Genomic DNA, 70,398 nt, shown 5'->3' with positions numbered 1-70,398 from the left:
GATAGGAATCGAGTTATATGGACTCTTCACCACTGTAGGAGGTCGTGTTCGTGTTTTTTCTTGCTATTCAACAAAGGAATGAAAATAAATCTTAAAAGCAATGTGAGTTAGTTAGTTTGTTACGACCAATGTATTACTAGCTTGAACTTGAGGCTACTACAGATTAACCCTCATTTAGAAGTATCAATTATTGCTAGCAATAATGACTTGCAATTATTGCTTTAAAAAGCTTACATGCCTGAACACGTGGAATGTTGAGACAATTCTCGCTTGCGTTAACGTACGTACGAATCTTGTAAGATGTTATAAAGGATTATCGCTAGCACTTATTGATCCATTTAAATGAGACTTACCGCCATTTTTAATGAACGATTCGAAACGCTTTTTTCGATCTTTCAAAAATGGACCAATCAGAACGAAGTTGTTTTTGACATGCGTACAAATAATTCATTTTGATTGGTTCATTCTCAGAATCGGATTGAAGATTGAGATTGGGATCGTTCATTGAAATCTTTCGAAAAACATTATCGATTATAAAAACTAAGCAGTATTAACTCAGGGACAATCGAATTTCAATCATATAACATAATAGATATACAATATACAAAGTACAAATATTAGTTTAGAATGTTTGTCACGAAAGAAATTCTATTTGTATACACTCACTTACGCCTTTTATCCCCGAAGGGGTAGGCAGAGGCGCAACAGGTGCCTGTGGGCGCAAAATAAATTAAAATTTATTTTATAATTTTATATTTAGTTATAACATGTTTTTTTCGGTACCGACATGAGTCAAAAATAGTTATTTTAAATCAATTATTATAACAAAAGTTTTGTTGAGTATGAGAGTTGTTGTAATATTACAATTTTTTTTGCGGTATATTTATTGTATTTACAAATTCATTTATATCAACTGTTCATAAAATCTTTCCTAATAATTAAGGCATTGGATTGATAGTTTTCTTTTAAAAATTTTGCTATAAATACCCCCAATTCAAAGTAGGGGGCATTCTATGTTTAATTGTAGCTAATAAAGAATTCTTAATAAAAATCGTATTTAATTGGTGTTTAACCGAGGTGACGTCTTGGACCTACCCAACGATAACTCTGGCGGTCTAACGCAGACATTCACTTTCCGTCCCATGATGTGATATTGGGCGAGCCTATCGCCTTACCTGAAACAACTTCTAGATTCCAAACTGATACTAAGCGAAAAAACCGCATGTCATTTTGCCCGACCCGGGTATCGAACATGTGATCTCAGCACTGCAATCTTACCCTAATACAACTACGCTACCATGGCAGACAAATTCTTTTTGTATACTAACATAAACACAATTTTTCGTAACACATATTTTTTTGTCACTAGACAGTTCAATTTTCCATACGTATATTGGTTGACAAGAAACGATAAAGATCTATTTAAATAAGACGTAAATTGCTTCAATCGCTGTCTTGTAAACAATGTTTACTTTTCAACCATCTGTTGTGTTTTGCAACAAGAATGATCCATGTTTTATATGTATTTTTACATGTTATAAAACAGGCTCTCGCCGTGTCTGTCTATCTGTTTGAACGCGATAAACTCCAAAACTACCTAACGGATTTTGATGTAATTTGGTGTGGAGATAGTTTGAGACCCTGGAAAGGGTATATATTATTATCCCTATAAAATATATAGCGGGACTTTTATCCCGCGATAACTGAAGCCGAAGAAAGAGCAAATTAAGCTAGTTAATAATGTCATTGATTTTTTTTTGTTCTGATGTCAATGAGCACAAGGAATTCCTGCTCTGATTTTAAACTTATAAAAAGAATATATCGAACCTTTTGAGGAATATAATCGTAATCGCCATTTTGACTTTTTGATAGAGATGGTTCTTTTATTAATTGCAAAATATATTTGTCTCGTATACCAAGTAAGACTCTTACACCGGGAGGTTTAGGCTTTAAAATTTTTCAAGCGAGCAAAAAAGAAAACATCGCCTAGTGTAGCAATAAATTCACAACGCCATTCGTATCTAACATTACCAATTCCAAGAATTTTTATTCGCAAAACAATATTATATTCGAGGTTAGAAAATAGGGTTACTGTTTACCAATATCGTTAAGTGTGATACATACTGATTCAACGTGCGACGCCGCGCCGTGATTTGATTTCTGAGTCAAAAAGCCTTTAAACAATTATTGCAGTTTTTGTATTACTTACACACACACATCACGCATTTATCACCGAAGGGGTATGCAGAGGCGCAACCAGGGCATCCACTTTTCGCCAAGTGCGTTCCGCCCCATGATGTGATAGGGGGCGAGCCTATCGAAATATCGTATGACTTATTTTAGGTTTTATTAGCTTTAGTCCGCGTGAATAAGTTTTCCCAGGAGAAAAATCTCGCTGAATATTTCTCTGGCATAATGCGTAGTCTATTGCCTTCGCAGGGTTGCAAACTATCTCCACACAAAACATCAAAATTCGTTTGGTAGTTTTTAAGTTTATTGTGTTCAGACGGACAGACGCGCCGGACGACATTGTTTTATAATATGTATGTAAAGATTAATATTTAGAGAAAAGTAAAAAAAAATACTTTCCAGATGGTATGGACGGTACTGTTAATGTTACATCTGAATCCTGATTGTTTATTTCTACTACAAGGTACACAGTGTTCGATAGGTACTGTTGTGTTGGCAGTTTGGAGGACATTGTAGTTAGTGTTAGGATCATTGTATCCAGGGTTTATTTTTACGTAGGAGTGGAGTTACAATACACATGCTCTTTATTGTAACCATTAATAAAAAGAAACATACAAGCAAGATTAATGCATTTTCTGAAATCTAATGCGTACCTACTATGGGCGATCTTATCGCTACAAGCGTTCTCTTCCGGGCACCCTGTATACGAAATGAAACAGAAAGATAATTCTAAATAAATCCTAATACTTTATAAAAATATATTAATATACAAATTATATAATAATTATAAATTCATTAAATAATATGGTGGTTATTATTTCGAGGTAGGTTTCATCATTCATGTCGTATTTCGTCGTTTGCTGACATATTATCGTGATTCCAGGTATTAAGAAAATGAATGTCATTTGATTTGTCTTTTTTAATCCAATCATCCCAATACACATAATTATACAAAAACTGCATTACTTATGTAAAATATCAATGAAAATGCAATTAAAAATACGAATGTGCAACGTAGTAAAAATTTTGTTTTAAATGCAATTTCAATTGCCTTAGCACCAATGAGTTTTCATCTGCAATGCGTTTTATGTTTCACTAAGACGAAGAGAAAATTGCTGTCCAAGTGCAATAAAATAACCAAAGTGCATTTTACTACAGTTGTAGAAATTTTATATCTACGTCGATTGCCAGATTTAAAACTGTTAAGGTCACATCTTTTATCTTAGGACAATGTAGAGTACACTTAATCACATATCTTGTGTTATATGTAGTCATTTTAGTAATTTGGTCGATACAGACTTATTCTTCAGCTAATCTTTATGTCCAATAAAAAGATATATTTTTGCGTTCGCTACTCATGTAATTGCAGCATATATACATGTATTTGCATTGGAGTGAAGTAACTTTGTCGTACTAATTATTAAAAAAAATAAAAATGATCATCTCGTAATGAGAACTGTAATACAGATAATCAGCTACTAAAACTGTAGTTCGAATATAGGTGAACTAGCCCTAATAATCGCATATGTCTACTGTTTAGTTTATGCATTTTGCAGCTTTTAAAAGATTCGTGACCGGTGAAGGAATGATGTACTATGATCATCGTTTGTAGGTTATTTTTAATTGGTAAAATATTGCGACTCTCTACTAGAATTCCTTTCGTACAGTATTCGGGTTTCCGTAAACTTAACTCACTATAAAAAATGCAAAGCGAGCTATCTCTATACTGGCATAAACTTTTTCTGTGAAAATGCTGTTTAAACTTCATTCATTGTTTTTCATTCATCTACGCAAACCGTGAGGCAACCGTGACAATATTTGTATGCAGTTCCTTATTTATATCGCTTCTGTTTCTGAGAACTGTATCGTCGGGACGTCATATTGTGCTTCGATAAATCGAACTTAATAGCACGGAATTATATTTTCTAGAATAGATAAGAAATGTATTGTAAATTCTGATCATAATCATTTGACTTAATTGTGTTTATTAAGAAAATAGAGAGTACGTGTATATAAATGATATAATTATTTCTTATGTTTACGGTTTACGCGAATGAGAGACTTTGAAATAAAACTATCTGGCACTAACCTTCCCGTGACCATGAACGTAGTCTTCGTAGCGTCGAGAGAAGATTATAATAAAAAAACGATAAAAAAATCCGTAAAACTGTTATTTCAAATTTTGTTATATTACAAAATTCATATACTTACGACCGAAATAAATATTTTAATATCATGTGAAAATTTGTTTCAACCATGAATTTGCAGGTTCTGTTCACTGCCTCCCACTGCGTCATAGAGGCTGTATGGCTTTATATTTTACGTAAAATATAAAAAGCCTTGTATAAGAAATGCGAATAATATCTACAAATTTTTAAATATATATAAATATATATAAACAGTCAATTCCGCTCTTGTAAAACCGTTACGATATTCACTAAATAAATCCATAGAAATACACGACAAGATACATGAGTATACAAAATACAAGAGACTTAACTAATTGATACGTTGTGTAAATTTACTGTCATATGTGCTAAATAACATGTCTAATCTATCCAGGTCCTAGGTGTATCTGTGACGTAGTGCGCGTCCCACGGGGCAGCCAGCGTGCCGCAGCGTTCCCCACTATCGTCTCGACAACGCGCCCCGACACGTGAGTATTTTTTAAATCAGTCTGTTACGTATAAAGTCTTGAAGAATATGCAGACAATGTTTAAAGGAGGTCAAGTATTGTCTTGTTATTAACCAAATGCTGATATTTGGCTAATAAAAATACTAATACTAAGTCGAATAGAAAGAATTATTAGTGTAAGTTTCAAATAATAATAATTGTTTATTGAAATAACTAGATTTGAAGTAGACATGCAAGTCTGGCGTGCTTATTAATTAAGTACGTATTAGGTACTATGTAGTTAATATTATTACTATATAATATACGGTAATGCAACTAAGTAATACTTATTTATTTTTGGAGCATCAATAAATTAAACAAAAATCGAGCACATCGACGATAGAAATTTGAAATGTAAGCGACAAAAATCGACTTTACGGGCTCTCCCGTAAAGTCGATTTCCCGCCAAAAACAACGTTTATATTTCATCCTTTTTTTCTTATTAAGATACTTTCTAGACAAATACGTTTAAAATTCCCCTATTTAAACGTATCAATAATGTAAATATTAAAGTTTGAATGCCAAACTCGACCAATACGATTTTTTTTTTGTAATTTACAGAAGTTCTCATAAACAACCTCATTCTCAATTTGCAATCCGATTACGCTAATTAACTAATCGAAATAAGTAATTTGAGAGGATGTCAAGAATTTTGTTCCGGTTGGTCAATTTTAAATTAGATCAAACGAAGCGATTGGAATTAGTCGTTATTTGAAAATTAGGCATAGTTATTTATGACAACCCAAATTCAAACCACATTTTCCGCATTTTAAGAGATATTACTTAAAATTTTAAATACAATGATCGATGGAGACAAAAAAATTAGAAAAAGCGGCCCTTGCGCGATTTGGAATCCCTACTGTCGAATTAAATATACCTAATATAAGCACTTTTAACGGGAGAGCTCGTAAAGTCTATTTTTGAGCCTTACATTTCAAATTTCTATCGTCGATGTGTCGTTGTCGTTGATGTGATGTGTGATAAATATCTTATTATGGGTATTGAACAATGTTCAAGAAGAATTATTCCTGTAATTAAATTCAGAAAAGTTATTTATTGCCTAAAAATAATTTCTATCAACTTCGCTTATACAAAAGCACTATTAAACCTAAAATAGGTACTATAAAACAATATTAATGACCTCTTTCAAGTTAAAAGTTGTATACTGGTCGGAGTTCAGGTATTAAAAACTTACGTAACGTTATTAAACAGCTTTTGTTCACGACCGATCCCATTTTGGGGGAATTCCCGGTATAAAAAATAAACCTATGGCTTGTAGGTTCCATGTAGGTTTCGGTTAGCTACAAAGAATCATAAATTTAATAAATTATCGGTTCTAGGTATTATCTCTTACTTCTAAAGTGACCCAATTTAGGTAGATCTAAAAGAAAAAACAAATGTTTAATAATTTATTATGTTAATGGTATTTTTCTTTAATTTCAATGCGAATATTACCTTTGATATTTTTATTTACGTTTAGAGAGCGTAAAAAAACTTTTGAGCCTCAATGTTTGTGCCTTTGTAAATCTTAAAATTTTATTTCTACGAAGAAATTTTATTTTAAAAAGTTCATTACTTTTCTCTCGCCTCAGTTTTCTCAAGTTTATATACCTGTAAAAAGAAAATTTATAAATATGTACACCGTACAAATATTTTAATTAAACCAGCTACTCGTTTAAACCGCGCTAAGAATTTCATTCGGTCGGCTTTGCGTGAAAATATAATTTTACTGCCGTAGAATTGTGAATAAGTTAGGTTGACGTAGGCGTTTGCTACGCTCGTAGCGGCGGCTGTGCTACGCACGTCACCTTTACGCGTCAGTAGGTTTGCTGCAATTTTCACCTCGTGTAAAGGTTGAATATGTTATTAACCTTGTTTAGATTGTTCTAGCATTTTGTATAAATATTTGTGTATTCACCCGGCCAATTACATTTCTTAGTGTTCATAATAATTACCATGTATTGATGTTATTGATGTATAATATGGCGAAGGTTCCATATAACCCGATTCCTGTCGGCTTCCCTTTTGTAATTTATATCTAATTATCATCAGAACGATTTGCAGATCGCATTTATGCATATTAGTACCCATAAGTTATGTCTGGTTCCCTTTTGGAAAATTTCACCTTTCGCCACTGCTGTTTACCGTTCCCTTATATTTATATCACTTAGTTGTGCGCAACATAGTTTTTACGCATGTTCCCGAAAGGATTTGGATTTGAAAAATGCGTTATGAATAATTATTTCTTATGTTTTCGCGAATATTAAAACTATTATTGGAAAAACAACTATTTTTCGGATTTTATGGCGGTTTTTTATATTTTTATTTTCTTCCAACGTTGCTTTGACGTGCCTTTTGTTTTGTTTCGTTAGGTTGATATCCGTTAAGTAATTTACTTTCATGTTAAATGATCATGTAAACTTTTCGGTTTCAATTAACCCTGCAGTATACTTTAAATTCAAAGCAAAAAAATTAGAACTACCTTACATTTAACTAGGTATTGTCAGCGGGTCAACTTGTTAACTTTAACTGTTAGAAGTAAAAAGTGCAATGAAATATAGGCAATAGTCGTATGAACCCTTTGCTACTAATATGTAAAAATCCGCGCGGGCCGGCAGTGATTGGCTATTCAAGCATACAGATTGCGTTCGAACTTCGATGCATATTTTAAAAAGGAAGTGGAATATAAATAAAAAATATCGCGTATTTATGATGTCAATATCATATCCATATTTGTATTTTAACGTTTTTTTAGAGATTTTTTTTTTATTTTACTATCAACCCGGCCCGGCTTCACATTGGTAGCAGTAATTATTTATATTCGAAAACTGACTTCTAGTGGGTTAATAGTTACCAAGCTTCCCAGGATTACCTGCTGGGCTAATGTGAAGAATATTGAAAATTCCATACATACACCACACTTTCATTCTGGGCATACCTCTATTATTATATTATTCTATGTACATTTTATTTTAGCTTTATATTTTTTATTTGTATTCTAAGCAATCTAAATGGGCTGTGACCTGAATTAATTTAACATTTATCTGTTTCTGAAGATACAAGCTTTTGCTATGTTTGAGAGAGGATCGATCTTCTATTTGATTAGCCTTATTAATAGTTTTGTTTTTTCTTTGTTATTATTATTTAATTATAATCGCTCCAGCTGTTTTAATTCTATAGATAACATACATTAAATTCAATAACTACAAATATTTTCACGGTATTAAAAATATTTCTGCTAATTCTGCTATAAAATAAAGCCATATTTATAAGCCATATCAGGAGTTACATAAAATTTACCGTCTCAGACACAGATCTGATACAAATATGTAAATAAATACAAATATTTTAGAATTCGTACAAAAATTAAATTTATGACCTTCAGTTTCACATCTGCCTTACCAATGCTTTAAAACGACTGCCAAATAAATAAATAATCAACAGTATTTAACGAAGAATTCTCTACGGAAAACAATTCCTGCTCACTTTTCCAATTCTATTAAAAAAATACTATAAATTCTACACTAATAGCAAAATAAAAATGGTTAAACGGCTTCACTTTCGAAACTTTTACCCGTTTGATCCAGATTATTTACAAACTTCGAACCCCAGTCCCGTGACGTTACCAGGCGGCCTTGCAACCACCCTTGTGACCTACATACCTGCACCGCAATCAGCACAAGCTGACGGAGCTGTGTTCAAGCATCGTTGGGAACGTGTGCTATCGTAACCAACAGGCAACCCTTGCTTTGTTGTATCACGGTCATTGGATAGCTTTAAGAGAATAGGAAGGTTACTTTTATTTCATTGTTTTTATTACAACTATAGAACAAATTAAGTGTGTGTCAATATGGGTCATTTTCGAATTGACTAATTATAGCCCTGAATATCGGTACGGCAGCGCTCTAAGGTCCTGGGTTCGAATCTCGGGTCCAGCAAAGTGATATTTGGTCGGCTCACCCCCTATCATACCTTGGGTCGGAACACACTTGAAGAAAAATGGTTGCCCGTGCATATTCTTTCAGGGATAAATACGTGATGTGTGTTTATTTTTTTGTTTGTAGCCCTGAATAAATTCCACAATTTTTCCCTACGATTGAGGTATTGATTTTTCCTCTATACATTGCCGGCCCATTTCATTCGAAATCGACACATCTGAGTGTCCACGCCAATAATTTATCTTCAAAAGGCTACGGTTTAAAGATTTTTCGGCTTCGTCTCAGAAACCAATGAGACGACGCAATTTTTTGTACATTATTCGCCGTAACTTGGGTACGAAAATATGCTTCTTTGTATTCCAGTGGACGAAACATCGGTGACATTGTGTCCTAAGGCGATGCCCTGAATAAAGGACACACCACGCGCCACTATCAATTCACGTCAAAACCACCACACCCCCCAACAATCCCATTACAATGTTTTCAAATCGGTGCCTGGTATTCCGAAACACGCAAAAACTTTAACTGTTATTAGTGTAGATAAGGACATGCTTTTTGTTTTCTTTTTTTGTCTTTGTTGAATGATATTGTATATTATTATTATTTTTTATTAACGTATCGCCGTTTTCCACATTTTACATTGTGTTTCATTTTTAAATTATCTACTCTTTTTTTATTTGTAAATAATATTCAAAATTCGAACTTCGCATCGATATCTGCATTTGCGGGACCGCAATAGTTAAATATATATTTCCTAAACTATTATGTTGACTTATTAATTTATTAAGTATCGAAAAGTCAGGCAGGCATAATTTTGTAGACAGTCGCGACTCGCGGCACGCAACGTCTTTGGTTCGATAATGTTTCGACTAAGTTGTACTTATCATAACGTGGAATGTCAAATGTTTACTAGATCTCACCAGATATAACAAAAGTAAAACATTTTAGATATAAATCAATGTTCTAGACTACAATTTAATAAACCATCAATTAATTAATTTTATTGAATATAGGTTGCTGCAAAATGCTTTAGTAGGTGATTATGACTATAATTTCGGTAAATTTCGCTACTAAAGCCTTTAAAATCTAGTCGTAATGCACAAGCAGGCTGTAGAATGACTTGCATTATGCAACGGTCCTATGGTGTAATGGTTAGCACTCTGGACTCTGAATCCAGCGATCCGAGTTCAAGTCTCGGTGGGACCTAAGTTACCTTTTTCATATTTATTTTTCTTTAACAATAATTAGTATAATGGATGTTATTATATTGAAATTTGCGTTTTAAAATGAAGAAATAAAATAGTTTTATGACTAACAGTTAATTAAAATAACTCACAATTTATAGGCGTAAAATTACTGGAATTGACAATTAGATATTGTTTATTTATATCGGCTTCATAAAAAGTGACCCAAGTTAGTAATTTCTAGACATTCACTCCTAAATTATGATTATTTTAGTCATTCTTCCCTATATTAAAGGATAAGGTAACAATAAAGATAAGTATATACTGATAAGCACACAAGAGGAATGAATGATGATGCATTTGTAATGTATAGCAATGAAGCCCTTAAGCACTTTGTTTTTCGGATCCTAATACTGACTAATAGTTTTGACATATTCCCTCTTAGCAATAAAGTTAGTTATTTATAGGTTTCTTAACTAACCAATGATACTTTATGTCTAATGTCAGAGACTTAAAAAGGCGGACAGCGGCTTAGTAATCTGACATAAAATAATCATAGGTGAAACCAATTTATTATAAAAAGGAATCGTTGTTTCACAATGTTTAAAAAAATATCATTTTCTTCTGCCAGTCAATATTAGGTGCTGTAAATAGCTCATTTAATTTAATTATCAATCAATAATTGACTGAATATTTTAAATATTACTTTTGTATTTAAACATATATGTCGAGTAGCATTCAATATTCCGCAGTAGAGTTTCAATAGCTGAATATAATAATAAATCAATTTTAGGTCATATGCGATACGACTTAAAATTATAAAAATATTCATTAACGACACGAGATTTTATTTCAAGTACACAAATATGTTGTGAATTTATCTTTACAGTATGCCTGAGGTCGCAGATTAAATAAATCTTATTTAAACAGCGAACAAGTCTTTCATTTTTTATGACATCATAAAAATTATCATTTTATTTCTTCCGTGTTAATACGCGTTTAGAAGGCTTGATTAAATTATAGCCATTATTATTGTTAAGATTTCAAACTTCTGTATAATTATAAAATGTATTTTTAAGTTATTTAAAGTGATTTCACACATCGTTATGTATAGAAATTATCTTTGTGAATTATCACTTGCTTTAACGGTGAAAGAAAACATTCTGAGGAAACCTGCATACCTGAGAAGTTCTCTACAGGAATTTCGAGTGTGTGTGAAGTCTACCAATCCGCACTAGACCAGGGTGGTGGACTAAGGCCTAATCCCTCTCAGTAGTAGAGGAGGTCTGTGCCCAACAGTGGGACAGTGTATAATACAGGGCTGATATTATTATTATTTATTTATTTGCACTTTATATACATAATAAGTATATCGGCGGACTTAATGCCAAAGGCATTCTCTCCCAGTCAACCTAAGGGTGGTGCAGAGATAAATAAGGTAGGTGCATAAGGATATTTAATAATACATAAACATACATAAAAGTAACTATAATGTAAAACTATATTAAATACAAACATAATATAAGTAATATTATAAATACATAAAATACATAAATATATAATATGTACTCGTATATACTAATAATATAAAGTTTAGAATTAAAGTGACAACTCTTCTGCTTCTTTTAACAAAAGCTGCCGTACTCTCCTTTTGAAGGCAAGCCGAGAAGTAGCCGCTCTAATTTCGAGGGGGAGTGAATTCCATAGAAGAATAGATTGGATAGCGAAAGAAGAGTGAGTGAAGTTAGAGCTATGAGATGGACATTTAAGGAGAAGATTGCTAGAAGAGCGGAGATTCCTATCGTGGCTATTACAGAGGTATTGGAAGAAAGTAAGTAAGTTATTACGTATAGTAATAGAAATAAGTATAGTATATTATAGTTGTGACAAATAACAGTAATTTTTATATCTTCGGGTTCGCAGTACGAATACAACCTTATCTACGGATATCCATTATGCCGCTTAATATTTCTAAGACCAGGAAGTGTCTTAACTCTTAACCCTTTTTAAAAGACCATTATATATATTGTTTGATATTTATAATTTATGACTAGAAGGGCAGTGAACCAGAAAAGATAATTTTAATCCTATTGAATGCATCCATTTTATTTTTGGTCCATCACCCTGGATCTCAACTAAGGGTCAATTGTTCCAAGTATTTTATATAAAAATTAAATGCGTTGTAAACAATAATTAAAATACAATATTAAATGTTATTCCAGCATTAACGAACAAAAATGCTTCTTGTCATTTAATTGTTAATCATGGAGGAATATCCACAATTATAAATCAAAAACGACCAGTTATGTTTAATGACTGTTTAAAATCTTATGTAACAATGAATATTAGCTAAACTAACATTTTGAAATAAAGCGGCTTCATTAAAAGCTATTTAGTCCATGGATTATTTCGTGTGAGCTCCTTTATCGATTTCATTCAAGGATCCACATTAGACATTATTATATAATAATGTTTTCATCCATTATTTGAAATAGCTGTGTAATACCAATTTAGTCTATTGCTGATATAAATCGTGCTACGTGATAATGTGAGAATTATACAAGCTAAGACTCCAGAAGCCATTCCAGGTCTATTAGAGTTGATGTAAATATTATTGAAATGGGATTTTGCTTCGCATACTCGTGACAATCGCGTTCTTTTTCGTAGCATAGATTTGATAAACCCGTACTGAGAACTTGGTTAGAAAATGTACGCATTTTTAGTCGAGAGATCTATTTAAATACATAGCAGTTCACCTTGTATGTAACTAAAAAAATTATACGAAAAAATATTGACAAACGACAAAAAACGTCGTAAAATTGTAACAAAATCCTACCGTTTGTAAAATTGTGCCAATTACTTGTTTAACCTATCTTATCAGTCACTATTTATGAATATGACCTTTAGCAATGATCCATTTTCCTTTCATAGTTTAAATCTGACTAAGGAAGACAAAATATCCAAATTTCTAAAATTCCCATAAGTATAAGGTCATATATGTTATATATTTGGGACCAGAATCGAATACTGAATACCTTCTCTCCTTAAAACGGTCCCTCAAATAACTTTACATACTCTATTATGCATTGTAATATTACTTATCATTGTAGACATGTCTTGGTTCTTCGGAAACTATTTAGTCCATTGAAATGTTACATTTTTTAGGCCTTACCTTGCGTTTTTTAGAGGACGCAATTTTATTTTTTTGAAGTGTAGGGGGGTCAGTGTAAAGCTAAAACCAAGTTTGTGGGGTCGCCACCCTTGACCCACGGCCGCCATCTTGAAAATAGGGGTTGAAATGGTTTTTACGATGTATCTCTTAAACTATTTAACTGACATAAAAAATTATAGACATTTTTTGTTGCACATTAAATTCTCTACAACTTTGGTCCAGTAACTTTTTGTCGTAGAACTATAAATAAAAAAGTTATAAGCGAAAATGTTAAGAAATTCAATGTTACGCAATGTCCACTGCAACGTCATCAGAACGTGTGTTTATAAGGTTCATAATACTTTTTTTTGAACTCTCATTACGTACAACACAAGCCCGCGGTTGTCGCGGTAAAATTCGTAAAATAGTTTAATTTAAACAAAACTAATTTATTTGAAATATTTACATTTCTAGTACAGGCCTGGTAGCGTATCGTATCGGCTGGCTGTCTATTTGATTGTCGATTGCTGTGATATCGGCTCTTTTGATGGCTCGTGTGTTATAATCACTGTTTGTTTGTTCTACGAACAGCGATTGTACTAACAACTAACCTAACTATTGTATGTCTGTCACTCATCAGTCAATTGTATCTAACTCGGTATTGAATCGTAACAATAATTGTTTTGCATAATTGCGATTGTTGGACGGGTTTTTTGAGATAAGTAAAAGTCCATAGTGGTAATGAAGGTAAATAATATTTATGTCAATTTTGGTTTTGAATCATAAGATAATATTTATTCGGATAAAGTACAACATAAATACATTAAAAATGTCAGTTGTATGTATAAAGTTGTCAATTTATTACACTTTACTATATTTGACACTTGAAAATGTTACTTTTATGACATAAAGGTGAAAATCCATATTTTCTATGCCAGTTTTGACACACGTGTAAATTTGTATATCGTAACGCGTCACATAATAAAAATTGTAGCGAAGATGTTTTCCACCTAATACGTCACAATACTTGAAATACCATAGCATAAAAACGTCATTTTCTCACATCAAAACAGAAAATTAAATAATGACGTAAACTCAAAGATTACTAAAATCCGTAGCACACACGGAAATGAACTCGGAACTGTGTCGTCATAGCCGGCTGTTGCTTCGTGCGACGTAAGCACGCTGGTTGACCCAAGGGCACTGCGACTCTACGCACAAACTACGCACGAATGGGAGCTTATGTGCTTTGAATTGATCGATTATTTCAATATTCTAAGTTTTGTCCGTGGTTTGGTTTGCGGCTTTTCCTGGGATAATAATCCATTGTCCTTTTATGGGATAAAATGTAAGATATTGTCTATCTATATGCCAAGTTTAACCCAAATCCGCTCACTTCTAACAGTTTTTGTTATGTTTGTAAGTCTTTAACAGATATCGCAACTTTTTCGTAAGTGCTATTTTTTAAATTTATTATATCTTTAGAATTATGTAGATAAATAGACGCATACGTTAATAAGTTTGTCGATTAAAACAGTAAATAATATTAAATGCGATTCGTATCATGCAACTGAAATGTGTTCCATGTTTTAACTCTATGTAGAGTAAATATTGGAATAACTTTTTTACACTACGGACTGAAGTAATGATGGTTCACGCCACGCCTGCCCATCATCTATTTATTTTAATTTGAGTATTACATGTCACCGCACTGCGTTAATTCCCCTGGGACATCAGGTGTTCATATTGCATTAAAGCAATAACATAATAGATTAATTTAATTCCAAGTAAAATATAAAGTTCATAGGGAAAGAGCCTAAAAATTGCCCTTTTGTGCTAAAAATCCCCACCGGCAACATAATGGTGTTAAAATGTAAAAACCACTCGGCTGATTGAGTTTTTCATACCCCTTTTAATTCGATTATGAAGCAATCAAAATGTGTCTTCCCTTTTACCTTAGGGACCCGTATGCGAGGCGGCGGCGCGCGGGGGAGGGAGATAAAACGAAATGTCGCAGCCCTCCCGCGTCATTCCCTCCCGAGTGCTCGGCGAGAGTTCACGTCACTCGTGGCCGCAAGTTCGCGCGAAGTTATTGTTTTGGAAGTTGAACCATGGTGTTGGCTGACATCTTGACGGAGACCAGAAGGCGTTGGTTGAAGGTGAGTTTGTTGTTTATTTTCGTTTGCAATTTTATGTAGCTGGATAGTGTTTAATAACTAAAGTGTTTCAGGAATTGTTCATTATTCATAAATAAATTTTGTGTTGGCTTTATTATTTTTAATCAGACATTAAACAGTATAGATAATTATACACGGGGCATTAAGACCCAATTTGTACTCTAAAAAGTTATTAACAATTAGTCATAAGTCGGTGTCTTATTTGAAATGCCCGTGTGACAAGATCTCAGAGCGTCCTTGGTTATTAATACAAAATTAACATATTTACAACAAATATGTTAATATACAGTTTAAAAACGTGTAAATCGCGACATGGAAAAAGTATTTTACATTTTTGTTTTATAATTTCATGGTACATTGTGTAACAGTGGCATGAGTGCAAATGTTTGCATGACAACCTTCCAAATGTCCGCTCTACATAATCTTAGAACTCTTGGTTTTTAATATATTATCTAACATCAAAGTCACTAAGTATTTAATTATAGTAATTAATATTATCTATGCTTTATATTCTGTGTGATTAGTAAAGCTTAATCGGTTACAATGTAGAGCAATATTTTTTGTATTATTTTGTACGTTACTTTGAATAATGCATGCATGCGACAAACTCACAATTATAGATATTTCTGTAAAATTGATTATACGGGTAATTATTGTTGCCATGGTAACCAATTTCGCTCCAATAGGTTTTAAAACTCTTTGTGTTTTTGTGGCGATCTTCGATTGGCCCAGCGGGGGTATTATTGATAAACGGTAGGTCATTGGATCGACAAGTATTATAAAAAAATATTTTAGTAATTATTTGTGTGTGGTCTGGATGCTTGATGGTTGTTGTATAGTTTTTTATACTATAATTATTATCCAGGGAACAGGGTCTTAACTGTATTGTCTATGATGTTACGTAGAAAGAATTTTTCTAATGCAATTTTCCAAGCGCTGGAAAACGTCACCGTCGCCAAGTGATTTATGTTTCAATTAAGTTGCTGTTTCACTATTTATGTCCATTCAAAATCTATTTAGGAAGGATTTATGTATCTTGATTAAAATAAGTGAATAGAGTCCACAGTACTAACTTATAACATTACGACTATCTGAAACTAGCGAAGAACAAAGCCAGTGATAGGTCAATTATAAATTTGAAAATTTTATAGATAAAAATATATGTAGAGAAAAAAATATATCGTAAAACAGTATCACACTTAAATATTAATTATCTTTATTTAAATGAAGTTAGAAACAGTTATTAGATAGAAGTATAATAAAAATAATAGTATAGTACCTAATGTATAAATTATTGAAACTCTAATACAACGCTTTGTTCTACGAAACACAAGTAGCAAAGTTGTTAAATACCCGCATAATATCCAAAACTTTAACAAATTTTAAAATAAACAAAATGCGAAGACAATTTATGTAGCCAACTTTACAGATCAAATCAGAAATATGTTTGAGTTATGTGTCTAGATCACGAAGATAGTAATTTCGTAGTAATTTAAACATTATTTTATGATAAACAGTCTTACTTACAAAAATTTCGCAAAGCTATGCTTAGTTAAAACACAAATTTACTCGATCAGCTGTTCGAATCGAATCAAAACCCGCCATCTTGCCTCTTAATAAGGTTTAAACTAGGAAACCGGTGATGTTGTCACAGCTATTTAAGCAATTCTTAATCACCTCATAACATTAAAACAACTTTATAAGTAAGACTGAAAATGTCGCCAAAATTTTGACGATCTGCGTAAATATCGTAATTATTCTTATCCATATTTTATTTAGCTTTACACTTTATAGAGTTAATAAGGGAGTCGAATGGTGAAATTTTTCAAAAGGTAACCCGAGGCAAAAAGAATTTAGCCTTAGTTAACATATCGCGCCCAATTTAATTGATAACAAAAACTAAGACAATCGGAAATAAACCTAAAAGGTAAGCCGATAGGAATCGGGTTGTGCCACTGGGCCTTGGAATACTAAACTTCAACGACGTATACAGCAATATTTTGTTGTATACGTCGTTGAAGTTTAGTTAAAGATATTTCTTTATGTTATATTTTGGTTCACAGCCGTTCGAATTAAATGTCCTCGCCATGCCGTGTGGTAACGTAAAAATTATCAAAATAATCGTTTTAAGTGTCACGCACGCATGTTTGCCATAACGTGTATGTAAATAATTAATAGGCTAGTTAGAAGCAGTGTTTGTTCGTCACATAGCAGATAAGCGAGCAGACGAGCGGGAACGCAAACACTTTCGGTAACGACGTGGGAATGTGTTCTCTAATTACAAAGTTGAAACTACGTTTGTGTCAATATTGTGAAGTTGACTTGATAGTATTTATCAAAATAAAAGTACGTGACGAAATAGTTTTATGACGTTTCAATTTGTTTTTTGTCTTAAAACATTTATTTTAGAAATTATCATATCAATATTTGTTAAAAACTGTTTCGTTTTAAAAACTGTACTATTTCTCTCCTAAATTAATTAATTATGAATGGCACGCAGAACTAAATTATAACAAAGTCCTGAGAATCGAATCCAGAATCTAATAATAACTAAAGTTTAAACCACAATGGGCGACGTAATGTACTCACACTAAACAATTCATCGAATCTTACAACTTCAGAGACCTTTAACACGTGCAAAGATCGCTTTGAAGACTTTAGTGGTTGGATATTTGATATTCATCTTTATTAATACATTAATATCTAAATAACTATGTTCAAATAGATGAGAATCTTGTGTTTTAGAGAATTCTCTATAGGAATACAATATTATAGAGTCAATAACAAATTTAAGTCTACACCAATGGCAAAGCATTTATACAACCAGATTCCTACCGGCTTCCCTTTTAGATCTATTTATGTTTGTCTTAGTTTTTGTTTTATTTTCAATTGGCCGCGATATATTAACTAAGGCTATTTTTTTTGCCTTGAATAATTTCACCAACACTGGTCTTCAATATGTTTTATTTTTTATAATTGTCACATTGATAGTACAGAATGGATAGTTACGAAACCATTTTTAATATTTTTTTACAGCGAGGCATCAACGGCCAAGTTATTTTTCGTAATGTTAAAAACAAGACCTTTAAAAGATTACAAATGATTAAACTATTTACTTTACGATTAGACATGTGTTTGTTGTATTTAGACTGTATAATTTGGCCTACTCAGAAAATTGTTAACAAATTATTAAATAATATTTACAAAGACGCGTACACATTCAATCTACGAATATTTAAAATATTTATACAGGAGTTGGTGATTTGGGGCACGCCCTAATGTCACACAAAACGTGTTCCCGATTGAGAAATGCATATAAGAAGCTGTTATCACAAATGCAAAAAATAGAAGCCTATGTTTATTTCTAATCATTAGAACATTCGTAAGAATTAATTATTGTTTTGTGAAGTCATATTATATTAATAACAATTGTTTTGTCGCGATCCATCTGATAACTATTCGACGATATAAAAACCAGTTCAATAATAAACTAATTGAGCTATGATTAATGCTTAAACTTACTCAAGTATGGAAATTCGACAAGTGTAAAAATTCCACTAATATAGTTTTCGAACTCATAGGTAACACCTAGAAATACTATGGTCTATTATATAAAAATACTTTTTACGTACGTATTAGCGCTACCAAATGCTTTGTATAAAAAATTCCTCACGCGGTGGTATGCTCATCGCTCAAGTTAGTTACCGGCTATTACACCCACAGTGAAGCACCATTCCACGCCTCATAACGTATTTGTTTACATTGTAGTTCATTAGCATCGTAATTAATATTGTTGATATCGAATATTGACAACGTTTGGTTAATTTATTGTCGCGATAATGTGATTGATAGCGGTGTAATCGGGTTGCCTGGTCCACTGTGAACCGCGCCTACTTGGAAGACAATAACCTGTGTGTATAGCATGCGGTCTCAGGCTGTCTGAAGTTTCCAAGATATTAGAATTTTTTATTAGGTCTCATAAGATATGGTTCGGTAGGTACAACTGTTATTTTTATTTCTGCTGCCAAACAACATAGTTCTAATACTGTTCTGGTTTGAAGGTCATTGTTCAATTACTGGGCACTTAACAGCTTATAATATATTTCAGGGAGTCGAGCGTCGAGCGCGATACAATGGCGCGCCGTTCTTTATAATTCAAAGATTTGTATTGTGTCGATATTATGTATGAGCGAGCATGTCGCTTACCGTCCAACCAGCAGCTATCTCATCTCAGCATTGAGACGTTTAATAATATTACAGTTTATTGATAAATAATAAAGAAGCCGACGAGTTTGGAATGAATTATCTATGTAGAATTGTAAGCTGATTTGGCTTAGGCAAGTTTTCATCTCTGTAATCTGAAGTTAATTTCCATTTTCGATTTATATATCGGTAGGTATTCCAAAGTGGTTGGTATATAATGGCACGTGCCGTTGTTTTCCTCCCATTCTTTTCTTATCACAATGCCAAACATATCGTCCCATAAGATCTCTCAAGTCACCTCTCTCTTTCAGCACTGAAATAACAATATACCTTTCTTGGTACGAATAGAGTCGATTTTTCAACGTAAGTGTATTGAGGCCAGCTACGCGCACCGTCCTACTTTGGTTTGGTACCATTAGGTCCAGATGTTATCAGCGCGAACCCACCGCATCGGGCACAACTCATACATAGTAAATATTACTCTTAATGCGGGCAGAAAGTCTCTGAACACGAGGTGAAGGTTGTAGAAGACAAAAAGTACACAAAAACTATTTCTTTGCTGAAAAAATATTAAATCTTTCTTTTATTACTGCGAGCCTGCTTCAATGTTTAGGATATGCATAATTCAAATATGTAATATTAGAAGCAGTGTTTTAATATAAAGATTTTGGCATTCTTTTTTGGAATTAAATTCTTTATTCTCTATTCTCTTGGATCAATTTCTTTTATGAGAAAGACTTTCTTAACTTTCTCCACACTCGCCCGTAAAACAGAATGCAAATTAAAGTTTATATTTAAATTCTTTATTTTTGTCACGCGCAACGTTTGAGCTGAGAATCTCTGTTAAGACTTTATATTTGAAACTTCTCGCGACGCCTTTGAGAGTTTGATCCACCGCAAGATTAAAGTCACAAGTTTGTGTAGAGTTACAACTTGCGACTTCGAACAAGGTTAAGTTTAGTATGCTACGTTATTTTAACAAGATTTATGATATTTTAACCCAATTAAATTATAAGTTGTTCATCGGGCAGTATATGCCACGATGAATAGCTTCATTACTTCAGGGGCCCAATGAAGATCTTTGTCGAATATCAATGTATTCTTTGTTTTATAATTTCTTTTTAATCGGCTTTAAAAACACTCTGATGTCTCAAGATGACTGGACTATATTTTGTTTTCAAGATACATAATTTTGATCTATAAGAACCAGTATGGTAAAAACCACAAAACTTTTGATCTTTAATCTAAATTTCAAAAATGTTTTAAAAAAACAAGAGTTAGCCAAGCGTAACGCACGTGACGATAAACAGTGAACCCCATGGGAACGTCATGGTGACCGACGCTAACGGCTGGCCATACTGAATTAATTACTATTTTTGCAATCGAAATATTAATTGACGTCATGTTTTATAGCTTAAAATTAAATACGTAAACGCTAGAGTAATTAAAATGTATATATATATATATATATATATATATATATATATATATATATATATATATATATATATATATATATTGTTTTAAAAACGTAAAATAGATAACAGCTCAGTTATTTTATGCTAATCTTATATGTAGAATAATAAATCTTTCTCTCAGAATTTAGATGGCCTGGTTGACCCTGGAACGAATTATTGGAGAATTATGTAATAAATATCAGTTTTCATGCTATATACTACATTATAAAATTGTAGTCAATATCTTTAAAGTCAATAAAAATATTTATTTTTCCACAAATTTCTATCAACAAATGAACTCATCAACAACTAGTTAAAAGTACAAAGTATTCCAGAAGTTTCCTACAACAAAATCATCAAGGTCAGTACGATACTACGGGCTGAACAGTTATGTGCAAATTGCACAAAAACTGTGGCCGCGCCGTGGGAAAGTCGGGGCGGCTGCGGCGACGGCACGGGCCACCTGTCTGAGGGTGCAGATACTTGATGCTAACTGTACGAGGGGACGGACGCGTGGGCTACCCATTGTGGGAATAACTGTACAGCGCTCAGATAAACAATTATCTGAGGACTGAACAGTGCAATATTGCTATTGTGGGAGTCAAATTTAATATGTTTTTATGGGGTTTTATTTTAATGCTAGATATGTAGTATTGTTTAAGAATCAGCTGCTGTAGACTAAATTCGTCCACCTTTAGAGTGTCTGCATATGAATTCTAATAAATAAATAAAATATAAATAAATTATATAATATATCTATTCACATACATATATACAAAGAAATATTAGCAATTTTAAACGCTATGAAAATTGTTAATAGATTAAAAACAATAAGTTGACTAATTTAAGAAATAAAATGGTAAACCAATATATACGAAATAAAAATAAATAATTTCTAAGAAAAAATAGATATTTGGTTACGTTGATTTAAATAAAGTGGTGGGCGACGAAGTGTTTGTAAACGAGACGAGGATTTGAGCAGAATAAATACGGTATTCTTTAGTATTTTCGTTCTGTTCAATCAAACGTGAAATATTTAGGACGGCTGTTGTATTTTCGACAGCATTTACTTCCATTGTTATGAAATTGAAAACACATTTATTTATATTCGTATAATAATTATTTACCTATATACATAATGAATGAAGAAGTTGGTAACGTACTGTTCTATAATTTATATTTGAGCATTTTAGTTATGATTTAGCATTATCTACTTGACGACTTGATAAAGGTAGTAGGAACACGCTGGATGCAGGTCGCTTTCGACAGGTTCGTCTGGAAATCTTTAGTGGAGGCCTATGTTCAGGAATGGACTTTATGTGCTTGATGGTCATGATAGTGATGATTATCTAAGACAATTGCTTTTAAGCCTAGTGCTGTGAATAGATTAAAAAAACATTGATAGTATTTCTTAATTTTGTAAATACTGCACAAAAAAGGCGTACATTGCCAAAAGATTAAAAAAACATTCAGGGTATTGCTTAGGTTGTAAGTACTGCACGAAAAGTCGTACATGCAAAAGCTAAATTAATTGGATTAATATCAACTATCGCAGAAATATCATCTCTTATATCGATATTGTGCGTCGTATCAAAAATAATACATTACGCGCCACAATGTACGTCAGAGGCGCCTTCGACCTTAATACTCTTTATGTTAGACACCAATCACATTATCCTTCGTCTATTACTTATAATCATGGCTCTACGCACATGAATATACACTGTCTGAGACATGACAAGAAAACTGAAAGGTTTTGGACATCTAGATGTAAAAAAATTTACGTTTTATACAGAAGGCGACCAAATTTTTAGGGCTCGTTTAAGTTTAATAGGTTTATGGATAATCCTATCCTATGGATATCCTTATTGTCAAATTTCTGATCTGTTTTTCCTATAAAGTTATTATCATATCATTATCGTCATTAAAAAAGCATATAAATAGTTTAATGAATTCTAGAACACAATTGTTTCGAATTTGGCTCGTAAGAAATACAGCCGTTAAATGTTAGACATCATTAGGTGACAGATATTATTCAATGTTTACACTCATTAGCGATTGTCTTGTTATTCTATTCTCTCGCAAGCCTTGCACGGGTCTACGTTAATTTGACTTAATCTTATGTCTGAAATCTGTTTATTAATATTCATAATCTGGATAAGATTTAGTAACAAGGATTACCTTTGAGCCCCAAGTAATTATAACGCTTACTCTCAATAACATATTAATGTTTTGCTTATTAAAGTTCAATTTCCATCTTCCACAGGCCTTCAAGTTGTTCAAGCGTAGCAAACACCGCAAGAATGCTCGCAACCGCATCTCCCCTGCGCTGGTCCGGTCGCCCTCGTACAGCGGCACCGTTGACGCGCGCGCCGAGATCGACGTGCAGCGGTTCTGCGCCTGTCGCACCTCCCTCCCTCCATTGCACCTCGCCGCCAACGACTCCTACGAGAACGCCTCCTTCTACAGCGGATACAACAGCTATAACAGTTCCAGAGTGAACAGTCTCGAAAGCTACAGGACGAATGAGTCCAGTGCCCGTTCTGACTCCGCCTATGATTCAGCTCGTAGCAGCCCTGCTCACACCAGAGTATGTTACGCAACAGTCACCTACTTCAACGTCAATGATAGTGAAGATAGCAGCAGTATCCGCACAGAATACACGCTGCTTGATGATGCAGAGGCAGAAAGGATTGGGGATGTTGACGAGGATGAAGATGAACGAACACAGAACATGATAAATGAAAGCATCGAGCTCGTCAGCACGTTATGAACGGTCGGTCGCTTGTAATTAGTTTATTAAAATATTAAAGACAACGAAGTTACATTTCGTGTTGGTATGCGAGTATTGATTTAGAAGCACGACGTAAGTGATATTATAAAATGTTAAGTTAGAATATAAATTTATAACGTACAATTAATTTATGAAGATATTAAGTATTTAGGCAACTATTTCATAAAGTTACGCGTATATTACAGTACGGAATTCTGCGGTGTCGCAGTTTTCTCTGAAGAATTTGTAAGGGAAATTCGGACATTGAAATTTCTGAGTAACCTAGAATTACCTAGAACCTATTATAGAAGATGTACAACATTACATCTGATATAGAACTAAGAGTAATTTAGGTGAATTGTTTATCTCTTAAACATTAATGAAGTCATTAAAAGTACTTACTGTAAAGACCTATGACATTCCGATTTGGTAGTAAACATCATTCTGCTTGATTCTAAGCACTCCATATTTCCTTATGGAGGTATTGAAAAGCCATTTAATTACCTTTCTTCCATTTTATTCCGACCGAGATGTGTGATTGGACTTATGTGATGTTTGTGAGTAAGTTTATTGAATATAGTTCGTTAGACGTTTAACAGAAGAGTGAATGTCTTGTTTGTACATTGATAAAGTATATTAAGGTATCCAGAGTTAAACTTTACGTAAAGAACTTTGATCTGCTTTGACTTTCCTAAGGTCTTTGATCTGATTTGGCAACATTTTAATTGAGGACAAATTTGTGTTTGTATACAATTTGTAATGGCTTGTCCCGTTTTCCATTTGTAATGAGAGTTCGATGTCCCGAGGCGTCTACCAAAGCTTGTGATATTGTGAGTTTACGTTTAGATTATTGTAAATGTTCGAGAATGTTGATCTCAGTTGTATATATTCTATAATTATATTATGTGAACATTATTTGTTGGTTTTATTTCATTATATACAGAAAATTAAATCGCTATTTAAATAGAAATCAGAATACAAGATTTCACAAAAACTGGGCTAGGGGTAAAAAAAAGTCTTATATACTTATACTTAATAAACAAAAACGGTAGAAAGGAAGGACATTGTAGCCAGTGTAACTACTAGACGTAATGAGACTTAACACCTCATGTCTCAGAATGGCGAGCGCAGTGGAATACCAAACAATACTTTAAAATCAAGGTGTTGGATGGTGTTTCTACTGTTTATGGGCGGTCGTATCGCTTACCATCAGGCGAACGGCAAGCTCGTGTCATCATCTAAATAATTAAAAAAATATTTCAAAAGCAATTAGTCTAGAAAAATATACAAAAAAATGAAAAAAATTAAAGCATAATACTCAACAAAAGCAAATTGGTGTGAATGAGTAAGTTGTGCAGTATTAAAAGCAGGTTAAACCGGTTCCAGGGACCAGTTAGGTGTTCCTTTAGGGTATTCATATGTTGACAATAATATTTGCCACAAAAGATATTATTGTTAGTGGATTTATTTATGCATTGGTTTAATTTTCACTAAACTGAGTAAAACAGAAATCTTGAATGATTTACTAATGATTATTATACCTAAATCTGATCCAAATGGGAAATTTGTGTCGATTTTGGCATTGATTTTATGATTTTTAGAAATTTGAATTACTAAGGAGACATTGTTTTTTTTTTACAAAGATTGTTCGTTCAATGATAACCACCATGTTTGTCCTTAAATAACAACAATACAAGTCAGGGTTTCCAATTAGAAAGTATCTACGGGAGAGTACTACACTGCATACGCGACCCACGTTAGATGTTAAGTCTAATAATGCACAGTTATTACACTAGCTACAAGGTAAGTAAAAGTAGCTGAAATGTTAAAATCGCCTTTACCCGTTGAGTTTTACTGAAACATGTTTTTTTTTATATGGAATAAATGTTGGTAAGAACACACAAGTGTACAGACGATTTGAAGTTTTGAATTTGTTGTTTATTTATGTAGGTGATTGTACAACTAAATCAATATACTTCAGTCTTTGTAAATATATTTAATATGAGCAGATTCATTTTATATTATTTGATTAGAGATCTTCAAATATTTTTAATGAAATTCTCTTCGGTTTAAATGTCAGATCCTTGAAACGAGTACGTCTTATTTTAAGCAAAAGGTTAGACTTGAGTGGTTACAATAGTTAATTTTAAATTCTTGTTAATAATAGAGTGGAAGCTCGTAATCATAGCAAATCTGAAGTGTTAATTAATGACCTCGTAAAGTGTTATATTGTAAATGAAAAAAAACTTGGCATTGACTTGATATTTTACATTAATCCGCCTATATACCATGTTAACAAAGTGTAAAAAAAAATTGTTATTTTTCATTATTGATACTTTTGGATCCAAAAACATGTATCAAGACTATCAATATTTGTATTATTTTTCAATGTGCTTTGACCTACTGTTGTCAATACAAAACACCCTTCTTTCCAATAAGACTAAATCCTCGTAAATTGTTAGCACCAACAAATCCTACAACCAGTATTTCAGGTTTTTTCCATTCCGTTCTTCATTACAGCAGATTATATTTCCACAAAACATTGTTAACGCAATATTCGGTACTACGCATTGTTTGCGCACGTGCGTTGGTATGCGAAGATAATGACGCAAAAATATAATGAAGATAAACTGATTTTTTATATTCGAGGGACCGGTTTGGAGTTTGAAAACTCTGTACTTAATATGAGAGAATCTCCGAAAATTTATAAATTTCGCGAGGCAATGTTTTGAAATAGGTTTATTGAAGGTTAAAAATATATTTTTACTGGATAAGTAAGTAACCTAGTAAAAAATCAATGATGTAAATTAAAATCATTCATAATAAATATCCAGTTAGATGATCCAGATAGATTAGAGTCTAAATTTTTGTGTGTTGCTGTGCCTTTAACGAAGTTTGCACACGGCGATGTCACATGGTGGTTGAATTAAATGAATATTTACTTTAGTTTCATTTTCTTGGGCTATGCGCCGCCCTGGCAGAGTTGTAGAGCAGAATTAGCGTGTTTAGGAAATGAAAACACACTAAATTTTCATTACAATACCCACTCATTTATTAGTAAACCATTGCATGTTAAAACAGCACATAAAACTGTGTAACAGCTAGACATTTTCGATCATTCTAATTTCAAAAATTCAAATAATATTATGCTGCCAGCTCCCACAGCATAGAGGCATTGTGCCAGCCTATGCAACCTCAAAAAAAAATGTGTTGCTCATATCAAAATTTCTTCAACAGTGCGTGGCATGCCAGTAGTCACGTAAAGCGTCTGAGATTGATAACGTGATCATTAGTGGAGTGTCGAGTTATCGTGTGTGGCGCCTAACCCGGCTAGCTGTGTTTACTGCCGGGCATTTGGGCGAATTTAGATGCAATTATTTAATATTATCGCATCATGCACTGACCTCGTATTTGGATCACAATTTGCAGGTCATTGGAATAAGAAAGTGTGACGTGGAGTTCGTTAAACAGATATGATATACGACTTTTTTATTTTTTAATAATTCAAATAATTTGTTGTCAATACTTTTTACTCTTTTTTTTATTTTATTTTTTAATAATTTAACTTGTTGTCAATACTTTTAACTTTTTTTTCTTGTATAATGGTATCTCTTGTACAGTTAATCACAAAAGTATCTGAACTAATTCAAAGAAGAGAACTGTCGCAGTCAGATTTGCAATCATTTTTCAATAGGTATTTATCAATCACCTTCCCTTCTCAAAGGTTGGCAAGAAGCCAACTTGAAAAAGTTGCTTGGTACAATGGCTATAGGGTCGCATCCATACACGAGGCTGAACACAGCTGGCAAAGTGTTGGTGTGATAACACTGGCTACTAAACAGAGATAAAAATAAAACCACTTTAAAAAACTATATCATAAGTAACAGGTATAATATACTGGTTACCAGTTGTGGAGTAGGTGACAAATAAAATAATTTTCCTATTGTGGAAATCATAAATGATGGAGTTCTAAGGTAACAAACACTAAAAAAGTACAAGTCGAATTGAAAATCTCATTATATTTGGAAGTCGGTCAAATCCGTGATGGTACATAAATAGAATGTTTTCATAAAATTGAAACAAGAAGTATTTGTGATGACAAAAGTGTTTCATTTTTTCATCTCCACACTTGCTAAATAGTGTAACAAACTTTACCCCATCAATCCGATATGGATTAAACAGTATCTTTCTCGAACAATACCTCGATTTAATAACGCCACACGGCACGCACACGAATGTAAAAAAAACTAGAGTTTTTGCACCCCGCGCTTCCTACGGAAGTATCGTGCGAGGGAGATAGAAATAGGAATGGTGCGAGTGCGAGCGGAACGGCGATCGTGGGAAACACAAGGGTGGCGATATCCCATACGAGCATTGAAGTGGGACGGTCATGTGGTAGTTCCATTTGACCCTCCGATTGACCAGGACCTGCAAATTGTGGGTGACGCGTCATGTTTGATGGTTTAAATGTGGATTTTTTATGCTGGAATTATTTTTATGATATTCATGAATGTTTTGAAATTTGAGTGACAACACAATGAATGAAGGAATTCTACTTAAAATTGTAAATCCTGTACAAAATAGGAATAAATGTGCTCATAAATGAGAAGATTACAACAAAAAACAAAAATAACAAAATTTTACTAGGCGAGAGTAAATTAATCTCCCTATACCTCCGAAAAAAAATTATTTCATTTAGCATAGACTGTAAAAACAACTTCAAACTCAATTTAATCAAAGCTCTTTCTTGGGTAGAAACCTACCATTGCTTTTGATTTGTTTTCACCTACCTAATTTTAACATTCACTCATTGATGTGTAAAATATAAAAGCCAGCAAATAAATATCTAAAAATATAAATTCCATATAGCTAACACAAACATTCCCAGCTCCCCGACTACGGCATCGCGATTCCTGCGGACATCTGTTGGGGTGCAATTAACTGCTAGACACCTGTGCGAGTGTCAGACACAAAACGGGATTGACTCGGCCAACAACCTTTTAGTGCGGTTAGCCGTTATTAGGTCCCGACAAATGAGCTATCAGTTATTTGGCATCAGATTAATTAGGAACTGTTTCGACCCTAATTAAATTGACATGTATTGTGTGATATTTGGGTTAATTTTCCTTGAGTTTAATAACTTCGTATCCTAAACATATTTGTTGGAAAGTATAGGTGGTAGTAGGATATATTTTATATCCGCTTGGAGAGCGAACACCATATACAAGGTGTTAAAACCCGCCATAGTGGCCCACGTAAGTGTGTCGCGTTCCGGGATCAGCCTGTGTATATCCGTTTCTAACAGGCCGGCATAATTGTGTCGACTGGCGAGGGGTAATCATCTCTTGCCAGTCGATATTCTATTAGACCCCACTCAACTTTCCATTAGGTGCAGTGACGATATTTTGTTGTACCCGTATTAAAAAAATTAATTGTTTTAAAATCATGAATGAACTTCATGATGTGTCCCGTTAACTAAATACCATGCGAAGGTTTATCATTAAACATTGTATGTGGTGTTCTTTTTGTTCCTACCTTTATTAATAATAATTCATAATAATAGCGCCTACTATCAATCAAGCCACAAGCTGGATGTCACTTAGTATTAAAAAAAATATTCGTATTTTTTTATTTTTTTTGTTTTGAATGACAAGGTGAGCTTGCCGTTCGCTTAGTGGCAAGCGAAACGACCGCCCATAAACAGTAGAAACACCATCCAACACCTTGAATTACAAAGTATTGTTTGGTATTCCACTGCGCTCGCCATCCGGAGACATTATTATGTTGGGTAGTTACACTGGCTACAATGTCCTTCAAATCGGAACACAATAGTGACTACACACTGCTTGGTGGCAAAAATAGACATTCTGCGTAAATGCCTAATTTATAAGCTGAAATATTTTAAGTCGATTACCCGGCCAAACGAACCGGCAAAGGCCTGACGAACCAACCCGAAGCTAATAAGCTAAAATACGTTGAATATTTTTAAACTTCTAAAATAATGTGGGTGATGTGTACGCAAAATGTAAGTTATTCACCTAAAAATCATGAATATTGATTAGATTCGAATCACTCGGAATGATAAGTCACCATGATTACTGATTTAGTGGCAAGGCTGAACAGGCCAGCATTGTGTTGATTGGCGAGAGATGTCTAATGTTTACTCGTCAATGGCTACTTTATTGAAACGCCACTCCACTCACATCAGATACAATAGGGTCACTTTATGGTCCCCTTATAAAATAAGATATAAGAATATCTCTACAGGTTTATTTTTTGCATTTCGTGTTTGTCAAGGGTTATAATAATCATTGATAGCTTAATAAGTTTAGTGGCAGTGTGCATTGATTATGCAATATCTAAGTTATTGAATTAAATTTTAAGTCAATCATTAATATGTGTAAGTGCGCTAAACTTACAATAAGTTTTTAGTTTACACCTCTGCCTACACTATTGGGAATAAGCGTGGGGTTATAATTTAAGAATGTAGTCACGTCCTTCTAATACGCGTAGGCATATGGGACTATTTTGTATTTACAGGATGGATGTTTGAGACGGAGCAGTAAAGGCAAAGAACTTAATTACTGCAGCTAAGAAAACAAATTGCTCAGGAAACTGGTCATAATTTTTGAAGACATTACTGCATTCACTGATGATGAAAAAATTTACAGTGAGCAGAAAATAGTCAATTTACTAAAAAAAAAGTGAATTGATGTCGTTTTTTATAAGCATTGCAAGACTATGGAGCCAAGGTTTGAGGAATTTTAAGGCAGAAATTCTAAAAAAACCTTAACTCATTTAATTTGTAGGACAGGCGACTCCAATACTGTTTTATACATAACAAATACTTGTATTTTTGTTTGAATAGGTAGATGTACGAAAAAACGAATTTCATCATAAAATAATTTATTTTTTTCTTCAAATTATAACTCCTCCATATATACACTTATATACAATAACTAGCGTATTAAATACAAGATATCAAAATCACACGTTTAAAATAGTGTGCTTACTCTGTCACAACCATATTTTATAAGATACATGTCGCTAGCTATTCCGACAAAAATCTCAACTTGTAAACGACTTAACCTCAACACTCACTCACGGTACAGAACAGGAAAGAAAAACAAAGTTATAAATATAATTATTGTGTGGTCTCTCGCATAAGATGTTCCCTATATTGGAACCCTTTACAGTAGCTGTGCTTACTTTTAGTCGAGTGCCTTGTTCGACATTCTATTGCCAGTAATTGAAAAAAAAACTTTTATATTCTCTAATTGAGAAAGGAGTGGCGGTTTTTCTTTTAAATGGGCACGTCAAAGGTGCCGCACTGCACCTTATAGTAAATGAAGTGGGGTCCAATAGAATGTCGATTGACAAATGATTATCCCTCGGCAGTCGAGACAATTATGCCGGCCTGTTAGAACTGGATATACACAGACTGATCATGGAACGCAACACACTTACGTGCGCCACTATGGCGTGTTGTAACACCCTGTGTACGGTGGTCGCTATCCGAGCATACCCTACCACCAGCAAAAAGCTTTCAAACCTCTATCTACAAACCGTCATTGTTGAAAGAATATCAATAAAATTTGGACGCTATGAGTATTGAAATGAGACTTTAAATTCATTTTGTTTTAAGTTTGAGTCCTGTCTTAACCTGTATCGTCAGTGAGAGTTTTTATATATCACTAAAATGTATTTATTAAAGCTTATATTTTGGTCTTAAAATGTATGTACTAAAAATGTGACCTCATATATTGACAATATCTTTTGATATGGGTTATTCTATATTTAGATTTTGGTATATAGGAGGTATTTTATATTTTTAATCTTAAGAGGCAAGAGTGGCTTTTGAAATGGCCCTAAGTATTGTTTATTTATGATTATTTCATATGACTTTTTTATTATAATGTAGGTATTTTAGACAACAAATATAAAGTATAAATCACTTCATTCGGTAATAATTGACTTTATAATATAAAATATTGCTATCACACAGTTCTTAATAAACTATTATATAAACATCTATACAACAAGGTACAGTCTCCGAAAATATAATTTAGATAATTGTTTAAACTTTGAGATCTAATGTAACATCGAGCAGTGAAATGATTCGTCTGGCACGAAGAAAGTAATTTATTTTTCCTTTTTTATTTAGTAATTATAGAAAGCATAATGGAAATATCTTTAATTTTAATAATATCTTAGAAACCTTTATACTTTAATTAACATGTTTCGTTGTACCAATTACCTTCCAAATCAAACCACTGCACAAAATCATAGAATTCTAATAAGCCAATTCCGCACCCCATGGTCTATAGGGCTTCGAACTGTTTTGTGAGTATTGGTGGTGTGGTGGCGGATGAGGGTACGGGGAGGGGTAATGTGGGGCTGGTGGGGCGGGGTGTGGTCCCGGCGGAGCGGGGGGAGCGGGAGGCGCTGGAGGATAGTGAGGATAGCTCGGAGCGGCTGTCAGCGGGGCTGCTATCGCCGTAGGTACTGCCACTGTCGTTGTAGCTGATGTTGTTGGTATGTCCTGCCTGTGCCCCAAGTCTGTATATCCTGTGGGATGCTGAGGCTGCGGAGCTACCGGCGCGGCGGGGTACTGTGGGTAGCCCCAGTTGGCGGACTTCGCTGCGAGCTCCCGTTGCGCGGCGAAGCACTGGAGGTGGCTCATGAGTCGCAGCCGCAGTGGGTCCTGTATGTCTAGACCTTCGCAGCTGACGAGGTACCTGGCTACTTCTGCCGCGCATTCCCTAAAGCCGATGCTGTGGTAGTCCATTGCGTACCTTTGCGGGTCGTACGCGAACGTGTCGAGACCTGGAAAGAGGAGAAACTTGTTAAAAATTGCGATACGAAATGGGAAGATATTTAAGATCACAACAAATAATATTCACAAAAATAAATTTTATAATTTTAAAAATGGTAATAAGATAGCTCAAATAACAAAAGCTCTTTATAACCAGTCTTATAGCATTTGTGATGCAATAACAGAATCCAGTCAGAGGCCACGATTTGCATTTAAATAAGAAACAGACAAATGAAGACAGTCTATAGAAACAACCCCTAAAGATTGCGTCCCCTTATGCAACAAGTAAACAGAGACGGCTATAGGGAAATTTGCGAGAGTAAAAGAGATGGACAATGATTGCTCGTAACGGGCTCCCTGTATCCGGACTTCCGACCGTATAAAAAGTAAAATAAGGCGCCCCGCTATCGCTTCGTGAGGGAAGTAGATCCTTTGAGGGTTCAGTCAGTGGGCCACCGGGCCACGTGGGGAAAAAACACAAACTACGTGTTTCTGGACTTCTTAGTTATACTTGAAAGATATTGATGTCTTTTTTCTTATGGTGTTATATAGTTTTGTATTAGTATCTACTCGTCGATCACTCCAATTAATGTCATTTTATAATTAAGTTATAAAATTCCTTTATGCTTATTACTTATTACTTATAAATTCGACTTTCGTGTTTAATTTCCATATTGACTTTATGAAGAGTCCGATTCTTTGTAAATGAATATTTTCCTTGATTTTAAAGAAGGCTTTCATGTTAACATCTCCTGATTGAATATGCCAAGAACGTAATTTAAACATTCGATTCTAGAAACTTCCATTTTTAATATTCAAAGTTAAAATTTAAATTCAGAATATCTATACAAACTTTATTTCCATCATCTAATTATACGTTTCTAGGCACTCTAGTGGTCCTTCCTTCCGTCCTGGTACAGTTGGCATGATTGTTCATATTTTTTTGTTATTTTTTCTGACGCAGGTGTGACAACCCTTTGGAAGGGTCCGCCTTAGTTTAGTTTCCGCTTCTCACTAAACACACAATAGAAGTGTGATCTCTGGGTACGAATGTAGATTATAGACATTTTATTTAAAAAAAGTAAAGTTTGTAAAAAACCATGAAGAGGGTACTCTTCTTATTAGGACAATAGTTAATTGGAATAAATGCATCACCCTCTCTTGATATTTAAAGTAGAGGTAAAATAAAAATGTTTGCTTTGTAGTATTCAATGATTTAGCAGACTTAAACTATCATAATTATTGACCTAAAAGTTTTTTTTTTGAAGTAAGCCGATGCTTATTTTAAGTAAAGCCGGTGAAGACTACGTTTATGTGCTTGACTACATTATAAACATTCAATACTTTTTAGTCAAATATTGTTGAGTGCAATAAATAGAATTTAGATTTAAATTATCAATGATTTATATTTAAACAACCGCATCATTCATTGAATGCTTCACTGACCATCAATATAAGCCATTAATATTTATAACCAATGTATAACAATTTAAATGTGAAACCGTGTGGAGATCGGTAATGTAACATAAGCTAGCGATATTAATTCGCTAATAGGAGGGCGGCTCGGAGGGTGCGGGTGGGAGGTGATCGTCGCCCTCTTTCCCACGACCCTAGCACACTCACCACTCGGCAAATATCGCCTGTGTGCGTTGTGCCGGCAGATAGGGATTAACTTACCGGCTTAATGCGTCAGTAAAAATCCCAGGATGGGAAGAATTTTTATTTATATTTGAATAGGGTTCAATTTATAGATGTTTAATCTTTTTAGGTGAGATAGTATTGATATCGAATGTGAAATTAATTTTAATGTGGTTAAGGGTGTGTTCGTACTGCAAGTACTTTTTACGGTGGAATAAACGCACTCCCAAGGTGTTAAGAATAATCTGATAGAATTGCTTAAACTTTTATATACTTAAATATGGGGCAAGTACTTTTACATCAGCATACAGCAGTAGCTAAAGGTGAAATTTTTCGAAAGGAAACCCGACACAACATACATACTAATATGTATAAATGTGACCTAGAAATCGTTCTAATGATTATTAAATTTCACATAAATGAAAGGGAAGCCGACAGGAATCGGGTTATATGGACCTTTCACCACTGATATAGAGTATTGGCGTAAAAATATGAGCAAATTTTTTACTAAATTATGATTTATCCCAAAACAATTTCAAGGTTACTCCGCTACATTCGAAAGTAAAACCTTTGGCTAACCAGTCTACGGAACCAGACGCGTGTCGTCGACGCTTCCTGTTCAGTTTTTGTGGCGCCAGGTGTCGGACTGGCTACCTGCGTAACAGATATGGTCACGCCAGATTGTTTGCTCCATTGATATGTACGTTTGCGGCTTTTAATTTGATTTTAAATGTGTTGTGGGAGAGGCTGGGTTTTGCAGTTTGTTGGGCTGATAGTATAAAGAATTTACGAGTATAATGCACAAGTTGTGACTACGTGATTTATCTATGATAAAAGAATTTGTGGCTTTGCTGCGATGGTTCTTGTGATTTTGCTACTGTTTATGACAAGGCGTGGCGCTGCAAACTGTTTTGCATATGGTTTTATGAAATTTATAGAGCATTGGCGAAGGGTGAAATTTTCCGAAAATTAGCCCGAAACGATATATACGTACTAATATATATGAATGCGGCTTCAAAGCGTTCTAATGATAATTAGATTCCACCTAAATTCTACATAGAGAGAAGCAAGTAAGAATAGCGTTATATGAAACCTTTGCCACTGATATAGAGTGATGGAATCTTTAAATAAAAAATAAGGAACATTACGCTACTATGAGTTATTATTTCTAATCTACCAATATTTCTGAAATTTGAGTCCCAAGATTCATTTATATTATTGTGTTAAAATTTGTCATTCGTAAATCCGTTGGCATTTGATGAAGTCGCCGGAAGTCCTGTCCGCTGAGCGAGGATGCGGTTTCACCACCACTGAGCATACATAACGCATACATTTGAACCAAAATGGACGAGCAAACCACAAAATATATGCAACCGCAAACTACTTCCTAAGTTTTAATTAACGGATGGAGTGTTTATTAACGGAATTTACTATTTTTTAAAGAAATGGCCCTTGTTTGAGGCAACGGGATAGAAACTGCATGAAGTTTTCACAGATGTACAAAGCTATCTTCCGTTGTAGCTATCTTACTTTTCTTATAGTGCAAATGTTTTAGATATAGAATATTCACCTTATAATTTAAGAAGATAATAAACATAGAGCCGGGTAAAGCAGAAAAAAATATATTTAACAATTTATTTTTCTAATAATTAAATGAAATTATTTATAATACATGAAATTACGTCACACTGTTTCCAATATTACTAAATTTTTTGCTCCAAATTCCACCACTGAATTATTCATAGAAAAAACGTTAGTGCGTCCACCTGTCGCGTGTTGGACCCGGAAACTGTGCCGTGGGAACCCGGAACGGGGGCGTCGGGGGCTTCGGGCAACGACATACCCGCATATTCAGATGGGTATCGCACTAGTTAAATATGCGCCACAAACATATAATAATACGTCAGACCTATGTTAGTGTCTCTACCGGTGCCTAAGGGTACATAAAACCCGATTCCTACCGGCATCCCTTTCGTAATTTATGTAAAATCTAATTATTTAACCTAATTATTGTATCAGAAGGATTTGCAGACAGCATTTATACATAATAATAATAATAATAATATCAGCCCTGTATTATATACTTGCCCACTGCTGAGCACGGGCCTCCTCTACTACTGAGAGGGATTAGGCCTTAGTCCACCACGCAGGCCTAGTGCGGGTTGGTAGACTTCACACACCTTCGAAATTCCTGTAGAGAATTTCTCAGATGTGCAGGTTTCCTCACGATGTTTTCCTTCACCGTTAAAGCGAACGATAAATTCACAAAGAATACACACATGATTTTTTAGAAAAGTCAGAGGTGTGTGCCCTTGGGATTTATACATATTAGTATTTAAATGTTGTGTAAGGTTCTCTTTCGGAAAATTTCATCCGCCGCTGGTCTCTACCATTCGCACGTACTTCCTCTATAAGAGAGCCTAGGCCTTAATGAGCCGTCCTTATGCAAAGCAACCGTTCTACTCATCTTCCCTGTGGTGGTAGTGATAACTCGTTTTTATCGACGAAAAAAAATACAACGGCTAAGTGACATAGATAGTCGTTAAAAATGTTATGGCTGGTCTTATTAAAAATGTATTGCGTATAATACTATATACGGGAGTGTGAAAATAAATGTTGTTGAAATTAGGTTCTAATACGACGAAATTGACAGTCTGGATTCTAGTGAACGTCAAAGGACTAACAGTTTCGGTATACTTGGAATACTTAACATGTGGTTAAACTCATGTATTTGATGGAATATTAATATGTTTTTTTTTTGGGCAGGGCCCTTCCCACAGCTCCTTTTTTCTCTAAGACAGTGTGAACTTGGTTGTGTCATGTAAACACCGTGTAATTAGCGTTAAATGGTAATTATGCCAATTTCTATAGTGATAAACGCGATGAGTTATGTTACTTATTTGTAACGAGCGGTGAAAATTGCGTGTGTTATAGGGAATAAGGGTCAGGTTGGTTTAAAAATATTTTGCGGAAACTTTCAGCATTGAACATCGTGTAGTTGATGAAGTTATTTTTCTTGTTCCAATTTTATGGCCTTGACATTTTTATAACACATAATTTCTACGATATCAAGATTTGCGAAACATCAAATTGTTTCTCCAATTTAAGTTAATAATGTTAAGGGAAGTTCCCGAGAATCACAAAAAATGAAAGTAACTTATCATGTCTTTCAAAAGACAGGAAAAGCTTAGCGAATTCAATGAATTTGCTTTTTATGTTTTTTTTTCGCTTTTGATTAAAAAATACTGTTACCGAAGCTTCTTTTTATTGACTAGGAAGCGGAAACGAGCAGTTACGTAACAGGTTACCGTTACAACGTTCATTATTTGTGTAATGTGACCGTAGAACGGGAATATTTGCCTCTAAATCATATTTGTGAATATTTGTGTCTTGCCTGGGACGATATCGACTTTCCTATTATTTTCCCTTCATTCCATTTCCATTCCCTTCCATTTCCCTTCCTAAAAAGTGTTTTTATAATAAGCAGATCGTAGTTCAAGTATAAAGTTGAACAGCGAGTGATTACATTTCTCGCGTCATAGAAACATAGCATTTTACTTCACTCGCATTTCCAAATTCAACTAACCTTTAGAATGCAGCATCTTAAGATGGTCTACTGTAAGTTGGAGTATTTCCGCCTTCTCCAATTTGGCGCTGCCTTGTTTCTCACAAGCCGCTGGGACGAGCCTCTTGAGTTCAGTGAGTGAGGTATTGATGCGGTCCCGTCGCTTCTTCTCGATAACTCCTCGTCTTCTCTTTCGAGTCATGAGCTGGCAGGAGTCTCCGCCTGGGGATCTGAAAGGTGATTATGTGTTTTATAATGTATGCTGATGAAATTTTGTCTCTCGTAAATCGACTCTAAGATCCGGTTACCATCAGGTGGAGTGGAGTTACTTTGCCGCGCTTGTGCTTGCTTGAAAAAAGTATAATTTTTGTTCAGAACTTTTTGTATAAGTTTTTCTCTGGACTTAGTATAGGACTCAGAAATGATGTAGCAATATAGCTTCTTAGTAGTGTTAGTGAAAGAATTTGAGCAACAGTTGAAAATATTATAGCGGTAAAAAAAAATAATTGGTTGTTGTATAATGTTCGAAGGGAGTTAGAATAAATAATAAACACTCCTATTCTATTACTGGAAAGTAAAGTTTATTTCTTATCGGAAATTATAGAACCGATTCTAAAAAATATTTTACTAATACTACCCCTAAGTATCTGAAATAAATTGTATTTAATTTTGATTACCTTCATTCTGTGATAACACTTTCAAACGAATTCGACGTCTAGAAAAAGCTCTTCGTAAATATTTATGTTCCGATGTAGACATTCGCACATTAGTTTAAAAGGCATGTGTGACGCATATTGAAAACTAGGAGAAATTTTTATCACATTATTCCCTAACATTTGCGGATTAAACGAATATTTGTCTTGAGGTTTAAACAATGAATTTTTTTTCTATATTGTATAAATTAATCTATTCGCCCGCTGCTTCGCGAAGGCTGTAAAATTAGCAGAGAGAGCGTTTAAGTGATAAAATTATGTTGGAAAGGGATTTTAATAGTTGAAAAATAAGGACTATGTTTGAGTTATCAGTATAGTATTATGCCGGGTCATTGTGACATGGCTTTACTACATGAAACGATATAGTTATCTTCTTGAAAATAATACTTCACAATAAGCTGCTCAAAGTATGTGTGATATAAAAAAGTGTAAGTTTTGAACCAAATAATATGAATAAAAAATAATTTTAATTATTCACGCCATAATGTCACGATTACTAATCTAAGAAAATTCTTCTCAGCAGCAACATCATGCTTTCAGTCGGAAATATAATCACGCACACACCATATTCGCACTATATACTATAAAACAATACAAAAAAAGTAAAACTGGGATGTTTTATGAAAATATTCGTAATTCATGGATGATTTTTGACACAATGTTAGAAGAAGGTCGCTGGAAGAGATAAATAGAGGTATGTTATTACATTTATAAACGCAATGTTAAAATGAGCCTTTACAAGATTTGAGATTAAGATCTACATGACTGGGTTTAAGTTTAGTCAGCGTAATTTGTTTAATTATTACTTTGATGCTGAAATATTGAGCGCTGTAGTATTCTCAAATTATTTTATTATTCTCATAATTTCATTGATTTTTTATTGTTAATATACTTTTTCAAGCATTTCAACGATAAGTTGGTCATGTGTATCGATTAAATTATGGAAGCTGATACATAAAAACATATTCCTGCTTTATGTTATTATGATTATTAATTTCAACTAAATTCAGCGCTAAACGAAAATAACCTCAGAGCTTAGAGCTTTCGGAAAATAGAGTTATTATTTTCTTGAGCCTAACAATTTGGGTCACCGGGATACGTCTCCGGATAAGAAAAAGGCTGGAATCCCTAAGGATTCGAGTTATCAGGGATCTACTGTTGTATCCTTGTTATTCAGGTAACATTAGTTATAAATGTATAAAAACAAAATTTGTGTTACAAAAATGCGATCATACGGTGAATTATATATTATATTATATACCTAAGTGATATTCTGTAACGATGGCGAAGGATATTGTCTAAAAGGGTAGCCGACACAAACTGTAGGTACTAATACTAATTTGATTTTAGCCCACAATGCTATAAATATTAATTATTAATATAATCATTGATTTTAATAGTTTGCTTATATATTACAAAAGGGATGTCAGTAGAAATCCATTTATATAGACTCTTTGTCACTGTTCTATAGTAACTTAATTCAAAGTTTGTAATATAATCATCTAAAAAATAAACACGTATGTAGCATCTATTGTTTAAATTTAAAATAAATTAAGCTTCAAACGAAATATATAATGTACAATTAATTAAACTTGATATAAAATAATTAATATTCATCCACATACTGATACTTTATTATTTTGTTATTTATTTATGTAGGTATCCTAAGCCTAGAATTTCTAAACAAAAAAGTTCCGGAAATGCGGTAATGCATAACTTTACTACGCCCGACGATGCGTAGTACAATAGCGCTACGCCCGTAGCATCGGAATATTTGTAGCACCTAGCAGCTACATTGTTTTACTGCGTTTCGCAAGAGTTAATAACATAGTCCTTTGTATTGTAAACCTATTAATCTTATTGGAATCTTATAAGACTAATACCACTTACGTAAAATTCGATTTGACTAATGTATAGAAAATTGTGAATATTACGTCAATAACGTACTTTTCTAGTATATAACTAAAACAATAAAAGAAATGAGCAAATAGAACGGATTTGGATTTTGTAAAATTCCTTCCCTAAGAAGTTTAGCTATTTATATAGAATGATAAATAAAATAAATAACCATTTAATTAAAATGATTAGGATAAATTAGGTACTTACTGCGCATCTTTACTGCTTTCTTCGGAAAAAGCATCGTCTTCACTTTCAGAGTGCGCTCTTTTGTTGCGCTGCGCAGGCGCAGGTGGGGCTGGTGCGGGCGCTGGAGGGCCCCAGCCATAGCCACCCCATTGCTGGGCTTGGCCTTGGCCCTGCAATCCACCCTGGTCCATGTGCCTATGGTGGTACTCCATCATAGAAATTACACCAGACAATGTCACAAAATTGAAACACTGATCACAGTAGGATCACTTACACAGGTAAATGTTCGTGTATTAGCATATGAGACACTTGTTGATGTGTGGGTGTTAGTTAGTGATCACTTGAGATGGTGTTATTGTCGTGTAGGCGCAGTGCACACGCGAGTGGTCGCGGTCCGCGCGTTGGCGACACGTGCGAGCGCGTGCGGCGTCCGGCGCGGAGTGTGTCGCCGCGTGCGCCCCTGCAACGCTCGCTTCCACCACACACTGCGCTTTGTCGCGTGCAACATTCCCCATATCCCATACACAGCCAAACGCAAGCCTTATTACATCGACACAAGGGTTACATAAACCAATTTGGACTGCGCGAATTACTTGGTAATAATACAGAATACACGCAAATTTTGTGAAACGATTTTGCTCTGTATCTATATGATTTTACAGTCGCTTTGATGTTTTCGGTTGTGATTATTGTTGTTGATCGAGAAGATGGCGTTGATAAACGATTTTGTGTCTTATAAATGCACATTAAGTCCTGTTTTATATTGAAGTGTTGCGCACGCGGCGCTATTCACAGCCTCGTGTCCGGCGCACGGTGGGAACCGGCGGCACAATTAGGAAACTCAATGTTATTCGCTCGAGTATCGGTGTGAACTATGCGCTTGGGGGGCCGGGTTACTGCAGTGGGACGGCCAGAAGGGATTACTGAAGGATTTGAACTGTGTATGTATTTTAATACATATTTTATAATACTGATTTAATCAATTCAATATATTATTCGACCTATTTAATGATATCGTTTTTATTTTTATTTCGATAGCATTAAGAACTTACTGTAAATTAACAATATACATCAACCTCACATAAAGTTGATATTGCATTGATGTGCCATAAGTGCGTGGCGCGGTGCTAGTGGTGGACGCGCGTGCTGGGCGGACGTTGGACCGCCGCCCACGGCGTAGAGCGGACGCTCGTCACGTGGCTAGCACGCTGCACGACGGACTAACACGCTCTTGAACACACGTGACGACGTGACGGTGGCAATGCACTTGACCTTCAAAAGTGTAAACGACGACATAGCCTTGGCAAGGTTTCATAACATTACAGTATTTTTTTAATGTGGTTTAAATATTAAGTTACTTGTTATACAATCACGGCATTGAGTAAAATATATTAAATAATTAAATAAAACTAAGGGTAGAGTCAACGATGCAACGAATGAATGTCTATAAACTTGCATAATAAAAAATACAAAATTATTATATTGATGATAATGATTTATATTTATTTACAAAATTTATTTAACATGTTTGGCCCAATTTAAAATAACGTATTTTTTTTAATAAATTAAACACATCTAATCACATCTACGGTAAATCTGCATTCACGCAATAATTTTATAACGCCAGCAGCCGCTATTAAGCTCTAATAGACTGCCACACGTAGAAGTGTAAAATGTCTAAAGGCAAAACGTATCAGAAAATTTTTAAATGAACAAATTATGTGGAAATATTGTGCCAGGTGTTATTATCAAATTTAAAGTTCACGTTGTCATGTTAAACAGTAGTGGCGAAAAGTTCATATAAACAGATTTCTGCCGGCTTTCGTATCGTAATTTATATAAAATTTAATTATCATTGGAATGATTTGCAGATCGCATTTATTAATATTGTTAATACTTATATGTTATAAGTATAGTGGACTAAAATCTAATTAAAATTTATATTAGTACCTATATTTTATGTTGGGTTTATTTTCGGAAAAATTTACCCTGTGCCACTATTACACGAACTGCAGGCTAAGGTCACAACACAAATATACAGCATTAGAAAGTTTAAAGAATTTCCACAAGCGTTCTTCCTTCTCTTTGAAGTCGCGAGTGACCTTCTGCGCTGAAGTTTCTTGAGAACTTTGTATTTGTTCACCGACTGAAAGCGAATATATCAAGTATGCATGGAAACTGAATACTAAAAACCTCATATTTTATAGAAATTTAAAATCAATATGACTTATAAACTGCTATTTAAAGAGTAACATTTTTAATTAAATAAAAACATAAAATACATTTAACTATTTTTTGCCACTAATCTTCACAGCTGGACCACGAGTTTAAAGCAACTCCAACTTTGTACATCAGAAGCGATAGTATCTCGAAATAATTAATTCCGTAATCTTGCAAAATTCCGCGCTCTTTCACGCCGTTTTTAACTTAAAGAGGCTCTTACTAACAAAGGAGTAGTGTCGGTGATGTCTCGTTGCGTTCGTAATCTCATCAGATATTCTGACAAAAGTCCTCAATCCCATACATTCTCATTGTGGTGTATGTAATCCTTTGTTGGGCTTTATTTTCCCGCCATGACAGTAAAAAATAACACTCTTTTTATAATTAAAAAAAATATATAACGTCTCTGGCGTAGTAGTGAGGTGGTTGAGAAACGAGAGGTTTAGATTCGATTTTAGTGTTGTGACCTTTTTTGTGAGAGATATGCATATTTGTTTCATATATATAGCGGGTCAGGTATATACTCAGCAGTGGGTGGATACGGGCTGATTAGATAGATAGATAGATATAGTTGGTCAGAAAATCCTGCAGTTTCCAACGTGGTGCAGGATAAAAACATATTCGTCGTGAGTACTTCTTTGGATCGTCAGCGCATCACTCGTATTTAAGTCAGAATCAGGAATTGTTTATTTGTACAAACATGATGTAAGGTCAAGTGTATATACCTATATAATAACTGAAAAAAAAAAATCTCGTTATGTTCATGACGGGCATATCATTAGAGAAACAAACACCTAAAATAAATAAAAACCCTCATTTCTTTACGGCATCAATAATCCATCTTGTATCCCATAAAATCCAGACAAAAAGTCATCTGAGCCGGCATTTTTTCCGACTTTTAACATGTAACCCGTTTTTTGTGAGCGTGTGAAGTTCCCTGGGAGCTTCGACAGGTGCGCCCTGGACCATTGTAGTCTATTGTTAACATTGTCGCAGAAACGATCTTGTGCAGTCAATATTCTTTGGTTGATAAGATTTTGGAGAGCCTTTTTACCTGATAATTTATATATTCACTTACATATAGGCTGCCTCGGTGGCATAGTTGTATTGTATGTCCGGTACAATAGCGCTCTGAGGTCCTGGGTTCGAATCCCGGGTCGGGCAAAGTGATATTTAGGTTTTTCTGCTCAGTATCAGCCCGGAGTCTGGAATTTGTGCCCGATATGGCGATAGGCTCGCCCCCTGTCACATCATGGGACGGAACATACTTGGCGAAAAGTGGGTGCCCTAGTTGCGCCTCTGCATACCCCTTCGGGGATAAATGCGTGATGTTATGTATGTATGTATGTATGTATGCACTTATATATAGAGCATAATATGTTTTAAAAAAAATTTAAACTGTTTTTTTTTATAACATTTTTTTTCTTCTCTTTGTTTTCTTTATAAATTGATTGTGTCATCGTGTTGTGCGAATAAATATTTTTGTATTTGTATTTTTGTAAACATTATATATTTAAACTTTAATTAATTCTTTCTTTTAATAGTCTTTTTTAAAATAATTGGTTAGGTGTAGAAAAGGGCGATTAAATCTGAAAATAGCAGTTTCATTTTGATGTCTAATATCAGGTAAAATTAGAAAACTATTCAAGGCTATGAAAATAAAAATCTCATATCAATATGCTTACCTAGATATATTTTTTAATTCTTACTAATTTTATTTACCATGTATACACATAATTATATTTTTTGTATGTCTAGCTGTTTTCGTAACTTTACTCTCTACCTACAAGCAATAACTTCTCACAGACTCAGGAAATATTCTTATTTTTAGCTGAGCTAAAGTATGTAGAAAGTGTTTATCTGAATATTGAAAAACTGACAAGCTTTGAACTCACAAGCGGATTTTTTTAAAATAAATTGACTAGACTCGCCGTGTTAAATTCCTTTCTTGCAACAAAAATACCAAAACCACCGTTCAACACCAGCGCCATCTATTTAAAAAAGCCCATTATTAACAGAATAAAAACCCTATGTTTTTATCTAGGACCTGGTCTTGTTATATGCCAAATTTCATCCAAATCCGTTCAGTAGTTTCTGCGTTTATTTCTATCAAACATACATAGATCCAATTTTGTTAACAAACTTTCATATCCGTTATATTAGGAAAGTAAGGAATAAATTGTCTAACATATGAACATCTCCCATTTCAATAAAGGTTAACAGTTATCTAAATTCATAAAACTCAAACCAAAACATTAACTCAAAACATTAACATTGAATTTCAAAAAAATACGAAAAAATTTGAGCGCAGTTTTTTTACGCAGAAGCATATAAATCTGATTAGTTGATAAAATATTATTTTAAAATACCATTTTATTTATCATATAGCTAAAAGCAAGCTAAAGAATATTTCATGATAGAAAATTTTCGTATTTCTATACACCTCTTATACCTATGTATTCTTTTATATACCTACATATTAATATCGACGAATTCTAAAAAAAATTTATCAGTTAAGTAAACAACTAATGGTGAAGTCTATAAAGACTTTAAAAAAAGCAATACATTACTTCTTACAACTTTGAATTATAACATTCTGAATTGTAGGTATTGCACTGTACAATTGTTATGGGAAGACTAAAGCTAATCTTCTGACATAAGCTGTCGCCAAATGGCTACAATATTCTTTGACCTTTGTAATATAAAATAGAGGCTGTTAACAGAAGTTAGCCAAAGTGATAGTACCAAGACAGAATTTCGCGTACGAACTGCTTACTTGCGAAACAGAAATAATCATTAACGTCATACTAAAGCTGAATACGTTTAGAATATGTCTGAATAATATTAATCCTCTTGTGGGAAAGGAGTTTGTGAAAATAAACAAACTATATAGATCCAAATAAACCTATACAAACAATTTTTGTTTGCTGACACTGATTGTTGAACATTTTCCATTATTGTTGTGGTTTGCGAAGGTTACTCTAGCTCCGAGCGTTTACGAAGTTCGTATTGTGTGTTTATAAAAGCTACCTGTATGCCGCTTTACAATATTAAGATATAAAAATAAAATTAAGTATTGAAATGATAAAACAAATAAGGATTTTGCAAAAAATTAAGCAGGCAGTATTTTTAGGACTACATAAGTATTGGTTTAATGTAATAATTACCTACATACTTTGTTGTAAACTATATAGGTAGTGGTGTAAGCTAGTGCATGTAAGCTATGTTGCCTCCTTGAGCAGCATTGAATTTAAATTATATTGTACGTTTCTTTTGTTTATATTGTTACTGTCTCTCATCTACTGGTAATTTTATATAATAAATAAATTATTTTTATGTATTTAACTTCAGAATTTATATGATAGATCGGCAAGTAAGCAAACATTTAATATCAGGTAGCGTATGAAAACAAGAAGTCTACGAGGTTGTATTTAATATATAGGCCACGACTATTCTTGGAAAATTAGATTAGCGATTTATTCATCCGAATGTAGGCATTCAGTCGGCATGTTAAAGTTGGCCTTGGATTTAATTTATCTTATTAACAAGACAGATTTTTATGGAGCCGAAATTATAATTTTATATTAATGTAACTGCAGAATTAGGTAGTCCTTGGGGCTGGCCTGTGTTCAAAATTGGATATCATATGGCTGAAAATGATCATAATTATTCAATATCTTACGATACGTAGCCCATAAACTAGACGAACATTACAGAAATATATAATCTACAAATAAAAATAATGTCTACTTATATCTAACATAAATACATGCGTATCAGTGGCGAAGAGTATTTTTTTCAAAAGGGAACCCGATATATAGATACTAATATTTATAAATGCGGTCTGCAAATCATTACTACATAAAGGAAAGCTGACAATGAATCTGGTTATACGGACCCTTGGCCACTGATGCGTATGTTAGATATAAGTAGACAATATTTTTATGTGTAAATTATTTATTTCTATAATGTTCATCTAATTTACAGGCTATGAATCACAAGATGTGAATTATTATCGTCATTTTTAGCCTTATGATATCCAATAATCATGAGGCTAAAAATGATGATGCCTTATAATATTCAATTCTGAACACAGGCCAGCCCTAAGGATTTCCGGACGGACCTGTCAAAAGTGGCCTGCATCCAGCATGTTCCTGCAACCTTTATCAGCTTTTATTTAAGACATTAATTAATTCCCTTAATTTGATTTTAAATCAGTGGACGCCATGCAGACGAAAAAAACACATTGAATCGCGTATTTCCCTTAGGAAATGTTAATCAATTTCCTTTATATTGTTATTCCAACCAAAACAAATTCTGAATATAATAAAAGAAAATCGTGCCACTGCATTTCCTTAGCACAAACTTATTTAAACTTTTTAAATACTTTCTAAGTTTATTGGAATAAAGTTCGAAATCCGTTGCCAAAAATGTATTGATAATTTTGTCATGGTGGTTCCCGTGTGAATGCGGGGAGTCTGGGGGCGTTTATGGGGTGAAGTTTGATTCTACGCATTTATTTACATTCGATGTGTTTTTATTGTGCGAACGTAATTGGGGTTTTATTGATAAACTTACTGGTTTGGTTTGCACGGTAAGATAAAAATGAATTTCATGACAAATCGTAGTCACGTACGATTTGATCCTTCGTTAGGTATTTCGTGATTTCGAAAATTATGGATATTATGAAGACGTATGTGATTATCATATTTTTATGGTTTACTATCATCTTTCTTTGTGTGGTGGATTCAGATGAACTTAAATTCGTTTATTTCGAATGTAATAATTAGGTCAGTACATGTTTTCAATCCGTTATTCGAGAACGAAAAATGTCTCGCCCGCACGCCATCAACATAAAACTACAAAAGGTTTTTGGTTCATAGTTACTTTAGATCAGTTTCGCAGGATTTACCTACTGTTGCAACTGACTGCAGATTTTCTATGATAGGTAAAACTAAGTACTTACTCAATTTTAAGGCTAATTTAAAATGACATGTGAACTCGAATCTATATTAAAAAATCGAATCGATATTCAATCCGCTCCCTCGATCCATCAATGACAGAAGCCAGTTTGGAGAGTAATCCAGTTCACGGCTGATTAGCGAGTCGATGTCGCGTGCGCGGGCGCGTGTGAGAGCGCGCGCGCCGCCGGTCGCACGCGCGCGGCGCCCCCTTCGGGAAGTGTTGGGGCCGCGGCTAATGGCTCGGCAGGTTGTGCGAATTGTGGGGCATCGATTTTTTAACACCGATTTTTCTCATTATATGTGCTGAACTCGAAAATTTCAAATGTAAGTAATTACTGCAAGACGTAAGTACCGTTTTAATTGCAATGGAAGTTTTACAAATCTATCAAAGAAATAATATTAATAATCATATACTTATTTTCATAATGAAAAAAAAAAAAACATTGCTATATACTTATATGGTAATATATTATTGTCTAAAGCGCAACATCATTTATTTGAGTCCAAGAGCTTATACTCTAATGCAGCTATACTCTAAGTGTGTTCCGCGGAACCCTAGGGTTCCGTGATACCTCTGTCGGGGTTCCGCAAGAATTTAGAAAAAAAAATTAAAACACCTCTCTCAATAATAATTAGTAACTGTTACATTGTACTTTTATTATGCTGATTAATAAAAAATACACTTATAAAAACAATTGTTTTATTGTAGGGTTCCATCAAGTACTTATTTTGCTTCCCAAAAGGGTTCCGTCATTTAAAAAGTTTGAGAACCACTGCTCTAATGTAATTGAAATTGCTTACAACTTTTACTTTTTCTATATTATTACTTATTATCTTCTATACTAACTACTATATTAATACTTATTATCTTCTATATACATTCCGTTAATTTCCTATAATAATACTTATATTAGGATGATATTTAGAGCACAAATAATCACGTGAAACCTCCCGGCTGTCCCTGAAATCTGGATTCAACGAGAGAATTCACATTATTCCATCCTACGTATTAGGCGAATTAGCAGTCGAATCCAAGGACATAGTGTTTCCGCCTGGTTTATACGGCCAGTGGTCAAACATAGGGGGTAGTGCACAGGCCGCCTACGGCCTGGAGATTGTTTTAATTTTTAAACCACAATTAGGGGGTACCAAGAAAAACCATTATCCTATTTCAGCAAACGGGTAAAAAGGCTGAGAGATCTACCGCCCAGCGGCCCAGAGAATCGAATCAGTTGATGCCGCTACTGACCGTGGCGTATTCTCAATAATGTTAAATGTGTTTATTTTGGTAATTATAATTGTTTTATAATCTTAATAATATGTTTCATTTCTTTTCCCTGCTTGAGTTCTCTAAGTTATTCATTCCGTTTTACGGCATTTAGTAACAATCATATAATAAGGTGTCATACATATTGAAAAAGTTAAGCCATGCGCCATCTATTATCGGGTTATACGTAACTAAATATAAATCACATTATTTAATTTACTGCCACCTACCGGTCACATTGTCACTACGGTTTACAATCATTTACCGATAGATGGCACCAGTTCATAATTTATTACAATCTTAAATACTTCTGGTAAACAAAAAGAAATCTAAGATCTAACTTTAAAATAATAACACATATAAAATTTAGTGATTTATTAAAATCTTACACTATTTTAAGCTTATATTAATTAAATCTAGTTCTTTATGCCTTCAGCGCCATTATTTGTCGTGGCTGGAGCGCGAGTCAGGATCAGACACTGTATCTCTGGATTCGTGCATCTCCATCTCAAAGTCGTCTACAGCCATTGGCGTATCTACAAAAAATAACCTGCATTATAGCCTTGTTACAATATTTATACATACCTATATTATGGTCAAATATCAAGCACAAATCAATCAGTTTTGTTTCATATTTTTTTTACTATGACGGTAGTAATTGTGTCTGTTTATTGATATGAAGTGTGCAGTGGAGTTACCGAGATGGTCGAGCGTGACGCCCATGGCGGCCCGCAGCGCGGCGAGCGGCGCGAGGTGGCGGGGCGCGAGGCGCGCGGCCATGCCGCGCAGGCAGGCGCACACCTGGCGCGCCAGCTCGCGCTCGCCGCCGCCCGCGCCGCGCGACAGCGACAGGTGCCACGGCGGCGTCGCAGACAGCCTGCACAGCCAACACACCACCATCACACACTGTTCTAACCGCCATTTTTAATTAACAATCCCAATCGCCTTTTTCGATCTATCGCCAAAATGCACCAATTAGAACCAAGTTTATGACATGGTTACAATTATTTTTTGATTGTTTCAATCTTGGAATCGGATTAAACTTTGAGATTGGGATTGTTTATTAAAAACAACTGTTAGTCAATTTGCTATAGGATTGAAAACAATGGTAATAGAGTTGACGCGACTTTTACCATTTAATCTAAACCAAGGACCTGCGAATATAGCTTGGACAAGCTATTATCACTATCAGTAGTAATTAAGTTGTCTTGGAACTAATTTATCATTTTCAATTCACATCTGTAAATTATATTAATATTAATGGTTTTCAAGAAACATTATCAAAATATATGCGCTAAAATAAAATAAATTTAATAAAAGCAAGCAACCTTATCGAATGATCACAAAGTCAAATAGTTCGCGGGTAAATCGCTATCTCATATGAACATTAAAGACGGTAGATCAATCTCCAATTAAATTGTGATAGTCTTACCGCTCTCTCTGTTCTTTCTCTAGCTTGATGAGCAGCTCGTACGTGTGCCGCAGCGCCCCCGAGATGCCGTAGTCATGCTGCGACGCGGCGATTTCCTCCTCTATATCGTTCAGGAATTCCATGTCGATGCCCAGCTCCGACAGGGTGCGTAGCTGTTCCACTTCCACCTTCACCTTTGATATGTCCTAAAATAACGTAATAATAAGTTTTAAATATCAGAATAATGTTAGATAAACTATTAGGGTAAATATGTATGACAAATGTAAAACATAGCCCTTTGCCCTGAGATCACATGGCAAACATCAATAAAATAACGAAGGCAAATTATGTTAACAAATCGCTGTTAGGAGAGTGAGATGACCGTAGACTGGAATTATTTCCGATTTTATTGTCACTGATTTAAAAAGATGGCTACATATAAAAACTCGCGTCTAGTATTAATTGACGCAAAATGTAGAGGCTTCGTTTTCGTGGCAATATTTCATTGATTACTGTAGTAGAAAAAATAACATTTATTGTGTTTGAATGACTCACATTATCTTCAACGTAGGGACCTTGTTCGGGCTGTTGTTTTTTATCAGGGAACATCGCTTCCATATCATAGATGGCCGTCCAAGGCGAGTCCGGCGCGAACCGAAGCATTTCTTCGTTGCCCTGGCCGGTTTCTGACGCTGAGGATTATTATGCATGTTATAATCAAGTAGGAAGGTACCAACACATAATACAGGAGTCTATACCGATAGATATTTCACAGAGAAAATATATTAATAAATTACTTCGCATTAGTGTTGACTATATCTTACTAAAAATCCGTATGTATGTTACACATGAGTAAAAACGTTTTTTTTTATCTATCACCTAAGGATAATTGTGGTAAATAAAAGTTTAAAAATTAGAATAGGAAATCATTAATTTTTTTTTTTTGTTTATTATCACACATGCTATAATTACGTCATAATTTTACAGTGGTTTTGCACATTTAACGTCAGTAATATTATTAAACTAGCGATTGTGATTGCCCATAACACAAGCATCGCTTAGTATGGGAATCATGATTACGGAGAGTTTATTTCGTAATTTGTAAGTAAATAAAAAAATATATAATGATCCGTGAGCAAAAAAATTATTACACTAATATTGTTTGAGCGCCATCTATTAATGAAGGTAGAGAGACTCACGTAACGTGTGGTATAAGAGATGCGACTCCTCCTTGGTGAGAGTTGCGAACGTGCCGTCGTAAGAGGGCGCGTACGAGCTAAAAGGACCGTAGTAAAGTGGTTTCACTCCTTTCGCTGTGTTCCTCCGGTCTTCACGGGGTGCTGATAGCAAAGTAATTATTATTAAACTTTAAAACTCTTTTTTTGCACATTTAGCCTGACCAAAAATTTGATGGTTTTATCATTTTTACATTTGAAATAAAACATACATCCACATCCTTTTTTGTGATATAATATAATTAGCTGGGCTGTGAGAGGCCATTATGTTCACTGAAATCAGTGGAGTTACGTAGATCGGTCAAACGGTACAGGTTTGTAGTTGTAATTATGTTAATTTATTTTATTGCATTTAATGTCGAGAAGAGCTTGCCGTTCGCCTTATGGTAAGCAATACGACCGCTCATAAACAGTAGAAACATTATTCAATACCATAAATTACAGAGTATTGTTTCGTATTCTACTGTGCTCGCCATCCTGAAACGTGAGATGTTAAGTCTCATTATGTCCAGTAGTTACACTGGCTACAATGTCTTTCAAACCAGAACACAACAGTGACTACAAATTGCTGCTTGGCGGCAGAAATAGACATTGCGGTGGTATCATATCTATAATAATAATTAAGGTAAATAAGATAAATTACAATTTAATGCATCAATAATTACACAATTTCTAAGCGATAGTCAGTAAAATAGATTATAGACTTACTGTGTAATGAGCCGGTGCCTTGCGTGAGTTTCCCGATGTACCTGCCCAGCGTGAGTGGCTTGTCGTCCCCGCTGCCCTCCACAGTGTTGGTGACCAGCCGGAGCGTGGTCTTGCCCTCGGAGTCCATGCGCGGGAAGGCTGAGTGACCGATGGACCAAAATAAAAGAAATCAATTTTTTGCAGTAATGTATTAATTTTTGTTTCGAATCTGTATTAAAAATAGATGTACTGATGAGGTCAATAAAGAGTTATGAGAGACTAAGCCATATTCAAACGGGTTGGATCTCTTCTCACTATACAATATACATATGTATGTTTTGCTTCGGTTATAGTCCTTTGCAAATATTTCCAAAAAAGAGTTTGTGTTGTTTCAGGATAGTAACATGCCCTTATACATAAATTCAACAGCTCTACAACATGTAGTATGTATTTATGGTGATCATGCTACACCTGTATAAGGGATACTTAACCAACTTGATAATTCCCAACATTTAACCATAATATAAGAAACCTATTCACCTTTCTTAGCGAGTCGACGCCTGTGCTGCTCCCTAGCGGCTTCCATTTGTATCTTGACGCTGTCGCCCGAGTCCTGGCGGTCGTGTCCGCCGTCCGACACCGTCTCCGCCTCCGAGCCGCCGCTCTTCAGCGGGCTGCTTCGCTTGAGGACGCGCTACGTCACACAGAACACGTCAGAATCGATTGGTACTTGCTGGGGTAGAGCGAGATGGTGTTAGTAATACTTGACGATATAGAACTACCCTCATTGAACATATTGTATTAAAAATTTTATACAACTTATTTCACTGTTTAGATACAGGTGTTAAGATAATGAGGTAAAACGCGCACTGGTTGTTCGCATCAGTTGACGCATATAATTAGGAAGTGGACTTTCTAGAATGCCTTACTTTTTTCTCTCACGTCATTCTTCAATGATCATTAAAATTATGCCGTACTCATAAGATGTGTAATATCAATTGTACCCAGAAGGAAATTCGTCAAAGAGGGCTATTATAGCTGATCTGAAAAACTTTAAATTGACAACTCGACGTACTACGCAGTGTGATCAGGGAATCAATTGTTCAATGAGAGTAAATCCACGATAGACTAGCTTCATGCTGCGCTTTTCCGATAGTAATGTATGTTTAAAGGAGTCAATAATATCGAATCTACCGCCCGCAGGTTGTCTCGCTCTACCCCGGACGGACTCCGACTATGACGTCACAACCGCACCTACGTGCCGCGCGACATACGCTCGTGGAACTATCCGACGCTACATGGAACAAACTAGTGTCCTGTTTTACTATGGATCCAAGGTATTGGATAGTATAAACGGATCGACAAAATGGATGTTGGAGGTAAACCATAATATTATAATTTTAACAACATCCATAAAAAAAGAAAATTCTCGGACATCAAATATTTTTGTACTCACATCTCATTTTTTGGATTAGAAAAAGGGTACAACTATTTGCCTTAACTTCAGTTGCCGCAATAACTAATAAAATGGTACTAATAAAATATATACAAAATAAATATTTTTATTTGTTGAATATAATATTTTATTTATTGTATATACCGTTTTAATCCGGTTATCCAGACGTTAGTATTTATATGAGTATGTTTAGATTTTACTTTTATGTTCATAATAAAAAATAATATATATGTTTGGAATTTGATTATTAACATAGTTGACTGTAAGTATATGTCTTTTATTTTAACACATTCCATTACTAATTTGTTTCACAATATTCATACATATTACCCCTTCGAGGAGCCAGGCAAGTGATAAATTGATTTCATAACTATTAACGTAGTAAAAAGAATTCATTAAAATATAATAAATCAACTTCAGTACTGGCAAGTCGATATTTAAAAATATAATTGGAGTATAACAATAACATAAGTTGCACACATTTTCCAAAAAATACGATCAAATATAAAAGTTTATTTTTTCTGTTTAAAAGAGAAGTATATAAAGAATTCAACATGACATAATAAAGACATTCTTGTCTAATATCAAAGCCGTTCATTACTGTATGAGATAGAACAAATCCATAAACAAAAGCAGACCATTAATAGTTCCACAATTGCACCCCGCGCCGTCAAATCGCATGCAATGCGTAATACACACGCTCACCCTACATCCACACACTCGCACTCCCATCCGAGAATAAGCGAACGAAAATATAAAAAAAAAATAAACTATACTAAAAACATGTCACTACTGTTCACTCATTATATATTGTAATTATTCTGAATCACCTTACGGCCGTACGTCCTAATAGGCTGCGTTGCAAAAAGTTCACATTTCACATAAACATGTTACCAAACACTATATATAAATGTACAGAGTGACATAATAGGTCGGGGAAAAAGTATTTTCGCATATAGTATGTATAAAAATCTAATAAATTGTATTTGTATCTGATTTTGATAATGTTAAAAAAGTTACATTTCAAAAAAAGAAACAAAGTTTAAAGAACTTTTTAATTATTTTTCATTTATTTTTCTTTTTGTCAGGTTTCACAGACTGTGGCAAAACCTAGGTTATCTCGCAATAAGGTGATGCTGTGTGTAAGGTGGGATTGGACGGGTTTTGCTCATTGTGAGCTTTGACCTTCGGGCAGAACCATCGATTCGGATCTCTACTGTCAGCAACCTATGAGTATAAAGCAAGAAATTGAGAGAAAGCGGCCGGAATTATCAATAGAATGGGTGTGGTCTTTCATCACGATAACGCTAGACCACACACGTACTTAGCCACTCAGCAAAAATTAAGAGAATTTGGCTGGGAGGTGTTAATGCCTCCACCATGCCTTGACCTTGCACCTTCAAATTTCCACTTGTTTCAATCTCCTCAGAATTCTTTAGACAGTGTCAGAATACCATCAAGAGAGGACTGCCAAAACTAATTGCCGCGTTTTTTTAATCAGTAGTCCAAAAATTTCTACAGCAATGGGATCATCGCACTTCCTTAAAGATGACAGAAAGTCATTGAACAAAATGACACAAACATACAGTAATTAAATATTACTAGAACTTTGAAAACAGTCTTGAGTTTTCATATAAAATGCGAAAAAACTTTTTCCCCAACCTAATACATACGCTGGAACATATTGGGACATGATCGGTAGAGAGCCACAACTGTTAAGAAGATTTTGTTGCAAATATAACATTTTTGAAATCTTGTTAAAGACCTTATCATTTGCAGATGCATCAAGAAAAAAATGTAGGTAATAAACTATAAAAAATTTATAAAATGTACCAAAATTCTGCACTAACAATTGTGACCCAATCAGCAATCTCATAAACATAATACATAAATGTATAAGAAATAATCTAGCATAACCTCATGAATAATAATGTAATGATTGATAATACTTATATAGCAGTAAATAAGGATGATTACATGTTATTAATGTATCAACTTTAATGTTGGCATGATACCAAGTTGTGATTAGTGTCAAAACATGTGGTTGCAAATGAAAAACTTTCCAAAATTTGTGTTGTATTTTTAGATTTAACTGTTGTATACAAACTGATATTAGGTCAAAATGTAATATATGACGTCATTGCTTACTCTACAGATTTTGACACATGTCTGTTTCTACCACACAAAAGAGCTTACTATCAGTGCCTAGTCTTAAGATATGCTTTTGGTAAATACATGTTTTTTTTCACTTGTAATATAACAGATAGTGTGTGTTTTATCTGTCTTAATTCACTTTCTGCACACTATGTTGATATTAAAATTTTCACTCACCAATTCTTAGAACTGATCGGTGAAAAAACAATTGTTATGAATTGACTCCATAATATTATATATATTGCAATTGACAAAATTCCGCTGTAATCAAATACACAAGGACATAATTGATATATAATCTTGTCGAACACAGTTTGCAGCAAGCGTATCAAGAACCCAATATGTAATTTTTGAGGGCACAGAAAAGTGACCCCCACTGCACCTGATGGTAAGCAGTGTGCTCTCCAGAGAGGTTGTCGAGTGACGACAGATGATTATCCCTCACTAGTCGACACAATTATGCCGCCCTATTCGATCTAATAAAGTGGACTCACCACATCCATCTTGCCCATGTCGAAGCCGAGCTCTCTTATGGGTATCTCGTACATGTATGTGAGTATGTCGCCGAGGGGCCGCAGCTTCTGAGGCGTGAGCTGCTTGAGGCCCGCGTGCAGGAGCCGCCGCGCCGCCTTGTGGTACACCGTGCCCGGCTTGTTGTACTTCATTGCGTTGTTGCACATCAATTTGAAGTCGCTCTGTAGTTACGAAAATATTGTTACAATTACAATTGATAAATTAACAATGTCAATTAGAACTAAATTATAAATATGCTAACTTGGCAAAAGTAAGAATTGTTATTGGACTGGATTGTGTTTTTCATTGGTTATAGAAAAGGTCCAAATTGCTAGAGATAACAATGTTGGACTACTTTCTGCTTTTCATTAGGTAAAAAATGCTTAAATTGCTAGATAATTATAAATTTTTACAATACTGATGTAAAAAAGTAACATGATGACATGACATTCTAAATATTGAAGTACTAATAGTTTTTTTTAATTTTTATCAACCAATCATTGATATCTTGAAGTTGACATCCCGCAAAGTATTTTATCAAAATTGGTATCACCACTCAAACAATCTGTTGAAATCAAATACTTACAATAAAACAATTCAATGACTTGTATTCATTATCATCAATCTTTTGTTTCATAGTAGAAAAGTCCATTGGTCTCTTGATGATTGTGGAGTATCCTGGAGCAAAGTTGTCATTTACAGGCCAAGCGAAGAACTGGTGCGGGTCACGCTTCTCGAGATTACGTAGGAGTTGTTCCAGTAAACGGGATAGCGGCCGACGCTTTTGGCTGGCCTGGAATATTATGTAAAAGCATGGATTAAAAAGCAAAATGCTGCTTATATTCTTCATATTTTGTATTAAATTTAATGTGAAAACAAGGTTTCAACAGGTCCGTCTAGAAATCTTTAGGGGAAGTCTATTTTCAGCAGTGGACTTTATGTGGCTGATGATGATGACACAACCATAAAGTTCAATTACTTTGTTATCAGACATGCAGTGTCTGTAACAAAAGAGCCTGCATCCAACAATACTTATTCATGGTTTAATTTATTGGTATATAAAAATGGCTCAAAAATTAAAACCAAATAGACCAGCCTTTTCAGCCGACAGGATCCTCATCATCTCATCTCATCTCATTATCACTTTACTTAACATCAGGTGCATGCACATGTAAAAAAGTAAAGGAACTACTAAACCCAATCTGTTTTTTTTTTACTAATAGCTACATTACTCCAGAGTTCTATAAGCTACTTTATAACCCAGGAAAATATACAGCAGGACTTTGGTCTTGGAAAAACTTTTTTTACATTAGACGAGGTGAGAGCAAAAGCACTGTTTTAACAAGTCCTTTGACAATCATATAGTCAGTTTGTTTATAGCTTTAAGTTAACCTTAAGTACACAAGTTCGAGGCTCCCGATGTGAGGCCGGTGAATTTGGACACGGACTGAGGTGCCGCATCAACTTCTTGCCGATCACTTCATCATCAGTCTCATCATCGTCTGACAACTTTATCTGCAATATTCAACAAAATTCCATTAAACTATAACTGTGTGTTGCACGCACGCACTTCGGCCTGACCTGCTACGGGCTAAGTGCGGAAAAAGGAGCCCCTCAAAATAGAACATAGAATTGTGTGTTGCGAAGGTCCTACAGCCATAGCCTTTGCCATGGCTTCAGGTATTGCATTATGACTTATTGTCCTATGAAACGATATATGAAATACGATAAATTTAAAATAATTTCACGTTACAAACGTTACTTTTAAAGTAAATGTATTATTTATCACGATTATTTTTATAATTCATCGTTAAAAGTATGAAATTAGTAAACACTACCATATCGATTTCTCGACGTCTCCTTTTCTTCTTTTTAGGTTTCTCATCTGTTTCCTTGTGGTCCTCTGTTGCAGAATGGTCTAAATCACTAACTTCCAATGTCTCTTCTTCTGAAACAGATGCTAGTTTCTTAGAAAATGATGAAGTTACCAAAACTAACTGTAATTTTTTGTAATCAGTTTCACTTACTGCAACTTAATTTCTCTAAGTCATCCATCGTAGAGGTTATTCAAGATGCATGTATATTATTTATTTGTGTTGGGTTTTATTAACAAATATATAAATAACATTCAATATTTTCCTCTAACCAAAAAAGTAAAACAAGTTTGTAGCTACAATCAGAGCTGCAATTATTGACAGTTGCAGTACATGTGCAAGCATGAAGTTTAGATAACATTTACTGTTAGAAAGAGATAAAATGATTACCGCACCGTTTGAGAATATGAGAGATCAACTAGTCTTATGCTTAAAATGTTAGTATTAACTACTTCTACACGCTGTTTCCCATTGGTCACAACCTATCAATATTAACCAATAGTTAGAAGTTACGCTTCATGATTAAACCAATGAAGAGCATGCCGTTTCTTTACACGCACAACGAAATATCCTGCAAAGTAAATAAAAGTTTTATTCATAAAAAATACATACCAATCAAAAAGATTTTGCACAATTTAACACCGGTACTCGCACAAAAATATTAGTATTATGACAACTTACGTAAACAAAACTATGTATTATGTTTATTGGAACGCTCTGGTACAAGTTTAAAAATCTATTGTGGTAACTAGGTCTTTGTCTTTGCATTGCGTTTAATTGATTTCCAAGATAATATCCGTATTGGCAATCTACTCTAGAACCCCAAAATATATTAGGTACTTAATGGTCAACACTGGAACCACAATAAATGTTTATACTCACTTGTACAGGTACATAACCGTAAAACAAAGGATTGCTCAGCCGCCACGCTCCAGATGTAAAGCAAAACAACAAAAACCTAATGCGTTGATTGTTGTATTTTAAATCAACATAGTTGTGTACCACTTTAGTGAGCCTACTTAACATCTGGAGCGATATTTGCATATTTACTACTGATACAGATTCGAATTAAAACACCCTAGAATCTAAATAGGCGCGCAGATACCAAGATGTGATTACGTTACCTGTGTTTCTTCTTTCATAGAATTTTGAACATTGATTTTTAACATTTACTTACTTAATTGTGTTTTGCTCCCTATTTTAATAGCTAGATAAATGTTCGGAACATAGAAATTATGTAGGTAATAAAGTCGGTCATCAGGGAATGGAATCTATTTGCTCCCAGTACAGTGTATTCGGCTTTTATATGCTGTCGCTTGTCATTACACCAAGGATCCGATTATTAGGTATATTAAGCACTCCATAGTTTTTTTTATTTTTTTTTTGTTTTTATTTATTAGGCACAGAAACAATGTACAAAGATACTTAATCATCTAATATACAGTAATAGTTAAATTGTATAAACGCAATTTGAATCTCTAAATTGTTTTGGGGTAATTTTGGCACACTGATTAACAAGGTATCTATTATGTTAATCAAGTCCTAGATTAATTAGGATCCTAGAAAATATTTTAATGGGTATATATCTACATATATCACGCTTGATCGATGTGGGCTGTATCGCTATAGCTTTGGGTAGTAAAATCAAGGAAATTAAATAATGGGTTCCATAAATCAATTATTAAAAATTTAGATTTTTGTATAATTGTTTGTCGTGAACGTTACGCTAGCGTAACGTTCACGACAAACAATTATTTGACGAGCAAAAATAGCTAGTACGTAGGTATATTCGACCAGAATAAACATTTTGGTGAAATTGATTTCGGGTACCTACTCTTTTCGTGGGCATGTGTTCTTTCTCAAGTTAGTGTTTGTAGACAGTTGATAAATATTGAGGGACTTGTGTTTTACTTACTCTCACTCTCGGCTTCTAAACGTGAGTTTTAATCCTTGTTAGATATATATATGATGTTAGATAGATCACGTTATGCGTCATTTAAATGTTTCCACTTGACATGCTATTGGCTAACACGTTACAGTGCACACGCGTGATATTAAAATGTTAACATCTTTATTCTTTAATCATTCTTATCGGATTGCTGATTAATTAAAGTTTTGTTTTGCTTGTTTGGAGTTATCAGACTATATTAAACGCTGACTGGCCCGAAGCAAAGCTGTTTAATTGTATACAAAAAGGAATAACTTGGTCATTAAAAAAAAATTATGCTTCTTTAAGCCCTTCGACAGTAAAGTTTTAAGACCAATGTGGACCTATGAAGCGAAAGTTATTTTGTTAACGGTGCTGTAATGTTCACGCGTAGTCACTGTTGTGTTCCGGTTTGAAGAACATTGTAGTCAGTGTAACTACTGGACATAAGACTTAACATCTCATGTCTCAGCAGGGGCATAGCTGCCGCCGCATCAGCCGTATCAGTGATACGGGGCCCCTGAGATTTAGGGCACCTCTTAGCCCATTCCTACGTTAAACTAAACGGGCGCCCAAAAGTTCGCACTGCTCTGTAGAGCCCCCAACAAATATAAGTAGATATAGGGCCCCTCCATAGCAAGCTACACTACTGTATCTCAGGATTATGATCCCAGTTTAATACTAAACAATTCGTTGTAATTTAAAGTGTTGGATGGCGTTTCTACTGTTAATGGGCGCTCGTATCGCTTACCATCAGGTGAACGGCAAGCTCGTCTCGTCATTCAAAGCAATAAAAAATTAAGAGTCTGTAAACCCACGCGATTACACAAAATATGTATTATGTCACTCAAGTCGTTTAATTTACTATATGTTGCCAAAAAATTACACCCACGAAGATGGACTTATCCTAGTTATGTGGTGTCATCATGCAAGTAAATATGTTTAAGTGAAAGTGGTGACAGTATGATGGCTGGTCGATTACGCAACAACAATCACCGAGACCGAACAGTGCAAATAATGCTATAATCAAACGTACAAACATTCAATCATTTCTAGCACCTCTTACTCAGCGAAGTTTATTGGCTATAGGTTGGAGGAAGTAATAAATTTTATTAGCACTCTTAAAGTATCTCATCAACTTCTTTTAAAGAAAGACCTTTAAAGTATCTAAATTTATTTTATAGGGAATTTTATGTATTATTGTCGGGTGTCGGAAATTCATCTTTTTGTAAGAAATTTTTTGCTACAAAACTGACATCAGGGCAAAAATATAAACCAAAAAGCAATGCTAGATCCCTTATAATAATTCTTTATAACGCTTCTAGATATTAGTTTGGAACATAAATGGGTACTTGCCGTATACACATAGCTCCCCATATTGCTCTTAAATCCGAATTTACTTCTGCCTTTGTTAATCAGTAACATAGATCACTATGCTGTTATCAAATTAGTAATATTTCATTTCTTAAACCTAATCGGATACCACAGTCATGGTCAGTAAATCATATCTGTTTTGTTTCTATAGTTTAAACCAAAAAATACCTTTCCACAATCCAAGTACACGTATCTAAAGATAAACATCGTTAAACAGGAAGAGAATTTCATATTTATTAGCAATGTATCACGGGTGTGGTGCTCGCGCGATCGTCGGCTGACCGCTATCGCCGCCGCTGCCCGCACAGCTCCGAAGAGAAAACAATTAATTTCAAACTATCATTTATTGTTCGCGAGTACCGCGTTTAGTTCGATATACGTTGTTAGTATTAGGCTACGTGTATATTATTTTGATAGTCAGTATTTTTTTTTTGTGAAATAGTTTTACTTGCATCGTTTTGTAGCGAAATTAACATTAATATAATGTAAATAACGTTTCGATTCGTTTAAAGATAATATTTTAAATGTTGAAACTTTATGTTTTGACTAAAACCATAATATAGATATAAGTAGACTATTTTATTAGAAATTCTATTTTTATATCATAAACCGTGGGTGTTTTTGACGAAGATCCGACGAATCTCTTCCAGACATTGTAGTAAGCAAGTCTTCATTGGAAGGTAATTTTTAACACCATAGGGAAAGCAAGAGAGCATGTATTTCAACAATTTAACAACTATATTTTTTCTTTACGGCAATGTACAAGCATCTTTATCAGAATTCAGTTTGCGTTTTGTTATTGCAACCTTCCGTGTGATCGGCTAATTAAATTGGTCGAAGCTCGCGCGAGCTAATGGAAAATCGCAACTAATAAATCTATTGAAAAGTTTTGTTCCCGCACCAGTCGGTACAGATAGCCGTTTTGTTACATCTGTTCGGTAGATGTTCAGTTTACACCCGTTGAGCTGGGCATGGGGGATTTATGTGCTAGCGTTCTTAGGTTGAATATTGCGTAGCTTGAAATACCTTCGGGTAAAACGGAAATGTAAATTATTTTATTATTACTTAATACACCCAATTTCACAAGAAACACCTCTGCCTTTTCTAAAACCATGTGTGTATTCTTTATGAATTTATCGTTCGGTTTAACGGTGAACGAAATCATCGTGAGGAAACCTGCACATCTGAGAAGTTTTCTATAGGAATTTCGAAGGTGTGTGAAGTCTACCAATCCGCACTAGGCCAGCGTGGTGGACTAAGGCCTAATCCCTCTCAGTAGTAGTGGAGGCCCGTGCTCAGCAGTGAGCAAGTATATAATACAGGGCTGATATTATTGTATTATTATCACAAGAAACTGAAGTGCTTTAGTTAAATTTTAAAATGATTTTTGCTAATCGTGACTTTGAAATGTCGGCAGTTTGTTTTCTATTTCATGGCCTCATGGTTTTATGTATTCTTTTTTTTATTCAGCTGATTTCGATCTATTAGTGTAGAATACCTCTCTCGATACAATTTTACAAAAATAGATGTAACTAAAGATCCCCTTAGGTATGAGTAGAATGCCAAACTACGAGTAATAAATTACTTCGATGTGTTCACAGCTCTTATCTATGTCCCATATTACAAAACGAATGCCAAGCCAACTAAAATCAAATGCTTTCATAAAATATCAAAATGTATCCATGTTATAGTGCAAATTCGTGTTCAGTTAGAATTTACTGTGATTCTGCACTAACGAGTGTATCAGATAGTGTGTGGTAGACAATAATTTGTAATCTGCGACTAATCTGCGGCCGGTGGTCGTGTTCGCCTGTGTTGTCTGTACTTACCAAGCACTATCTAGCTTTATTGTTTTTGTTCATTCAATTGACGCGTACGTGATCTGATTATGTTTAATGATCAAAGTTTGAGATTTAAATGCCTGTGTCAAATGACGTCATGTGTTATGTAACCGAAAACATAATTGTATTTTGAATTTAGAACGTTGTGATTGTGTTGGAGTGTGGTTGTTGTCTATGCTCGGGTTGAAGCATTCCATTTATTTCTAAGGTCGTGATTTGCGTTTGCGGAATACAACTGATATTTAATGTTTACATATTGAAAGTGAATTTATACTATATTGTTTCGCGTATGTTTCATATTATTCACCTACCTATACTCTTAAAGGAGGATAACATTAATAACATAAATACAGATAATCCAAAACGAAACAATTGTATGAAAAATTATCATAAACAGATATTTGGTAACATTAAAAAAATGTCACAGGCAATCGAAACAGCTCCAAAACAATTCAAAGTTAAAGCGGGAATAAATACGATTACATATTTTAGAATTGATATTATTTCAGATACAGTATCTGTTTGTCTTCAATTCTAACGGTATTATCTTACGTGCCGATCACAGCTTCTAGTTCCGTATAGGTCTGTTTATTCAAAGATATAATATTATGTAAATTTCACATACTTGCCCTATATCTTATAGCATGTTCATGTAACAGTTCTTTCAAAAATAACTTTAGATACTTACCCATATTAAAAAGAGTGCTCAACTCCAGGTAGGCAACGGCTTGCTGTGCCTCTGGCATTGCAAAGTCCATAGGCGGCGGAGACTTCTTACCATCAGCCAGATTGCTTGTTCGTTTGCCTATTAAGGCAATAAAAACCTATATTATATTATACCTATACTATTTAATTGATGTTTATAATACTTTCCACGCTCCACAATCCTTTTTTATTCTCACCGTAGATTACTTCTTTCCGATAGTTCCATTGCAAGCAATAAATAAACCCTGAACACAGCGATCAATCCACAACAGTCATGATTCATGGAATATAATTAGAAATAAAACAAACATTCTTATCTAAAAATCCTTATGGCGGCGGTGCCAATTAGCATGTGGGATGAGCAGCATTATGTGTTGATGAACAATAACCAAGCCTCGCTGATGCTATGATAGTGCGTACAACATAACTTGGCTGGTTGGTAGCCGGTGCGGTCAAATCACCCGCGTATTTGCGTTGCAGCCTGCGCGTTAGATGGCAAAAGAATTAATTTGATATTCTCATTAGAAGTTTCTTTATAATTTTTCTTTATTGCTTTGAATGACGAGACGAGCTTGCTGTTTGTCTGATGGTAAGCGATACGACCGCCCATAAACAGTAGAAAAATTATCCAACACCTTAAATTACAAAGTATTTTTTGGTATTCCACTGGGCTCGCATCCTGAGACATGAGATGTTAAGTCTTATTATGGTATGATGTCGTTCAAATCGGAATACAACAGTAACTACACACCGCTGCTTGGCGGCAGAAATAGACGAACTCTCACATATGAGAGACCTACCACCAGTACTATTCGTAGTTGGTATACTTATTATTAGTAATTTTTTCTATCAATTCTTTGATAGTCCTTTCCGAAGAAAGGACATGTCTTTATATTGGCTCAGTTTTAACGTTTTATGTTTGTGATTTTTTTAATATTAACAACGAAGACTGCAAATCAGTAAGATTTATTGCATACCAGGAGTATAAGAATAACGTGTATATTACTGACTCCTGACTAACTCATGTAATTGCCTTGGTGTCGTAGTTGTATTACGGTACGACTGTAGTTCTGAGGTTTCTGGGTAGATTCCTGGGTTGGGCAAGGTGATATTATGGCTTTCTACTGTGTTTCGGGCAGGCGTCTGGAATTTGTGCTGATATGGCGAAAGGCTCGCCATAGGAGACAATACGCACGACGAAAAATGGGTGCACCAGGGCGCCTTAACCTATTCCTTAGGGGATAAAAGGCATGAGTATATGTGCGTGATATGTTAAATAACTGTACAGCTCTACGATTGAAGATGTGATTCATTATGTTTCCGACACGTTAGTTTGTCAATTCTGTATCGAAACAAGGCTTGCCATGTCGGTAGTGCCTTAAAATCTAAGTGGAGGTTGGAATAGTACATTTAATAGTACTTATGGATTATATACGCTAGTAAGAATACCTATATTTGATCGAGTTTGCGAATGTAACTTATAATTTTGCCACCACAAGTTCACAGCATAGTTCCTTTTTAATTTACATTTCAATTGCCAGCCCGTCCTAGTTCTCACAATAATATTACACAATAACTCACCTTGAACTTAGCCAAATCGTTTAAGCTTGAAGTTATGTAAGTCAGTTTTGTCACTCATTTACGAATCAATAACCCTTATGCAACAGTTACCTAAAGCGTAATAACACACAGTAACTTTGGCTTACATTATAATTTTGTTCTACAAAAATCCTAATTTGGCACCCCATTGTGTAAGATTATAATTTTATTGCCTGCAAATGCGTGTTGCGTGACCACCAACGGTCAAAGATGCCTTAGTTGTCAAAATGTGTTCCGTTTTACGTAATAATCGATTAATTTTCATGTAACAGACGGCGAGGACAATCTAATGAATTGCTTTTTATGTAATACGATGTAAATTAATTTGTTTTATATTGATAAATTCAATTTTTATTGTCGTAAGTTGCGGTGCTGATTCGTTTCCGTCCAACGGAGTGTATCGTGATGCACGACGCATAGCTGTCTGCTGATTAGATTTGAATAAGTCGCAGATTGAGAGAATAGCATAATAATTAATTGAAACGGATAATTGTTTATTCGTTGCTGGAACTTAGATATAATCTTATACCTATGGAAAACTTGTGGCTGTTGTTAATAAAATGTAACAGTTAATGGAATTTTTTGTGTATATCGAACGTACTAAACATGAGGCACAGACATCCTTTTGTGGAATTAAGAAATTGTATTGCTGCTGATCACTTTTCCTTATGTTTAAAATAGTTCATACTTTTATTTCAGCCTTTTTAATATGATATGCAAAATTAAAAGCAAAGTATAATGTTCACGGCCAAAGCGTCGACATTAACATGAGCGGCGGCTCGCACTTGGCAGGCGCGAGCGAACACCACACATTCCGCCGCCGTTCGGGAGCATTCCAGCGCCCTTTAACTATTTAATTCGGTCGTTTACCAGCACGGGGAAGATAATCTGGCCCTTTGTTCGGACCCTTTCATAAAGCTAATTGCGCTGGCACCCGGGAATTATGAATGCAATGGAAAAATTTCAGCAAGTTCACCTACCCGGCCGGTGGAATTTCTTAATCGCAGCGCATGCTTCGAGATAAATAATACTAGAGATGAAATAGAATGACGTGGAACGTGTTTACATTCGCGTTTCCATGTAGCGCGATGTTTAGCGAGTTTTTCATTCTGTCTCTTCATTATATTTATGAAAATATCGTATTTATTTCCGTGTTAGAGTTGTTTATTATTGTTTCTTCAAGTAGGTACCTACCGTATGTCCGCATCATTATAGATAATAGTTATTTAGCTATAAAAACAAATGGGCATTTTCTTATGTTTCGTAAGGCGTCGCGCAGATGCTGTCGAGTTGCGCAACTTTAGCACCTGTTAATTTCGTAGTAGTGTAGAGTTTCTTGGCAACAAGTTGACATATGCGTGACTTCTTAGTAATAAATTGTATTGAATACCTGTAGAATAAAAAGGTTGAGATAAGTAATTATTGTGATATTTTAAATTTTTATATTATACCTACTGCCTACTAGTGAAAAACATAAAGTAAAATTTATTATAAATCCATGAAATTAACATATTATTCTGTGTTGCGCCAAATGCTCTTAACTCTGTCCGAAATTTACATAAGCTTCTATATGTGCGTTGACATAGTTTGTACTTGGATAATTCATACGACTTTATGTTTTGGTATTAAAAAGCTTATTTTCAAGTCAGGGAGTGAATAACATCAGAAGTTTGTAGTGGCGAAATGTGAATTTTTTTGGAAAGGGAACTCGACACAACATATAGACACAAATATGCATGAATTCCATGACCCTTCGCCACTGGAAGTTTGTATCCTGTACCGGCTGACTGATAAAGATGGAATCCAATTATAATTTCAAGAGGCGATGCGTCTTTTTAAGGTTACAAAATTATGCCATCCTACGTTACTGGATGTACACGATCTGACCCAGAACGCTAGCCAGAACAAGGTGGGCTCTCATCACGTAAAATCTGAATTATAACAATATTATCAAATAATATTTACCCCCTGGTATAGCAGATGTTCATGAGGAACGATGATCATTTACCGTTTACGTGAACCGTATGTTATCGTTGCCCAATGTATCATAAAAAAAAGATATTCTTCTATTGTATTGAAATTACATACGTAAAGAATAAACTTCCAACCTAATTGTTCCCATTTCGGACTATAAAATAATTCTCTGAAGGTATCCTTTTACCCTACTATAAAATGAAATAAATGTGTATGGATGTGACAGTAAAACAATTTTTTATCGCGTCCAGCATCGGAACACCGTTGCGTAGACCTTATTTAGGAGTGGTGATCAGCTTGTGGACTGTACACGTGGGTGTCTATGGTCAAGGATGCCCTGAGAATATATTAAACTCCTTTTTAGTGACACTGGAGCCTACAAGGTACCTAATTATTACCTTTAACGACGGTACGTACACTAGTACAAGTTGTGTGTATCTACAAGTGCAAAACACAACTTTACAGGAGATTTAAACATTCTAAACGTTGTAAATTTGTCATAGTCTAACAGAAATCTTTGACATTTTATAATGCTTATACATCAGTATTTCAAAATTTCAAAGATTTCTTTTGGACTGTAACAAATTTACAAAGTTTAGGATGTTTACATCGCTCGCCTGTAAAGTTGTGTTTTTGCACTTGTATTAGTATATGTAGGACCCTTCGTTTTGTTACACTGCTGTACAAATAAGGTGAAAAATTGTGCTGATATCTTCCTATAAAGTATGTTCCGGAGTCAGTACTACCTTAAAAGAAGCTGAACAAATAAACTTCATAATGCTTCTGCACATTGATTTCAATTGAAATATTCTCTCTATCTAGAATAAAGCCAACCTTTTGAAGTTTATTTTAGTGCAGAAAAACAATCGTTGATAACACAAAAGTTTTAAGACGATTTGAAACTTTGAATTTTTTCAATTACTTTTACGACTGATTGTACAGTCAAAAGGTCACTCTCTTAATAAAACAATGACCTATTACGAAAATTGTTAATTCGTGCGAATCTTCAAAAAACTCATTTTTGTTTGCGACCTTTTCTCTCCCAAAAATTATCAATTTTGTAATATGTCGTTAGTTTATTAAGAGAGAGAGGTTATAGTATATTTCTAATGATAATCGAGGGACACTGTTTCCTGCCAGTGATTATTGTTTCATATGCAAATAGGCTGGCAGCCCTGGACGTAGCGTATCACCGCGGAAACGGCTCGCAATGACGTAATCGCCATTTGTGACAATATGAATGTTACGCCGTATATAACTTGTGCCAATTGCTGACAAATATCTGAGGATTTGCGGCCGGAGACTGTTTCAAGTGAATTCATTTTATGTAATTGTTGTATTTGTGCAATTGTACTATCTTCTAATTTTCTTGAATATAAGATTTTGATTAAAAATTGTGCATGACACTACCTAGTACCTACTGCTTAAATTAGGTGTATTTAGGAAAGCATAATAAGATTATCACTGGTCTAATAAAATTTATTTGTTTTATGTCCATCGCTTCATTATTCGGCGTCATCATACTTTCTTTGTCGTGGCTTGCAGTGGCCTCGTTATGTCGGGGTAGTTTTACGTTTAGTATCAACTGATAGTTTTTCTAGTTGCGTCTTCATTCGACTTTTTGCAGGACAACTGACTCTAAATTATTTTTACAATTTTAAAATGCAAATAGGTCTTTTAATTCCAATATCAAATATAGTTCCCTAAGTAATGTTGAGTTTGCATAGTGTTAGCCGCGGTCCACTCAGTAACTAAGGTCTTCGTCCCACGCCGTCCGTTGCTTTTATTTAGCTTGTTACAAAATGTATTGCCTTATTACGTCCTGTTACATAGTTGCTATCACCAAGAACGTTTGTAGTAACACGAGAATGCAAGAATAATTCCTCCTTTTGTGTTCTCTGCTGCCATGAATGCTTTGATAAAATACGTTGCTTTAATTTAGATAGTTTTAATTTGCTGTGCATCTTAATTATTCTTTGAGTTATAGTAATTGAAATATGGGGTTGTGCGAGAGTTAGTGATTGTATTTATTATATTAATTCAAGTTTAATTTAGAATTTGTATTAAACTCTTTGATACTTTTTACAATTCCTATTCCGCATTCTCTGAGCGGCTTCTTCTCTGCCTAAAGCCCGTGAGACGAGAGACATTACGTATCACACATTGAGTAGTGCTTTAAAATTGCCAGCCGTAGAAGCAACGTCCCACTTATAAAAAGTAAGTCCTCAACAACAACTCATCCTAATGATGTCTTCTAATTTCAACTGTAGAAACTCTTCTACAGTCCTAATAGATATACAATGATAAGTGTGCACCAGCCCGCATTCCACCCCAACATCCTCGAGTGACTTCACCAATTTCTCTTTCAATTTCTCGACTCTCGCGTTCGACCTCGTTGATGTGACCAGAATACAAGAGGAGTCGCGGCAGGATCTCGCTATTTCCCTTCGACACGCGGTTTCAAGGCCAACGTGCTACGTGATAAGCGTGCCAATATTAGTTTATTTCCGACTAATGTGCGGATGAGCGGGCACGTTGGCTCTCAATTATATAGTAATTGCATAGGTATTATATTTAAACGTTTGCTTCCTATTGCTAGCTATGGTAAAAGGCGTTAATAATATAAGTAATTTA

General features: G+C 34.5%; 3 protein-coding genes and 1 non-coding gene across 6 annotated transcripts; 2 read left to right on the top strand and 2 right to left on the bottom strand.

The window, feature by feature from the left end:
* Positions 1-9,936: 9,936 nt before the first annotated feature.
* Trnaq-cug lies at positions 9,937-10,008 on the top strand. The gene has a single exon. It is a non-coding gene; the product is annotated as a tRNA-Gln (tRNA).
* Positions 10,009-15,156: 5,148 nt separating this feature from the next.
* On the top strand, positions 15,157-24,662 carry LOC115440801. The gene is made up of 2 exons (XM_030165267.2): positions 15,157-15,296; positions 23,241-24,662. Exons 1-2 carry the CDS (start codon positions 15,249-15,251, stop codon positions 23,745-23,747), a joined length of 555 nt encoding a protein of 184 aa, XP_030021127.1. The 5' UTR covers positions 15,157-15,248; the 3' UTR covers positions 23,748-24,662.
* Positions 24,663-32,040: 7,378 nt separating this feature from the next.
* LOC115440777 (hairy/enhancer-of-split related with YRPW motif protein) lies at positions 32,041-40,989 on the bottom strand. The gene is made up of 3 exons (XM_030165232.2): positions 40,585-40,989; positions 37,787-37,995; positions 32,041-32,573 (listed from the first exon to the last, which is right to left on the bottom strand). The coding sequence occupies exons 1-3, from the start codon at positions 40,776-40,778 to the stop codon at positions 32,041-32,043; spliced, it is 936 nt and encodes a 311-aa protein (XP_030021092.1). The 5' UTR covers positions 40,779-40,989.
* Positions 40,990-49,372: 8,383 nt separating this feature from the next.
* LOC115440796 (bromodomain-containing protein 7) lies at positions 49,373-58,745 on the bottom strand. 3 transcript variants are annotated; one of them, XM_030165262.2, is made up of 12 exons: positions 58,498-58,745; positions 58,309-58,418; positions 57,863-57,985; positions 57,057-57,263; positions 56,452-56,652; positions 52,888-53,041; positions 52,369-52,506; positions 51,625-51,765; positions 50,981-51,117; positions 50,447-50,631; positions 49,713-49,891; positions 49,373-49,550 (listed from the first exon to the last, which is right to left on the bottom strand). In XM_030165262.2, the coding sequence occupies exons 1-12, from the start codon at positions 58,523-58,525 to the stop codon at positions 49,456-49,458; spliced, it is 1,698 nt and encodes a 565-aa protein (XP_030021122.1). In that variant the 5' UTR covers positions 58,526-58,745; the 3' UTR covers positions 49,373-49,455. The 3 variants fall into 3 exon arrangements, with proteins under 3 accessions (XP_030021122.1, XP_037298807.1, XP_037298806.1); XM_037442910.1 differs by having other exon boundaries at positions 57,872-57,985; XM_037442909.1 differs by having other exon boundaries at positions 58,309-58,415; positions 58,498-58,712.
* Positions 58,746-70,398: the final 11,653 nt, after the last annotated feature.

This window comes from Manduca sexta, chromosome 25, assembly GCF_014839805.1.
Source record: "Manduca sexta isolate Smith_Timp_Sample1 chromosome 25, JHU_Msex_v1.0, whole genome shotgun sequence".
In the NCBI taxonomy this organism is placed as follows: Eukaryota; Metazoa; Arthropoda; class Insecta; order Lepidoptera; family Sphingidae; genus Manduca; species Manduca sexta.
The sequence above is the reverse complement of the archived record's forward strand: the minus strand, read 5'-3'. Positions and strand labels throughout refer to the sequence as shown.

Excerpts from the sequence above, each read along its gene's own strand:
- LOC115440801 (XM_030165267.2), top strand. The coding sequence starts at position 15,249 with ATGGTGTTGGCTGACATCTTGACGGAGACCAGAAGGCGTTGGTTGAAG. Across the intron at positions 15,297-23,240 it reads CCAGAAGGCGTTGGTTGAAG|GCCTTCAAGTTGTTCAAGCG; the intron begins GTGAGTTTGTTG and ends CATCTTCCACAG.
- LOC115440777 (XM_030165232.2), bottom strand. The coding sequence starts at position 40,778 with ATGATGGAGTACCACCATAGGCACATGGACCAGGGTGGATTGCAGGGC. Across the intron at positions 37,996-40,584 it reads GAAAGCAGTAAAGATGCGCA|ATCCCCAGGCGGAGACTCCT; the intron begins GTAAGTACCTAA and ends ATCACCTTTCAG. Across the intron at positions 32,574-37,786 it reads TAAGATGCTGCATTCTAAAG|GTCTCGACACGTTCGCGTAC; the intron begins GTTAGTTGAATT and ends TCCTCTTTCCAG.
- LOC115440796 (XM_030165262.2), bottom strand. The coding sequence starts at position 58,525 with ATGGATGACTTAGAGAAATTAAGTTGCA. Across the intron at positions 52,507-52,887 it reads GCGTCGACTCGCTAAGAAAG|CCTTCCCGCGCATGGACTCC; the intron begins GTGAATAGGTTT and ends TCGGTCACTCAG. Across the intron at positions 49,551-49,712 it reads CGTCACGCTCGACCATCTCG|ATACGCCAATGGCTGTAGAC; the intron begins GTAACTCCACTG and ends TATTTTTTGTAG.